General features: G+C 35.4%; 2 protein-coding genes across 3 annotated transcripts; one reads left to right on the top strand and one right to left on the bottom strand.

Annotated features, from left to right (window-relative positions):
- The first annotated feature begins 5230 nt into the window (after positions 1 to 5230).
- LOC124898113 lies at positions 5231 to 6097 on the top strand. The gene is made up of 3 exons (XM_047411738.1): positions 5231 to 5467; positions 5663 to 5719; positions 5771 to 6097. Exons 1-3 carry the CDS (start codon positions 5231 to 5233, stop codon positions 6095 to 6097), a joined length of 621 nt encoding a protein of 206 aa, XP_047267694.1.
- Positions 6098 to 19789: 13692 nt separating this feature from the next.
- On the bottom strand, positions 19790 to 54542 carry LOC107838731 (endochitinase A). 2 transcript variants are annotated; one of them, XM_016681915.2, is made up of 7 exons: positions 53728 to 54542; positions 50104 to 50156; positions 49974 to 50019; positions 49361 to 49438; positions 26949 to 27056; positions 21122 to 21201; positions 19790 to 20279 (listed from the first exon to the last, which is right to left on the bottom strand). In XM_016681915.2, exons 1-7 carry the CDS (start codon positions 54298 to 54300, stop codon positions 20168 to 20170), a joined length of 1050 nt encoding a protein of 349 aa, XP_016537401.2. In that variant the 5' UTR covers positions 54301 to 54542; the 3' UTR covers positions 19790 to 20167. The 2 variants fall into 2 exon arrangements, with proteins under 2 accessions (XP_016537401.2, XP_016537409.2); XM_016681923.2 differs by having other exon boundaries at positions 49974 to 50013; positions 53728 to 54389.
- Positions 54543 to 72089: the final 17547 nt, after the last annotated feature.

Here is a 72089-nt window from a genome sequence, read left to right on the forward strand (position 1 = left end):
ATAGTACTTTTTATTTCATTTTCAAATAATATATGTTGCTTTATATCTTCTTCTCTCCCGTACCAAATTATGTGGCACTAATATAATTTTGATAGTCAATCAAATATTTTATGTTGACATATCATTTTGTTATTCTTATTTTTTTAATACATAAATGACTTATAATAAGGAGTGATATAGTAAAATCATCGTTCAAAAGACGAAAATTTAATTTAAAACATTAAGAGTTAATTTCGCATTTTATGTCTATTTTATTTTTTATCAAATATTATTTATTTTTTAACACCTAAATGACCCATAATAATTAATTAAGAGCTATTGATTATGTTATTACTATAAAATTAATTTAATTTTATCATATCCAATAGTAATCATCGATAATTCATCGAAATAGTATATTAATTAAATACGGGATGCTATATTTGCATATGCAAAATATAATATTATTAAATATTATTGGATTGTGCATTATATTTATCTTTCACAATAATAAAATTTTACTAACACAAATTCTAAAAAAATATTCATTAGAAATTTATTTTATTAAATTAAATTTATTAATTTTGTACTTTAAAAATTTAAAATTAAGTTTAAATATTAGTATTTCTATATAAGAAAAAAATAATTTTAAAATTTAAATTTACTAAAATAAATAAATAAATAAAAAGATTAATTTTCTATATAAAAGTCAATTAAAATAATAAAATTGATTTACTTTAAATATTTAGTTGCAATTAATTAAGATAATTTTTTTATTTTGTCATGATTTATGGTGCACCGATAAAATTTTGAGAGTTGAATAAAACTTTTATCTATTTTTAAAAAAATATTTTAACTTGTTAATTATTGTGATTTATAATAATTTTTACGTAATTATCAAATAATATATTTACTCCTTGTGTCCCAATTTATGTGGCTTCGATACAATTTTGAGAATCAACTAAAATTTTTATATATCTTTTAAATATTCTAAGTTGTTAGTTATTATGATTTGCAGTACTTTTTCTTTTATCTCAATTTATGTGGCATTGCTAAAATAATGAGAGTCAATAAAATTTCTATATGTCTTTTAAATATTTTAAGTTATTAATTATTGTGATTCGTGGTAACAAATTAGTTTTGAACATGATAGCCAATTAAATTAATATAGTTTTGAACATGATAACAAATTTCTATAGTTAATTAATATAAATTAATAGAATATATTAAATATTTAAACCATTATGATAAAACAATGAAATTATTATATATTGGGGTATGATATGTTATTAAGTGGGAGTGGAGGAATTTTTTGATAATTGCATGAGAGATGGTCGAAACCACCTCTTCTATATAATAAATACTATACATATGCATACATACTTATGATTTTTGATGTTTAAGTCAATTTGCGTGCATTTTGACTAGTTCTTTCGAATAACTGCCACCCTTCACCAACAATATAGTAATAATTCTATCCACAATGCTATGCTAGAACAATCGAAAAAAAAACCACTTTAATTGTTCCTTATATAAAAGCTACATTTAAATATGTTTATACAAAAACTACTGTATGCCGTTGCAGGGTTTTGTATGGGGTGGGTGTGGGGGAGTTGCTGAAGAAAAATCTAGATGTGTGGTGAGTCATAATAATGGAAAAGGGGAAAAAACAGAAGTTGGATGAAGAAGACTTTTAGGAGATTTCACATGTTAAAATGCCAAACTAGATGCCTTGTTGATGAAGTAGTTTGTTGAATATGGTAGATTGCTAGTCATTATCTTTTACATTTTCTTTTTGTGCAATAGTCATCAAAGTGGTGGCCTTTGTACATTCCAGTCATGATAGCGATTTCACTCACTTTTTTTCCTTCTTTTACTTCAGGAAATTGAACAAATGAGATCATTAGAACCCAAATCTAAACCCCAATAACACTTCGAGGATAAAGTCAACTTCTTATTGTGCACTAGATAGAAAGGGACTAGGATTGGATGCTTCTTGGAAGAAGCAAAATATACATAAAAAGAGAAAATAGTCCCCACGCCAAACAAACTGGACCACATAAAAGTGAAGAGAATTGATTAATTCTCCAAAAATAAATTCTAAAAAGCAACTAACAAATTCTCTCTCCGTCTCATTTTACTCCTCTCAATAAAAAATATTTCATAATATGACTACTTTACCATAGTAATCTTATTAAACGATGTTTACATTTTAATTTGAAGAAAAAACAATTATTACTAAGGATAAAAAAAAGTGAAAAAAAAAATATCTTCTATTGATTAATGAAAAATAACAAGTCAAATGAAAAATCAAATAAGAAATTTGAGACGAGTAAAACGAGACGGGGAAAGTAGAAAGCAGTGAAAAGTATATCACTCAAGTTCATGTCCGCATCATCTTGTATATATCTCGACTATTCTATTGAGTATTTATTATTTCTTATCAATACAAAATCGAATAATTCTATCCAACAAGTTAAACAAATAATAAGAAATTACTTCCTTCGTCCCATTTTACTCGTCCCAAATTGGGATGGCACAACTATTAAGAAAAATAATAAATAACATGGCTAGTTTACCATAATATCCCTATTAAATGGTATTTACATTTTAATTTAAAGAAAAAATAATTAATGCAAAGGGTAAAATATGAAGAAAAAAAATTTATTTTGTCTAGATAAGTAAAAAAAGGACAAGTAAAATAAAATATCAAATTAAAAAATTTGAGATGAATAAAATGGGATGGAGGAAGTACTTAATATACTTTGTACATTTATTGAGAGATAAGTTACCTCCATTTTTCAACCTTCTATTATTCGACTTTGCGCATTTCAATGTACAAATCAATTTAATGGACCTTTTTGAATAACTCGGTTTATGTAATGTGCTACTAACTTTTTTTTTTTTTTTTAGAAAATTACATATATAACGACATGTTTATTATTAATTACTAAAAATCATAACTTTTTTCAAAATCTTTTGACCTTTGATGATACCTGTTAATGACACTAGATATATACTACGGATAAAAGTCCTAATTAACTAAATCAGTACTTTTTAAGGAATGTAACAGATAAGTTTGCATTAAAACAACATTTAAGCTAACTAATTAAGGTAAAAATAAAATGAACTCCTACAATTTATGGTAATCAGTTTATTATTCTATCATGTTAACCCAAAAACGTTTTCATAATCTTTTTTAAAATTGAAAAATCTTCTTTCGTCTTGTTTAGAGAAAATATATGAACATTTTTTTCTTTGATTTGTTAATTTTGTTTATTTATTTGATATGAATATTTCGGTGTTGTTACGTCATTTCGGTGTTTGGGTTAACGAAATCAAGTATGTTGGTTATAAGAGTGATGAAATCACGATCAGTGAACATGTAACTTACGAAAAATTGATTTCAACAATTACGGGAGGATTGAAAATCGACAAAACAAGGAAAAAATTGAAGCTCGTTACATTGTTGAAGGAAATGCTTGTCAGTTGTTGATTCGTAACGAAATGAGTGCGAAGCTGTATGTCGAAACTAAGAAAACTGAGCGTGGATTTGGGACATATCCTCTTATTATCACTACATTAGATAAATCTGCTAGTGAAATGCTGTTTGATGGGAAAGTTCATGTTGTAATGTGTTTGGAAAGTCTAGCAGAAAAAGTTGCAGAAATAATTAGTTATAAATCTAATTCTTCTTGTCCTTTGCCTTTGTTGGATAGGAAGGAGAACAAGATCATTACTGATACCAAGCATAGTGATGTTAAGGTTGGGAAATCTACAAGGACAAGTATACTCTCATTTCGGTTATGACACGATTTGCAATTGAGCATTCCTTCAATTTCGATGCCAAGAGATCGGACAAGAAAAGGCATATTATGTTTTTTATGTAGCAGGTGTTGTTTATTTAATTTTGTATTCAACGTTTGGTTGATGATTATTTTACAGAAATTTTTTGGCCTTTATGTTATGAATGTCGAGATACATTTTGTTATGATAATGATACATTTTGCTCATCTTGTATCTCAGTTTATGAAGTTCTGTTTAATTATGGTTCTTGGTGTGTTTTAATTTTATCTATATAATAGAAATGTCTTAGATACATGTTGTACAATTTGTGCAATTAATGTATCTAGTAATTTATTTTTTTGTTAGTGCGCGAAGAAAAATAATTTGAACTTTTGTTTTCATTGATTCAGTTATGTACTACGATGCCATTCAAAGGATTGTGTTTGGGTCTTTAAAGAATCATGTCGTCGGGGGACTGAACTATTTAAAGTTAGATTTTTTCAAGATGTCCACACATGCCCGTTGAAAGATCGAGTTTTTACTCAACTTCAAGCTATATTTGGGTTTGTTAGTAATTTTGCTGCACCAAAACTTGTCAATTATAAGAGAATACACACCCCGAATGATATAATTGAAGATATTAAAAATGCTTTTGGTGTAGACATTAACTATCAGAAGGCTTGGAGGGCTAAAGAACGTGTGATTGATATGTTAAGGGAGAAACCTGCGGATGGTTATCGACAAATGACTAGATATATACATGTTAAATTCTGTATATCCAGGTTCACATATTAGAATGCATAAATTAGATGATAATAAATTTATGTATTTGTTCATTGCATTGCAACCTTTGAAGAGTGGATTCGAGTATTGTAGGCCTGTAGTTGTGGTTGATGGTGCGCATTTGAGTGGAGCATATAAAGGTACATTTATTTCCGCAAGCACTCTTGATGGAGCAGGTAATTTATATTTATTTGTATGTATAGTTATTTTGTGATGTAATTCAGATCATAATTTGTGTTAATTATTTTTTTTTTTGAGAAATAGTTTACTTGTATCTGCTTAATTAATTTTCTTATTATCAAAATTGTTGGACGCATTCTGCTGATTGTGTATGGAGTTGTTGACAGTGAAAATGATAATTTGTGAACTTGATTTTTCGAGAATTTCAGAATTGCTTTTGGAGAGTGCCATAGCATGTGTATTGTGTCCGACCGTCAGAAAGCATAATAAAGGCTGTCAGTATAGTATATTCGAATGTGCCGCACCTCCCATGCATTTGGCACTTGTGGAAGAATGTTTGGACAAACTTCAGAAAAAGTAAAGATAGACTTAGTGATATTTACTACGTTATGATCAAGGCTTACCGTAAAGATGAGTTTAATTTTTTTTGAAATCAAGTTGGGAAGATTGATAGAAGGTAAAATCTTATCTTGATAATATTGGATTTGAAAAGTGCGCACTCATGTTTGCACCTGTTAACCATGGTAGAATGATGACTTCAAATTTAATAGAGTATATAAATGATAAACTGAAGCTTGCACGTGAGTTGTCGATAATAGAATTTTTGAAACATGCTAGAAAATTATTTGAAAAGTGGAATTGCAAGAATAGAGAAAGAGCATCTTATGCAAACACGTCATTGGGTAGTAGATTCGAAGGAATTCTTCAACTAAATACTTCAAAATCTTCAAGGCTTAAGGTTAGTTTAGATGTTTAGTCTTCTTTTACATATTATATAATGTTTGATTCACATTACAAGATACTATTTGTTTTAAAAATTTGTTTTGAAAAATGTTACAGTAATTTAATTAATTTTTTTATTGATGTTATACAAAATATTTTTAAAAAGATCAATATGTATCTATGTGCTAACATATTATGATTAATCTTGTAGGTTAGTGCGTCATCAATATATGTATATTCTATTTACGATGATGACAGAAAGTACATAGTATGTCTTGATAGGAGGATTTGCAGTTGTGGTAGATTCCAATTGGACTAGATAACATGCGCGATTGCAGTACTAAAAAGCAAACATGTAGTTGATATGAAGCCTTATTGCTCAGAGTTTTATTATCCTGGAACATTAAGGAAGACGTATGAAGAATCTATGTTTTCAATGCCCAATAAGAAGGATTGGATTGTGCCACAAGAAGTAATGGACGAAGTTGTGTTACCGTCAAAATACAAACGTTCACCCGGAAGGCCAAAGAAAAACATGCACAAGAAATCAAGTGAAACAATGACATCGAGCAGTAATTGTTGCGGGAGATGTGGTTATGCAGGTCACAACAGGCGCACTTGTAACTTCTTTCCAAAGGAGGATTGACACTATAGTTGACTGATGAATAGTGTGGAATAATTTCTTAGCTTGTAGTTGGATTTTTTTTCTTTTTTATGCGACATTTTAAATGATGACATTGTTCCTTTTTAATTTTTTTTTTTTAAAACAGTTTTCGAAATAATGTTTTCGCTCTTTTGTTAATTATTTATATATGTTTTGAAGATTTAAATTATCGTGACACATCATATAGAAAGTAAGATATATTGAAATGATAATGTTATTAAATTTTATTTTAGTTGTTATGCTGTAGTAAATGATTGAAAAGAGTTACATTTTTGAAAGATGTATCTTTCATAAATTTATAGATACTTACACAAGTTGTATCAATTGTAAAATATAATCATATCATGTAAGACTATAAGTTTTGCTATAATGTGTTATACAGGTTATAGGCAAACATGTATTTTGAGTAAATAAAAACGGTTATAGATACATAATAATGTAATATTTTGTTATTTACAATTATTATATAGCAAAATATGTTTTCTTGTACTAGATACATATAATTTAATACGATATTTCTCAGATAATTTTATAGATATAAATTTAAATAATTACTTGTAGAACCTAATATGTCAATAGTTTTAAGATATAGTACTATTAAGTTGTGCTATAATTTGTAATGCATTTTAGAGACAACAGGTGTTAGTAGGAACAAAAAATTGTTATAGATACTAAATAATGTAATGTTGTGAAGGTTACTACCATTATATTGTAATGTATGTTTCATTATTTTAGATACATATGTTTGTAAAATATTATAAAATATGTATCTAATACAATTCTTTATAAAGTGTAAGAAAAACGTATCTCGAAACATAAATATATCTTAAATGCTTAAGCATTGGTTAATAATGGGTAACAATATAAAACTATTTAATCATTAAAGACACATAATGTATGATTATCTAAACATTACTAACATCATTAAAGTTTCTAACAACTTCCTCGTTTTGTAATAGCCAACTAGCCAACAAATAAAAAATTACTTAATATGCAAAATACGGTCTGTTTCTTTTGGTGCAAACTTGCTCCTTGGCGTTGGTGGATCGTCATTCTCACTAAAGTAGTCATTCTCTGATTTTCAGACACGTAGTTGCATAAAAGAGTAGCATATCTCAGACGATGGTATTGAGCATCAATTCTCGAATATGAAATGCCTAATCCCTCACTCAGATACTCGGCATAGACAGCTACAAATACACCACAATCCCTGCATTGCAATGAATAATTTAATTAAAAACATCAATATACATGTGTACGATAATGAAAACAACCAAAAAAGTAGTGTAATACGTACAAGCTTCTACTATCTTGTTGTGCTATCTTAGATACATATTCCACTTGGAATGGATTCCGTTCGGTCTTTTCCTTGTATGATTTCAATGCATCCCAGTCAGTGGGTACAATGCTAAAAAAATCACTATACTGAAAGTAAGTCGGAACCATTACAACCAATTTTTCAATCTCACTTGTTTGTGTTTTTTTTTGGTGAAGAGGCCATTGAATCATACATACGAATGCATCGACCTTTTAAAGTAATGACCACTAATATCCAGTGAAAGATATCGTCACAGTTAATTGGGACGAAGACCTCATTAGCCAAATGCCAAAGCTGACCTGTGCGTGTACTCAATCCTTTGATGGTGTTAATTAATGACATCTCCATATCAGCAACCTCATCAATCTTGGCAGATGCATCTTGAGTTGCAAGATCCTTAGCAACGTCAGCATTATAGTAATTCACATATGCCTTATCTATGTACACTTTGAAAAAGTAATCTGTGATAGTGTATCTGGTGATTGAAAAATTCTTGTTCTTGTACTTCTTCCTCAAGTAGTACATAATGACATCCAGATGTTATTCAAATTGTAATAAATTGAAATATATATATTATAGCAATCAATTGTAATAATTAAAAATGAGATACAAATTATTATTTATGTATCTAATGTCATAAAATGTAAAATTCTGATACTGTAAGAGCAACAAATGAACAACATATATATATTCATATAGAATGATACATTTTTAGTAATTTTGTATCTAATACAAATTACATTCGGCTAAAACATTCCAAATATCTTTACTCACAGCAAATCAACAAATCTGAAAGAAACAATTTTCTTTTGCATGATGTTTAGCTTAAACAATTCTTATAACTTGTGCAGTCAATGTAACTCATGTAATAGACTTTAATACTTCATCATAGATATCACACAATTCGAAATGTATTTACTAATAAAAATCTACTTAAACAAAATTTGAAGAAAAAATGAAGGTAATTGAAAAACAAACATTTCAATAAAAAGCATATTATTATATGATGTTACATCTTTTGTTATCATGTATCTAATAAAACATAAGAACAGAAAAAATAAAATCAACATCTATATAATGCAACAAATAATTAAAATTGACAGAAACAAGTTTCTTAGCATGCATTTTTAATTAAAGAATTCATCTAATTTATGCAGTCTATCTAAAAATCTCATGTTAAAGACTTTAATACATCATACATATCATACAATACGGAATGCATATACTAAAGAATATGTACTTTCACGATGTCACAATTTGAGATTTTTGATATCCATTATGAAAATACCTCATCATTTTAGCACTTATTTTGTTGATACGTCAAGCAAAATCAGTTCTTGAATTTTGGAAATGTAACTACGAAATCTAGTTGACGAAATTCAAGTGTTGAACAGTTAACCTGGTAGTGATCATCCTTATCTTTTCTGTAACATAAAAGTGCAGTTAATTTTAGAAAAACAGTAAATTGTATATTACTTTTGAATTTAGAATAAGACATGTGTTGCTTGTAAAGGCCATCATTAATCCATTCTTCAAATATTTTCATCTCTACATTTGGTAATCCCCAGTAATGTCAAAACTTTCGAATGGGTATTTTTTTCGCTCTTTAGAAGCCAACTTTTCCTCTCCTTTAGAACTTGATCCAAAATGGATCAAAAAAGGAGAACGGTAAATCTTTGATGGCTTCCTTGAGGGTGGTGCAGGTGTCTTTTTATCATTGGACACATTCTTTTTTGGCGTAGAAAAGACAGAAAAAATTACGGTGTCACTAATCATATACTCGGCTGGAGTTGTTGGTGGAGGCTTGTAAATTATCAATGTCATATCATGTTCTCGATCTGAAATAATACTATCAAGCGGTTGCATTTCTTCAACAACACTGTCACTCTATTTCTCAATTCCATCATCCTGAAAATAATTTGAAATATTAACAAATGTTATAAATGTATTTACATTATAGTGAATTTCTATCAAGACCTATCAAGATCTACTTTGATATCTATTAGGATTTGAAGCATCCGTCTTTTACTCAGACTAGGAGTAAATTTTTCTTATAAATAGAGGGGTTTTGCTCATTGTATTGACAATCTGATGATCTCTCATCCCTCAAGAGAAGAAACAAGAATCATGACAATATGATGATCTCTCATCCCTCAAGAGAAGAAACAAGAATCACTCTCTCTATTATCTCTACTCTTCTTCTTTATTCTTTCTTGTTTTATAACACGTTATCAGCACGAAGGCTTGTTTTATAATAAAGTTATATTTGTATTTGAAATTCCGTGATGAAACACGTCGTAAATCACGATGCAATGGTTTAGCTTGTAACTGAAACACTTATGAACACGAACAAGTTTTGTTTCTTTTCCTTATTTATCGATACTCACTTGTTTTTTATTTTGCAAGTACAGTACGTGGCTACACAAGGTAAATGAATGGCTTGCTAATTATTACGTGCTAAATTGATTGTGTTTGAAGAAAAATCCACATGAAATTTTTATGAGAATAATAATAATTATATGGCTGAAATCTACTTTTTAATATAAAATAAAGGAGATGCCAGATGACATATTCATGTCAATAGTGCCTCAAGATCTGGCAACTATATTGATATTATGAAAGTTTAGTTTTATAATAATATTGAGATAATTGAGATTGTTTTGCTACTAACGAATTTTCTGTAAGTTTTTGAGTCTCTAACTAATTTAGATTATCAACACGAGATTCTGCCAAATAAGGTGAGATTATAAATCTAAAGGTAATTTCAAGGTTAGTAATTTCTTATGTTATCTGTCTTTTGCTATTAATAATATAATTATTGTTGGATTTGAGGAAAAATAATTGGTTTGGAACCATTTATATTTTGAACTTATTTCTCAAGAACAATATTATCAAAAGAGATGATATATGTTGGGTTCAAGCCCCATCGATTTATGCCTAAGACGCCTTTATATGGATAAGACGTTGATTTTGAATCTCAATGCACCATATTGATATATTATGATGGCTAAGGCAAAATAATGGGTATTTGATGAAAAGTCATGAAATTCGACCCATTGAATATGCTCCATTCCATGAAGTGAATGTAGTAGCAATATATGATAAGTCTGAAATATGACAACTTACTTCATTTTTGAGGCGTATGTGGTAGCAGTGCATAATATGTCTGAAAGAAGACAAGTGATTGAATGCACGAATATACGCATTGAGGGATAATATGATAATGATCATCAAAAGTGATGATATTTTCACATGCTTATATGATTATAAGATATGTTAGAGAAAAATTCTCTACATTATATGTATGCCTCGATTTGCTTCTGAAGTAGAAAAATCTTGAAAGAGGTTATAAGCTATCATAATTTGATAGACTTAAAGCATGATTATATTCCATTCCTGGGGAATGAGAAACTTATTAATGCAAACGTGCACTTGATTGTGATTGTATCATAACTCACCTCCGAAAGAGGTTGAATAATTTTAAAATCTACTTCTGAAGTAGTAAATCTGAAATTTATTTATGTAATAGTAAATCTGAAATTTACTAAAGAAAAAGTACATGTCATGGTAAACTTGGAGTTTACTAGAATAAAAGTTCATAAATTGATATGAACGATTGTGACATCTCGAAGATGTGCATGTATTAAAGAACTAGAAGATTTTTCAAGAATTATTTATGTTGTTTGTTCTTATGATAAGTTGGTTGGACCAACTAATATTGGGATTTGATCCCTTCAAATCTGAAAATTATAAAAGGTGAATAAGGGCCCGTTCACCTATCATATGATATGTTGAAAAGATGCATCAATAAGATGATCACATGTACATTCATGGTCAACCTACGTTTGACATTCATAAAGTTACTTGTTCAATATAAATTGAGTATAATTTTCAGATTGTGTAATCAAGATAATTCATCTTGATGATGATGTTTTAGCATTGAATGTCTTCGATAAATATCTAAACTATTGTTAATGAGAACAAAACTTAATGTATTGGTCTGAAATATGATATATTGCAATAGCATTTGTATGCATTAGATCAATAAATTATGATTATTTCTTTCCTCTCAATTGGTTCAAGGTCGGAAACCAATTATTCTATCTAAGAATTTTGATGTGCGGTATACGATTAATGAATATACCATAATGCACAACGATAGATTCCTCAAAGAAGTAGAGAATGTATGTTAGTTTTCCTAACATATGGGAGAGATTATAAGCGCTATGAAATGTGTTAGGAATTATCACTATATCCTCATCCAAATGATAATTCAAGTCAAATGCGGGAAGCATCTCATATTAAGCGCAAGTGCTCTTATTTTGTGTTCCTAAAGGACAAAGTCTATGCATGCGTGAAGCGTGGTAGACTGATCGGTTCCAAATGAAATAGTCTTTGAAAAATAAGGAGCAAATAATCATAATAAGAAGGCAATGAGCTCTTGAGGAGCCTATGACATAACACTTCATGAAACCTTATAAGAGGTTCATGTACCTGAAAATAATGAAGTGATGAGATCTCAAAATGTTATGTGCATTGTGAACCGATACGAAATGATTTATCATCAATATCTTTGACACAGTATTGGCGCAATATTGTGAAAGATTACGAAGATCTGAATTCTACGTTTATTTAAACATGCTGACATAGAAACATTTATCAAGTGACATGAAAGGATGCATTTTGGTAAGCGTAAAACTTATTTGATTTGCAGTCCAGACACTTGAAGATGTCACTCATGAAATGTTGAATATTATCACTTGACAAAACTTATGTGAAAACTTTTAAGGATTCAAACTGCTTGAAGCATATAAAAGTTTCTGGGAAACTTATTTATAATCCTTATATTGTATAAGCTTATTGCTTGAACATCATTGAAACTCTTGGAGAGTTTTTAAAGCAATAGATTATTTGCTGAAATTCGAAATATATTGAATTAGATTGGTTATGAAGTACCATATCTTAGTGCAATTGATGCACTCATGTACCTTACAAAAACTACAAGACCCAATATAGCCTTTCGCTCAATTTGTTACCAAGGTATATTTCTACTCTTACTTGGAGACATCAAAATGGATTAAAATACATGAGTTTATTTTATTCTAAAGATTGCAGTCCCGATCTTACTGGTCATGCTGATGTTGGGTACTCATCTAACCCGCATAAATCTCGGTCTTAAACATACAATATGTTCACATGTGGGGATACTGCCATATCTTGGAGATCTACAAAGCAGTCTATCGTAGACATTTCATCGAATCATGCTGAGATAATAGCTATTCATGAAGCAAGCCGAGAATGCGTATGGTTGAGGTCCATGATACATCTCATTCGAGAAAAATCTGGTGTGAAATATGACAATCTACCTACAATTTTATACAGAGATAATTCAGTTTACATAGCACATCTTAAGGGAGGATTCATAAATGGAGATAGAACGAAGCACATTTTGCCAAAACTTTTCTACATACATGAGCTACAAAAGAATGATGATATTAACGTGCAACAGATTCGTTCAACTGACAATGTGACTGATTTATTCACCAAGTCTTCTCCAATTACAGCTTTTAAGAAGATGGTGCACAAGATAGGGATGCAAAGGTTCAAGGATGTTCTCATTATGGGGAGTTAATACGCGTTGTACTCTTTTTTCCTTACGAGGTTTTGTCCCACTGGGTTTTCCTTGTAAAGTTTTTAATGAGGAAGTCGAAATGCGTATTATTAGGGATGTGTACTCTTTTTCCTTCACTAGATTTTTTTTTCCTACTGGGTTTTTTCTAGTAAGGTTTTAACGAGGCACATTATCTACCAATTAGACATTCAAAGGGGAGTGTTATAAATGTATTAACATTATAGTGAATGTCTATCAAGATCTACTTTGATATCTATTAGGATATGAAGCATCCGTCTTTTACTCAGACTAGGAGTAAATTTTTCCTATAAATAGAGGGTTTTTTTTGTTCATTGTATTGACAATCTGATGATCTCTCATCCCTCAAGAGAATAACTAAGAATCACTCTCTATATTCTCTCTACTCTTCTTCTTTATTCTTTTTTGTTTTATAACAACAAATATTTTATCAAAAAAGTCCAGTTATTTTAAAACCAAAATAGTAACAACAATGTCCATTTATGTATCTCAACTTTACCAATAAGTAGTAACTTGTACCTCAACTTTATTTTAACTTGTATCTCAACTTTATTTTAACTTGTATCTCAACTTTATTTTAACTTGTATCTCAACTTTACTAACAAGTAGTAACTTGTATCTCAACTTTATTTTAACTTGTATCTCAACTTTATTTTAACCTGTATCTCAACTTTATTTTAACTTGTATCTGAACTTAATTTTTGTAGATACGTGATATTAAACATTTATATTTAATAAAATTTATTTTGATTATTGTTTCTTTTTATTTTTAATAATTTTTAGTTAAAAAATAAATAACTAAATAAAGTTGTTGATAATTTTATTTATATTTTAATTTTAATTTTAAAAATAATATAAAAAAATTAAAAATATTTTTCTTTTCTCAATTTTAATAAATAAACTAGTAGTTTTAATATTATTTTATTATATTTATTTTAATTATTTATAAATTTTTCTTAAATATAAAATTAATTAATTATTATAATATTTATTATTATTAATATTATTATTTTATTTATTATCACTATTATCATATTTTAAGAAAATAAATAAATTTTAAAATTTAAATTCAAATCCCAAAAAAAAGAAATCCTTTATTTAAGGATTTTCACCCAGTCTATTCTCTCTACGTACTATTCTCACCACCAAGACAAATTTACTAAACAGTAAGAGAAACAAAAGCAAATCAAAGAAGAAAATCAAGAGGAGGGAAAAGTGAATCAAGTTGAATTTGAATTCTGTTCGAATTTTCGGTGATAACGTTTTGCTTTCGTATTCAATTAAATTGGAATACAGATTCTATTTTTGATCCTATTCTATTGTTATAAATTTCTTATGGGAAAAGCATGAATGAAAATATGTGCATAATCTCAACGCATTATTTAGTATGTATGTTGATTATGTAAATTTTGTTATCACATATTATTGATTTACTGAGTACTTATATTTGTTCCGTAGACATGTTGAATTAGTATCTTGTCTGTTCATTTTTCGTCAAATTTTAAAAGGAAGTTCACGTAAATAGATAATACTGTACGATCTCATACACATGTTCTTCAATTTTTCTTTAATCACATAGAAACAAACATACACTACACACGGCGGTAAGCGCGCACACACAATTGAACAACAAACACAGAGTAAAAAATAGGAGAAAAATTGCTAGAGAGGAGAGAAAAGACAGAGAACAAAAATAAAAAATTGGTATTTTCTGATTTTTTCGGCAAGAAACTAGCCGAAAACCGCATCTCCCATAAAAATGGAGACCAAACCCACCGGATTCGCCACCATGGACGGCGCCAGTCGCGCCTCCACCAGCCACCACCGCCGCTGGTTCCATCCCCGTCTTTCCTCTTTCTCACGTCCAACGAACCACCGAAAACCGCTATCCCACCGACGAACCAGTCAGACGCTGCCCCTCTGCGTCGGAATCAACAACCAGCAATCGAAGATCCCCTCCCCGTCACCCAAAAAAATGACGTCGGAAAACCCCAAAATATGGCGACCAATGCTGTCCCTCCTTATCACCAGCCGTCGACGGATCCCGTCGAAATCGACGACCAACCCAACTCCATTCCCGTTCTGACCCAAATCAGCTACTAAATTATTCAAATCGGTAGTGATAGTAAAGGCAGTGATGTTGAGAGAAAAGACAGCGATAAAAATAAGGAGGTAGAAATCGGTAGTGATATATGTGGATGTATTTTTGGTGTATTGGGAACAAAGGAGACAAAAAGACATGAATAGAAAATTAAATTAAAAAAGGTCACCAATAGGAATATCATTAGTGTTTTGATTATTTTTGTGGGTTTTGTAGTGTTTTATTTAATATGTTGTTTATCTTTGATTATCGTTATTCGAATGAATTTTGATTTTATTTATTTATTTATTTTATTATTCTATTATTTTTATTCATTGTCATTTATAAAATTTAATAATTATTTGTTAATTTAGTTAATTATTTTAATCAATATATTATTAATTTATTGTGAAGGTTAAGTAGTATTTTGAATAAAATAAATTATTACGAGTTTATAAGAAATAAATTAATCTCTTTAATATTAGGTAAATTTTAGTCACGTTTAAAATATTCGTCTTAATTAAGAATGCGGTACACACATCTTTTCAAAACATTTAAAATTAAAGGATGCAATAATGCACTTTGACAAATATTTTTCTAAAATTAATTTTTCAGCGATTTAATACAAGAGTTATAGATAACTATTAGACATTAAGGTTGAGCAAATTTAGGTCCTAACATAATTTATCGAAAATAGTTTAAGTTAGGTAGAAGTCAATAAAAGCGACTGTGCTAGAACCACGGGATTCGAAGGGTGCCTCACACCTTTCCTTCGGTCAATAGAATTCCTTACCCGATCTTCTATTTTCGCAGATCAAAATAAAAGAGTCATTTTCTTTTGACTAGGGATTCAAAAAAGTGACTTGCAACACCATAACTCAATTCCAAGTGGCAACTCTAAAAAATGATAAAAACTAATCTCTATTCAATACCGTCACTTTAATTGAAAAAATCCTTCGACTCGATTCTCTCGAGCGAAAAAGGGGTGTGACAATTTTAACTTGTACCTCAACTTTATTTTAACTTGTATCTCAACTTTACTTTAAACTTTATTTTAACTTGTATCTAAACTAATTTTAACTTGTATCTAAACATTATTTAAAATCTAAAATATTAATAACAGACTGTCAGTACTAGTAGGTCCTGTAACATCAAAAACATCATCTGAAGGATCACCTTTTTGTCGGTTCTGTTTTAGAATATTTTTCTGCAAATTTTTATCAGAGAATAAAAATACTCAATACAATATAATTAGTTAATTAATACTTATGAAAAGTAAGTAAACATTGAGATATATAAACATTATAGGATAATTAAAATAGTAAATATGTATCTATGGCCACCTCCATTTCCTTTGTTTTTCGAGACAAAATGTGGACTGATGGAATTACTATGGCCTTCAAAATCAGCATCATCATCTGAATGTTGACCCTCTTTCGAGCTTTGTTTTGCAATTTTTTCCTAAAACTTAAGGATGAGCAGCAAGAATAAATTCAATATAGTTGTTAATAAATATGTGTTGGTTTAAAGCATGTTACCTTCTCAACAGTCTCATTTTTCTGCTGCAATGACTTCAAAACTTAAGAGAATCTGTCATTTATCACATGCTTCAAATCTTTGAATTTTTGATCAGTCTAATAAATATGCATAGTTGATTAGTTAAAAAGCATACAAATTATAAATTTATACAACAATAAAGTATAGATCCTTACGTATGTCTTCACATATATCTTTATTTCGGACTCTAACGAATTTAGATCCGCTTTAACCAAAAGTTCTTTCCTGTTTATGCACGTTGAATCAGCATCCACTTTACTCTTTTCTTCTGTATCTGTTGGATTCACCAGTATTTATTAAGCATGAAAAACAACACGATATAGAAATGTTTTCATTATGAGAAAAGTATAAAATATGTTGATGTGAAAAATACCTATTGTCTGTTTTTTTTTTTTTTGCGTTTCGAATCTGCCTTCGTTCTTTACTATCTGATCTTCTTCCTATAGGAACATCTTTTTCACTCTTTGACAGAGGTCCAGATACTGTACGAGATACATGTATCGATTTCCTCATAAAAAATTATGAAGGCGTCGTACTGAAGTCATTAAAACCGTCATGATCTTTAGTAACTTGAGGTAAATTCACTCTGTAACTCCTCTGATCCGGATTTTCAATTGATGATGGCATTGAAGATGTACCATGGTGATCAGCTGCAAAACTAGTTCGCGGCAAATCAAGTTTTTCAAACTTCTCCCCACTAGGAGCAATGTTGGCATGTGAACACTAAAAAATTTATCCATTCAATATTGTTACGATTAAAACTAAAAATACTATAGTGCAATGTATGAAAAAAATTCAATCAGTATCGTACCTTGCTAAATATTTCGATTATAAATTGATTAAACTGAGCTCGGACTGCAACAATCCTCCAATTCAATATACGAGGTATATTGTTATCCTCCTTCACAGCAACTTTGATATCAACATTTGAACAAAGTTCAAACATCCACATATTAAAAACCTGAGGGATACCACCCAACCTATAAAGCTGCTTCTCCATTGAAAATTCTTGCCTAAGTGAGGCCATAAACCTGGAGAAAAACACTTTACCCCAAGGAAAGAATTCATATTTTTCATCTTCAACCATTTTGAAATTAGAAAATGACATGGGAGAAGCATTCAGCTGTGAGTAGACGAATGTGTGGATGAAGTATAGGATTGCCATCTGGAGGAAATCCTCTTTGTTTTCAAAATTTTCCTTCAGAAAACGTTTCACCAATGCCTCCTTATCTACCTCATTCGTTGATTGCAGAAAATACCTTTTCATAAGCCAACTCGGAGAAGAATCTTCATATTTGAAATCATCAACATTACCAAAACATTTTAAGTCAGTTATCAAAGCAAATTCATAGATGAAAAATCTAAAAATCTGGCCTTTGACAAACACATATATCTCTTCTTGATTTGGTTGCTCGATCTCGAGCATAAAAAGACATTTTGTTATTTGTCCAATATAATTGAAAAGAGGTATGTTGAGATAACATCCGAAAATAGTCTTCTCAAATAAGTGTAAAACTTTTTGGCTGACAACTTCTTTAATTTTATCCTTAAATCTTAAATTGCATGAACTTACAATTTAAGAGGATGAGTTGGAATTTCCTTTATAACGTAACTCAATTCCTAAAAACAAAAAGAAACAATAATGATAAAATTAGTTGAGATGCAACAACTCTACATTAAGACAGTACAATATAAATAAAAATTCTAAGAACATCATACTTTAGATACAAGTTAATACAACATGTGTGTATGTAGGTATAAACTTGTATCTTTTGTAATACGACTTTCAATAACAAATAAACAATACTAGATACATTTCAAGGCATTAACAGTTAGTCCCAGATACAAGTTAACACAACAAGTTTCTATAAAGTCATAACTTATATCTCTTATAATAAGACTTTCAGTAAAATTTAAACACCAATAGATACATATCAAAGTATTAACAACAACTCACATATACAAGTCAACATAACATGTATCTATATACTTAAAAACTTGTATCTTTTGTTATATTAATTTCAATATAAAAAAAATTACAAGATACATATAAAATTAGCAAAAAAGAACCAGATAAACAATAAATTTCTAAACGTATCATCCAATTCAAAATATGTATCTCAGCCTAATATTCAACAGGTCTGAAGATGCAATTACCTTAGGAAGCTTATCTGTTCAAATTTCTTCAACAATTCTTCTCTTGGCGGGAGCTTTACTTGCAGGACTGTTGGATCCTCTTTTCTTAGAACCACTTTCTTTTTTCTTGTCCTTCTTAGCATGCTTTTGCCATAATTTCTTCATAGTTTGGGAATCGTTTCTATGTTTTGATCTATTTTCACCAAAGCCATCAAATTCATAGTCAGTATTTCCAGGAACGAAGTTTACAACTTTTTAAGATTCTTTGATATTTTCTAATTGAGAAAACCCAAGACTAAAAGAAAGTCCGAAATCTCTTTTCATAATGATAATTCAAATAATGAAGCATAAAAAAAAAGTAGAATCGAAGAAATTGTTCAACCAAAACACTCAAATTTCACATAGCTTTACTTGCGCAAAATATTTTTTTTTAAAAAAAACATAAAAAAGAAATAGAATAAATTGAAGTTGATTTCATGGGGAAATTACCTTGACTGAAAGTTTTGAATTAGATGGAGAAAATGGATAGAAACCTCACCAGAAATTGCAGCGTACAAAGAGGTGATATAGATTATTTTTGGTAAAGAGCCGACTTGTTAATTATAGGTTTAACTTGTATCTCAACTTTATCAAAAATATGAAATGTTGGAATTTAAGTAATTTTTTAGAAGTGGGTATGTTGTTTATTTAGATAATTTTTTCTTTTTTTTTTAACTTCTATAACGTCGCGTCCAGATCAACTTGCACGTATCTCAATATCATATGAAATATGTGCGAGCAATTTCCCTGGGTTTAGAAGGATTAAGAAACCACCGAACATATTTTCTGTCCATTGCTGTATGAGCTGCCTCTTGTTTTCTACCTTCCATTATTCAACCAAGCACATTTCATACACCACCACATATAAGCAGTAGAGGCATGCTACGCAAATGATCTAATTGAACTTGTTCAACTCATTTAAACCTATCAGTTAAATTTGACGAGTTCCATAAGTAAATAATCTAAAGGACAACAAAGAATATCACCAGAACCACTAAATTACAACTCAGAAACATTGATGATTTATTTCCTAGCTAAATCGTTATCCTCCTATTCTAATAGCATCACCATGCTATAAATACAAGCTAACAAGCAACACTAAATTACACTACCAAACCGCCTGTATTGCACCAGCATACACCATTTTGCCCCCAACGTCAATAACATCAAACCTGAGCGCTCCCCAAAGTCCTCAAGGTACATATATATGACTAACGAAATATGAGCGCTCCAGCAAGGAGCACATGAGAGCCTACGAACCAGTTGCATAGTTTAGTTTCCAGAAGCTGGATCGTTTCTGAATTGCTGCTCTAACATTGGAGGGAGAAGAAGAGCAAGCCTGGTTTTGTATCTTGCAATCCGTCTAAGCCTTTCTTCCCTTAATCTGCAAATTTTCCAAGCACAATGAGTCAACTGTATTTATTCACCAGTGAAAAAGTTATCAACCAATTTCCAGGAAGCACATTAAATACGAACCCCCCCCCCCCCCCCCCCCCCCCTTCCGGAGACCAAGGAAAGGAAGAGAAAGACGGGAAACACCTGCTCAAAGAATGACTCTGGAATATAGTGAAGATTGAATTAACGGCTATGAATCTTATCATTGTTTGTTATCTGCTTCATCAGATCCAGCATCTAGCCGGAAAGTGAAAACCAGGTCAGTTTGTCGACCTAATCTCCTAATTTTTGGGCTGAACAGAGGTCATTATCAGAAAGAGTTGAGATGGCCAATCACCAGCCACTCTCAGTTGTGCAGCAGAAGAACCGAATGCATGGTTTCTGTTCTTCAAGCTCTTTCTTCAGGTGTCTAATTTTGCTAGCATCTCAATTTAAGGGGGCATTGCAAGTTAACCACATGATTAGCGATGGACTACTACTTTTTCCCTTTCCAATTAGGTGAAGTGTCAAATTTTTATCCATTCATCAAAGGGCTAGCGCCCAGTGAAATAGCGTTGGGATTTTGGGTAAACGAAAACACTGTTATCATCTAAGATATATATATCACTCATTCCTTTGCAGAGCTAAATTACTGATTTTCCCTGATCATAACAAATTTCAAATGCCAAAGTAAAGCTAATCAACAAAAGAAAAAGTAGAATTTGTAATATAGGACATCTGCACCTCTTTGGGCACCTTGGGAAAGGGGCCAGAAAGAGCTCCATCAACAAGGAAACAGTTATAACTTATAACCCTAATTGCAAAAAGCCAAATACCAGAAAGGTTTTTTACCGTGATCTAATCCTTTTAGCACGCTTGACATGTCTTTGCAAAAGTTCTTTCGCAGATAAATGCTCGACAGATTCCCCATCCTGCAAGTAAACAAAAAGGGAATCAGTTGTTCAATTCTATAATTGAACGCCAATTGCCATCTCTAACTACCCAACTACACATCGAACAACTGGGTACATCTCTACAGGCTGCTTTGCAATCAGAGACATGTGAATCCTAACACATAATAGCTGAACAGAAAATTAGAAATGACAAAGCTATAAGAGACATGATTAAAGCAACAGCCAAATTTTTTTTTTAATGAGCTCAAAGCCTTGAGAGCCGAAAACTTGGATCAAGTTTGATAAAATTGAACTTGCTTAACCTTAAAACGTATATAATATGTAGATACAAATAAATTAATAGGGAGACGCAATGAAATTAATATGGAACTCGTGTGGAAAAAAGTAGAATGTCTGACGCCTTAAAAATTTCAAGAGAGGAGATACAAATGTATGAGTAATTTCCGTAGATAGTCACCCATATTTTGGCAATTGCCTACAAATATCACTTTTGTTTCTTTTAGGACAAGAATATCACTCAACTATCCCTATTTTCCTCAAAAAATACATAACACTTTAAAAACCTTCTTCTCTCCTACTTGGCATGCCATGTTGTTAAAATCTTATTTTCTTAATAATAAACCTGTTTAATTTTTTAAACTCACGCCTTATAAACTACAAGAAAAATCTAAATTATGTAAAGAAAAAAAAAATTAGAATTTGTAAAAAATATTATCGGTAACCTAATTCACTACAAGCTTTTCAATCAAATTAATTCAATGAAAAACCTATAAATTTTTCTATCAAACACAATTTGAAGTAGAAAATCTAAGTTTTTTTTTCTCAAACAAAATTTGTTTAAAAAATCTAACAGGTAATTATCACCAGAAAAATTTAATTCGCATGTAGTCTAGCCTGCAAAATTTCAAGCAAGATCTTTTTGATAAAAAGATAGTAAAAAAATGAATTCTTATGGATTTTCTCCAAGTAAATTTCCTAAACAAATCAAGTAAATCCGCAAAATTAATATAGGCAAAAAACTTTAGAAAACAGAAATTTATTATTTTTAATTTAATTTTCTCATATTATTTTTTGTTTCTATTACACTATTTTATCTTATTATATAAGTAAACGCCAATTTATATCCTTTCCTCATCCTAAACCCACAAAAAGCAAGCGATAATTGGTTGGGTACTATTTTAAAGATTCATTTGTAATATTAGATCATTTTGTTCATATTTTTTAAAAAATTTAATTTGTTTCATGACTAAATTACTTTTCTTTCCTTCAAAAATAGTGCATTTAGTACATATATGAAAATCTGAAAGCCATCTTTCTATTTCTTTTACATTTTAAGTATCTTTAGTATATGAAATAAACAACCAAAAGATATTAAATTAGTACCAATTCATAATACCTTGAGTTTTAAAAATATTATTAAGTGGTGAAATAAATAAATTAGAAAAACTTTGAAAAGTATCAAATAAAATAATTCAAACCTTTAGCTTTATGTGTACACTTAGATACATCAACTACTTCATTAATGAGTAATGTGCATAGCATTACCAAAGGAATTATTTCCCAAGTAGTGTGATTATCTAATATTTTTATCATGTGATATAATAATTTTTCTCGCATCGAATAAAGAATAAATATAATTTATATTCTTTTTTTAAGAAATAAAAATAAATACAAAATTTAAAGTACATAATTAAATTCTTCCTTAATGATAAATATATCATGTGTATTTATTTTTTAAAAAAATAGGACAAAATTTAGTTAAATAAATTTGATAAATTAAATAGATCTATCTATCTATCTATCTATATAAATTTAATGATATGACATGCCAACTAGGAGAGAAGAAATGTTCTTGAAGTGTCAAGTATATTTTGAGGAAAATAAGAATAGTTGAGTGATATTTTTGTCCTAAAAGAAACAAAAGTGATATTTGTAGGTAATTTTCAAAACATGGGGGACTATCCATGGAAATTATCACAGCCTCTTGGGATCCAACGTCTCCCCCATTCCTTAATTGATTGAACTGCTCACATTCAAAGGATATTTCTAATCCTTTTGATGAAAAAAAAAGTTTGTATTGTGCACACCAACTAATCCACCAAGCAGCCTATCCCGCTCAGGCATGGGTCCACACCATGCATTGTAGCTGGGTTTAAACCTGGGATCTCCAGACTGTTCCTCCTATGCCTTGAACTCTAGGTCATCCTCTTGAGGTTGAGTAAATTCCTTAGATGTAAGTAAACAGCCAATAAAGGAATTCGAGGACTTCAACGTAACATGAAACATACCATACTTCCAGAACTTGGCAATTCAAAACATTGAAGAGTATCCGAAAAATTGCTTGGGGCAAAAAATCTAGTGAACTCCTCAGAAGCAAAATATTGCATTCAACTTGGAACAATAAAATGGAATTGTTCAATATGCACATGACACTTGATTATGTCCAATTTTTGTAATGCGATGAATCCATCTATGAAATCTTTTCAAAATATGAAGTTCCATGACCTTGTTTAACCTAAAAGTTGACAGGGATGGGAAAATTCACCAATTTAAGTATAGCATAGATGAAAAACTGCAGTCCTACAATGAAATGGATGGTATATTACAAAATTCTAGCAAGTGCACGATGGCATCGTACAAGTCACTAATCTTACACTAAACATCAATAACCATCTGGTAAGTTCAATGCTCAGCAAGGCATAAACATAGTCAGTACTCCCGATTCTATAACAACAACAACAGACCCAGTGTATTCCCACAAAGTGAGAAGGTAAAGTGTACACAATCCATACCACTACCTCAAAGGTGATGTAGAGAGGCTGTTTCCAAAATCCCCCCGGCTCAAGACTTACTCTAGTACTCCCGATTCTAGAGTGAATCAAATATAGGAAGGTGATTTACAGTAGGATAAATTCATATCCTTTCAAAAGATAGATTGTAGGATAGCAACCATGGTAACAATAAATCAAGAAGGGTTTGGATGGGAGTTAATTGACACGGAAAAAGTAAGAGTGGATGGAAAAATTGTAAATGAAACATACAAATCAGAAACTACTAGAACAATTTGTCATGCAGTGAAGTTGGGCATACCAAATGCAACCTATCCGCATCTGCTGATTCAGGGCTTCTACAAATGAGGACCCTGTCAAAGATACTTATTCTAGGTGACATTCTTGCACCAAGAACACATATTTTTTTCCCTCACCTTACCCCCCCACCCCACCCCCCACCCCCGAAATAAGGAATCTAAAAGTGAAGTAAAAAATTTGTGCCCTGATTATGTTCAACACAAATATAAACCATGATTTACTAGAGAGGTTGCGGGTTGCATCAAAGAGACGGCTAAAGAGGTTTTGGGTGTCTCGAGGGGCTGGTCTGGCCGACATCGGGGGGATTGGTGTTGGAACGAAGAAGTTAAGAAGAAGGTGGAGTCGAAGAAGGCGGCTTACGTTAAGTTGGTTGAGAGTAAGGATGAAGAGGAGAGGCGGATGAGCAGGGAGGAGTACAAGTTAGCTAAAAAGAAGGCTAAGTTAGCAGTCACCGCTGCTAAGATAGTAGCGTTTGAGAGATTATATGTGGGATTAGAGAAGAAAGGCGAGGAAAAGATGTTGTATAGGCTTGCCAAAGCTAGGGAGCGTAAGGGTCGGGATCTGAACCAAGTTAAGTGCATTAAGGGGAAGATGGCAGAGTGTTGGTGGAAGACATTCTTATTAAGAAAAGATGGCAATCGTAGTTTCATAAGCTCCTGAATGATGAGGGGGACGGAGGCATTGTGTTAGGGGAGTTGGAGCACACCGAAGACTATCGCGACTTCGGTTATTGTCGGCGCTTTAAGGTTTGTGAGGCAATTCGCAAGATGCGAAGAGGCAGGGCGACGGGGCCTGACGAGATTCCGGTGGATTTTTTGAAGTTTGCTAGCGGGACAGGGTTGAGGTGGCTGACCGATTTGTTCAACAACATTTTCAAGTCCGCTAAGATGCCCGAGGCGTGGAGATAGAGCACAATGATTCCTTTATATAAGAACAAGGGTGACATTCAGAGTTGCAACAGCTACCGTGGTATTAAGTTATTGAGTCACACGATGAAGATTTGGGAGAGGGTGGTAAAGCGGGGGTTGAGGAAGATAGTGTCTATTTCGAAGAATCAATTTGGATTTATGCCTGGTCGCTCGACGACTGAGGCAATTCACCTAGTGCGGAGACTGATTGAGCAGCATAGAGAGAGGAAGAAGGATCTGCACATGGTGTTTATTGACTTGGAAAAAGCATATGACAACGTCCCTAGGGAGGTTCTTTGGAGATGCTTGGAGGTGAGGGGATCCCTGTGGTGTACATTCGTTCGATTAGGGACATGTACGAGGGGGCGAAGACTCGGGTAAGGATGGTGGGAGGGGATTCCGAGCATTTTTCGGTCTTGACGGGGTTGCACCAGGGATCGACTCTTAGTCCGTTTTTATTCGTCGTGGTTATGGATGTGTTGACACGGAGTATTCAAGGTGAGGTGTCATGGCGTATGATTTTTGCGGATGATGTAGTCTTGATTGATGAGTCACGTCGAGGTGTTAATGATAAGTTGGAGGTTTATAGACAAACCCTAGAAGCTAAAGGTTTCAGGTTGAGTAGGACCAAGACGAGGTACTTGGAGTGCAAGTTTAGTGAATCGAGGCAAGAGGACGAGGTGGTAGTGAAGTTGGAGTCTCAGGTGGTTTGTAAGAGGGATAGTTTTAAGTACCTTGGGTCTATAATTCAGGGGAATGGAGAGATTGATGAGGATGTCTCTCACCGTATTGGGGCAGGTTGGTTGAAACGGCGGCTCGTCTCAGGAATTTTATGCGATAAGAAGGTGTCACCCAAGCTTAAAGGCAAATTCTACAGAGTTGCAATTCGGCCAGCTATGTTGTATGGAGCGGAGTGTTGGCCAGTTAAAAATTCTCACGTCCAGAAGTTGAAGGTGGCGGAAATGAGGGTGTTGCACTGGATGTGTGGTTTCACGAGGGCTGACAGTGTTAAGAATGAGATTATTCGGGAGAAAGTGGGAGTGGCGTCGGTGGAGAATAAGATTCGGGAAGTGAGGTTGAGATGGTTTGAGCATGTGATGAGAAAGGGCACAGATGCTCCAGTCCGTAGGTGTGAGAGGTTGACCTTGGATGGTTTCAAGCGGGGTAGGGGTAGACCGAAGAAATACTGGAGAGAAGTGATTAGACGTGACATGGAGCAATTACGGCTCACTGAGGACATAACCCTCGATAAGAAGGTTTGGAGGAAAAGCATTAGGGTAAAGGGCTAAGGGGTATGGTCAAGTCTTAGGCTGTAGTTAGAAGAGTTTGGTGTAGCTTGGTTGGTAGTGCTAGGTTTGGGGGGAGTGAGGTGCCCTTTGCTGGTTATTGTACGGTTTTTTTGGTTGTTGTATCGCTATTTTTTTCATCATGTTGCATGCATGCGATGTTTGAATACAGTCCTTTGTCTCAAGCCGGGGGTCTTTCAGAAACAGCCTCTCTACTTCTTCGGAGGTAGTGGTATGGACTGCGTACATTCTACCCTCCCCAGACCCCACTATGTGGGAATATACTGGGTTTGTGGTTGTTGTTGTTGTTGATTTACTAGTAAAATGAGTTAGATACTTTAATTCCCCATGCCCCTAGCAATCATTTCCCTAGATTACAGGACAAACAACAATGGCTAAATTATTTCCAAGCATCTTATCATTTTGATACGTGGATCATACTCAAACTTTCACACACTAAGTAAATAAACTCAAGAGCTCACCTCTTCCTCGTCTTCTTTATCTCCATCCTTTTTCACAGGAGACTCGGCATCTTGTGGAGCTAGCGGCAAGGGTCTAGGAAGAGATCTTATCCCATCCATGTACTGGGGCTGCCAACGAGATGTAATGCAAATAAACATTAAAATGAACAAATGCTATTTAACATAAAAAGTATTTCTAGCAAAATTTCAAACACCACATAAGAAACTCATCAAGCTTGCATCATTTTTATAAAGAAAATTTGAACTAGTAACAACAAATGCAAGACCAAAGAGGAGTTTGAAGTCTACCTTTGGCTGCAACTACTTGGATCAATATGAGTTTTAAAGAGTACCGAGAGAGAACCATGACCCAAAACTAGTTTTGAACATTTAGATCAGGTCAAAAATCAAGTAATATAACTTGAAATTATGTAACTATCTAAGCAGAATCAGCTGAATGTTCAAATTTTGATGAAAAGGCTTTAACGAGCTCTAATGGCCAAATAAACTCGATTCAATTTGGAACATCTTATAACTTTTAAAGCTGCAAATACTTCTAACCTTCCTTCAATACTCTAGCATTTACATATTTCTCTTCAAACCTAATACTATCTTCACAATAATGTAAAGAAGCATATATTTTTCTTTGACATCGTCACAATCACAACTCAGCTAAGGTGACGAACTCTCAAGTAAAGTCATAACCAAAAGCGGTGGATTAGAACTGCAAATCTCGAAATGTATATATTGGAAAACTAAGAAGTAATAATTCTTAATTAACAAATCCATAGACAGGTTCGTTATGTTGTCAAGCATAGTTAAATCTTTAATGTTTTGTCATCTTGGAAGATGAATGGTAGTCTGTTTTCTTCTCTATGACCATCATATTTCGGAAAGGGAAGCTTTCTCCCCTTGGCATTCTATAGAATATCTTAGGTAACATCAGTTGAAGTAATCTATTCCAGGGTTGGCAAAACTAGCCATCAACACATGATCTTCCCAATCATTCCAAGTCTCGGCTGGACATTGACCCGCCCATTTATCAGTTCAACCCATCAAAAATACTGAGTTGATACGTGGCCCAAAAATATTGCGGACCAGCTTACTCATGAGAAATCTTATCAAAATATTTTGATATGTTATATATAGTCATGATAAAGAAAAAAATAGTTCTATTAGGCAGTAAAAAATTATAAAAGCACAAACAAAGAAATTGAAACTTAGTAAGAATTTGGCGGGTTGGGTTATGACCCACTTTTTAGTCAATTTCAGCCCAGTCCATTTCAATCCAAGTAACATTTGGCCGCCTATTTTGACCCGCCCAATTTCATTCCAATCCACCCATTCGACACAACCCCTAAATTCTATACATATATGGAACCTTCAATACACAGCTGGAAACTAGAAGTCCTTAGCAAACGAAAACAGGTGAATTTTACATGTTTTTGATGGACAGTGAATTTTTAATCAATAATCTAACTCTTGCCAGAAAGAAATGGCATTGATTGATGCAACTTATAATTAGGTTTTGACTGAAAGAAGCAATACAAAACCAATGATCTCATATATGTGTGCTTAGAATATAAGAAATTTGACCAAAAGAGTGCAGCTGTTCCCCAGCTAATTCTGAACAAACCAGAATTTTAATCCTCTAGGTGGAAAACACCACATAGTTTTCACAAAACTAACTCAAAGTAGTTAGACCACATAGTTTTCACAAAACTAACTCAAAGTATAGTTACAGATTCCATTCTTTTTCTTCCTTAGATAAATTACCTTTTTATTTTTTCCTATCTCATTCCGCAATAGGAGCATTAAGAGGATGATTTTATCTAGTCTATTAACCTAAGGCTTTCCAATAAATAAGGTGTTTTCAGTCTTTAAAGATGTATAATATAACTGGAGCATATTCTTCCACATCAATGTTTCTACTAACTTTCCTTGAGAAATTCTTCAGCGAAGTCAACAACATACCCAGCCCCACAAAGTGGGGTCCGGGAAGGGTAGGATGTACGAAGACCTTACTCCTACCCTCAAGTAGAAACGATTCTTCACCAAAGTCAAATCACACAATTCAGTAATAAACTTAGGTTAATTCCTAGTTAAATTATCCAAAACATAAGTATATTCCTACAGACCCCAATTTGTTAGGCACTACTACAAAGTGGGATCCGGAGAGGATAAAGTGTATGCAGACCTTATCTCTACCTTGGAGGTAGAGAGGCAACCTAAACCTAAACCCTAAAATTCTATATAACTAACACAATATTTGGTTACCATTTTCATTTTATGGCAGAAATAACATCCACATAAGCTGTTAAGAAATCTCTCTGTGTGGTGCACCACTACTAAGACAAGTGCCCTGTAATGACAAAAACAAAAGAAGCTAAATAAAAGCCCCTTACATTCTAGAAACCTGGCTTACTTTTATAGGAAAAGTAATAATTACGATCGTATTATTTAGTTTATTGATTACCATGATCGTATTACATGCTAAGACTTCTAACAGTTTGGAGTTAAAAGCACTACATTAAAACGACAACATACTACCTATTAAATCCAATTCTTAGTTTTGATGTCACAAACTTTTAAACTTAAAAACACCAAACTTAATGGCGGGATTACATTTGACTTTTAGGAAATATTGTACATTGTCGTTATAAATAACATCCTTTATCAAGTAAATTTTTATCCAAACAAAACTATTCAGAATGACAAAGCTGATGTAAAGGGCGCTACTAGAAATAACTTTTATTTCGTTCAAAACCTCACATGTTCTAGCTGACTAGTACATTATACATCCACTTTACGAGAATATACTAGGTATGTTGTTGTTGTAATACAAGCAAACATTTAACAAAAATGTATATGCCCTAAATAATTCAATAACTATTATTTTCACGTTACAGCTCTACACTATAATCCTTGAAAACTGATCTTGGGTGTATTTATACGCCTAAGCACCATAACTTGCCCATCTTTTAGCTAAGTTTTGAGAACAAAGTGCCTAGTTTCTTGTGTTTTCATTCTACTTTTACGTAATTGAGCTAACCCATATGATTAGCATGATTTCAGGTGTAAATGAAGTAGATGGAGACATAGAGGGACCATGAAATGTGGATGGCATAGGATACAAGCAAAAGTAGCATGTTGGATGCAATGTGGCGCCTAAAACTATGTTCCAAAACTATTTAATCATTTAAATGAAGTCTAGGGACTTAAAGGGCAATTAAAGAGAAAAGTTAATAAAAATACCCCAAGCTGATCATTCACGTATTATTCTGTACTTTTGAACTGAGAATGGCGGCTAAAATACTCTGTGAGAGAAAGGTTTCATCTTGTTAACGTGCAACTTCACCAAGACAGTTTCTTTACGTTTGGTATGATGAACATTAATACTTTGATTCCCTTTTTATTCATGAGTAGCTAAGTTTCTTAGTTAGGGTTGTGGAAGCCTTGTAACATACAATCTATTACTTTAGGTTTTTGAATTCGTTATGCATTGATTTCCTTTAATCCTACTCTCCTCGTTTATCCTGAATTCTCGTGGTTGCAAACATAGAGAGTGTGCCATAAAACACAACTTGCTTGAATAGAGAGGTTGATGTTCGGAAAAGAGAGTAGTGACAAGAAGATAGAGTTTTCAATCTCTATTTTACACGTTAATGCCTTAATAGGATTAACAACTTGGAGATTTCGTATAATTATTGTAAACACTTTTGATTCGAGAGAACAAGTGAATTAGTCCTTGATGGTTGAGAAACGCTAGGATTAAGTTATCAAATACGTTTCTCTGCAAGTATGATGCATGTATGAATTCGTAAAACCCATAAGTAGAAAGTATAGAAAACTACAAGGTGGAGATAACCCTAGCTTACTATTTCTCTGAATTCAAATACTACTAGACAAATCTCATTTTGTTTAAACTGAAACTATTAATTTGTGAACTGAATCAAACCCCCCTTTGTTTTACGGAAACAAATGATTAAAAGTCAACTAATCTGCATACAACTTAATTAACACCATATTCCCTTTGAGATTCGACCCCAAACTAGTTGGTTATATATTTGACAACGACCGCTTACACTCCTATAAAAGAGTTATAATTTGGGCATATCAAATTTTGGCGCCGTTGCCGGGGAATACGGTTGTCAGTTAAGTATATGTGTGTTAATTGACTCTTAGTCAAGTTTCCTAATTTTACTTTTATTTGTTGTTTTTGATCATTTCAGGCTCTTTGTTGTACTATGCCATGAACCAGAAAGTCAGGAGAACCATTATTATTTGTCAACCCAGAACCTCAACTAATCGGGAGAATGGTTGATCAACAAGAAGCTGAAAGATTAGCCGCTTTGGCTAATGCTCAAGTTAACCAACAAAATGCTGGATTACCCCGGCGTGTGCCCAATGCTGATGATGAGAATTTGGGTGATAATAAGTTAGTTGATCCAGCGAATAGGCGTCGTGTTGAGAATGTTGTACCAGCAAATCGGAATCGACAAACAAGAGGTAGAATGCATCAACAGCTTGCAGTGCATTTTCCCCTAGATGATGATGATGATGCTGATTTGGATGGAGCTGGAGCTACCGGGGAAATCATTCCACCACCACTAGCTCCTGGGGTGAAATTTAATATCACCAGTACTATGATCCAGCTACTTAACTTGAAAGGACTCTTTGGTGGATTACCTGGTGATGATCCAAATCTGCATTTGGTGAATTTCATCAACATTTGTAAGCCATTTGACAATCCTGGAGTGAGGCAGAATGCCATATGTCTGAGATTATTTCCATTGTCTCTGTCTGGGGAGGCAACTATGTGGCTGAATAAGCTGGCACCCGATTATATAACAAACTGGAGGCAACTGAAAGGAGCTTTCCTAGAAAGGTACTTTCTGCCTTCGAGAATGTTACAGTTGAGGGATGAGATCAGCAACTTTAGGCAACTGCCTAATGAAGCCTTGCATGAAACTTCGGTGTGGTTTAAAAAGAAGTTGACTCAATGCCCAAACCACAAAGCTTTGAATTCACTTACAAAGCCAATTGTAGATAATGCTGCAGGAGAAACTTTTATGGAGCTCACTTTTACCGAGGTTGCGGAGATGTTAGAAAGAATGACTAAGACAAGTAGAGCTTGGCATACTAGTGATTCTGAGGTAGCAAGCAATACTGGGTAAAGTGTAATGTCAGCAGAGCAGCGTAGGAGAGAAGAGGAGTGTGATCAGAACATAGCTCACATGAAGACACGGATGGATTTACTTACAAAACATCTGCTATCAGGGAAGGTAGAAAAGGTAAATGTTGTGGGGGTCACATAGTAGAGGAGCTAAATCAAATTCTGAGGAGGAAGCGAACTATTTGAATAATCAAAGGGGGTTTCTGAGGCAATAGCCAAGGAAATCAAGGTCGAAACTACTACGACAAGGCTGGCTATAGAGATCGTGACCAAGGCTGCCGAAAGAACAAGTCTGATAAGAGTGGTTTGTATGTACCACCAAGGAGTCGTGTCACTGCTGCGACAAGTTCTGGTAAGATGTCAATGGAGGATATGATGGCTAAATTGTTGAAAGGAGTGGAATCAACAGATGTTGAGTCAATTAGTTACTCACATTCCACATCTATAAAGCATTTGGAGCAGCAAATGAATCAGTTGTCGGCAACGTTCAATTAGAAGAAGAGTGGAACATTGCCTAGTGATACTGTGCAACACCCGAGGAATGATAACTCATGCATGGCTATTACTGCTAGAAATGGTAAAGTGTTACCTGGCCCTTGCTTGGGCAAACCTGTTTCAAATGATGTGGTGGAATTAGAAGCAGAAGCAGATGGAGAACATTCGGTAGAGTCTGAAAAGCTGGAGGATCCGTCTAAACAGAAGCAGGTTGAGGATTTGGAGAAAGACAAAGGAAAGGAAGGAGAGACGGCTGTTTTAAAAGCACCAAAACGACCTCCTCCATTTCCACATAGATTGCAGAAGGTGGATGAAACTAAATTTAGCAAATTCATAGCCATGTTGAAACAACTGCCAGTGAATGTGCCTTTAGTTGAGGCACTAGAGCAGATGCCAAGTTATGCTAAGTTTATGAAAGACCTTGTGACAAAGAAGGGAACTGTGAGCCATGAACCGATGGATAATTTGCATCATTGTAGTGCCATTGCTACAAGATCGTTAGTACAAAAGACGGCGGATCCGGGACCATTCACGGTTCCATGCACCATCGGATCATTCAATTTTGCAAAGGCCCTTTATGATCTTGGGGCAAGTATAAATCTCATGCCGTTGGTGATTTTCAAAAAGCTGGGTTTGGGAAATCCTACACCCACCAATATGCAGTTTCTAATGGCAGATAGATCGGTGAAAAAATCGGTTGGGATTCTCTATGATGTTCTTGTTAAGGTGGCCAGCTTTATTTTTCCAGCGGATTTTGTAATATTGGACTGTGAGGTAGATTTCGAGGTGCCCAGTATCTTGGGAAGACCGTTCTTAGCAACCGGAAGTGTGTTAATAGACTTGCAGACTAATGATCTGAAAGTCAGGCTTAATGATGAAGAGGTCAGTTTTGATGTGTCAATCGATGAAGCAGCATAAGGAGATGAGTGTTTTCTCAATCGTTGATGTATTCTATGAAGATGAGCAAGAAGTACCAGTTGAAGAAAAATTTGTTATGGAGACATTAGTCGCAGTATTGATGAACTTTGATAGTGAGGGAATCGATGAATATGATGAGACTCTGTGTGTATTGACCGAGATGGGGTCGTATTCTTATGCCCCTGAGAAGCTGGACTTGGACTTAAAAAATCGTCCAATACCACCGGCCAAACCGTCTATTGAAGAGCCACCGGTGTTGGAACTAAAGGAGCTACCAGGACATCCACGGTATGTGTTTTTAGGTGATGGAAACATGTTACCGGTTATTATTGTAGCAGATTTGGTGGAGCATCAAGTTGAGGCTCTTTTTTCTGTTCTGCGGCGATATAAAAAGGCTATTGGGTGGACTATTGCCGACATTATAGGCATTCCACTGGGAATTAGCACACAAAAGATCCATCTTGAGAAAGAATGTACGCCCACGATTGAACACTATTGAACATCAACAAAGGTTAAATCCACCAATGCAAGAAGTGGTGAAAAAGGAGATCATAAAGTAGCTTGACGCAGGGGTAGTGTACCCTATTTCTGATAGTAAATGGGAATCTTGTGCAATGTGTGCCGAAGAAAGGAGGCATGACTGTTGTTGCAAATGAGAAGAATGAATTGATTCCACTTAGGCCGGTGACTAGATGGCGAGTCAGCATGGACTACAGGAAGCTATATTCATAGACACTGATAGACCATTTTCCAATGCCCTTCATGGATCAAATGCTTGATCAACTGGCAGGAATGGGTTGGTACTGTTTCCTCGATGGTTACTCAAGGTACAATCAAATCCTGATTGCTCCTCAAAATCAAGAGAAAACTACATTCACATGCCCTTATGGATCGTTCGCTTTTAAGCGAATGTCTTTTGGATTATGCAATGCATCGGCCACTTTCCAGAGGTGCATGATGTCGATCTTTTCAGCTATAGTAGAGGACACTTTGGAAGTGTTCATGGATTCTTTGTGGTAGGTGATTCATTCGAATTGTGCTTGGTGAATTTAAGTAGGGCACTACAGAGGTATGAAGAATTTAATCTTCTTCTGAATTGGGAGAAATGCCACTTCATGGTGAAGGAGGGCATAGTGCTGGGACATTGAATATCGACAAACGGGATTGAAGTTGATAGTGCAAAGGTAGAAGTTATTGAAAAACAACCTCCTCCTATCTCGGTGAAAGGAGTTCGTAGTTTTCTGGGGCATGCAAGATTCTACCGAAAATTCATAAAGGACTTCTCCAAGATTGCAAATTATTGGAGGAGACCAAGTTCTTGTTTGGTTGTTGCCCATATTATTATTGCTCCGGATTGGTCTAAGCCATTCGAAATAATGTGCGATGCCTGTGGGGTGGCACTTGGGGCAATTCTTGGCCAAATGAAGGAGAAGCTATTCTACCCTATCTATTACGCTGGCAAAGCATTGAATGGGGCACAGAAAAACTACAGTCACCGAGCAGGAACTTGTAGTAGTTGTTTATGCATTTGAGAAGTTTTGTGCTTATCTGTTGGGGACCAAGGTAATGGTCCACACCGACCATGCTGCGTTAAGATACTTGATGGCGAAGAAAGACGCCAAACCAAGGCTCATCAGACGGGTGTTACTGCGGCAGGAATTTGACTTTGAAGTCAAGGACCGAAAGGGGTGTGAAAATCAAGTTGCGGATCACCTATCCAGATTAGAGAGCGATCAGTCTACTATGGAGAAGCTTGATATTGATGATGCTTTTCCGGATGAGCAAATTTTAGCGGCTGCTCTTGAAATGGTTCCTTGGTATGCTGATTTTGCCAACTTTATTGTTAGTGACATTATTCTGGAGAACTTATCGTTCCATCAGAAGAAAAAGTTTCTCCATGACGCTACTAGATATTTTTGGGACGAACCATACTTGTTCAGACGTTGTGCAAACAACATTATCAGGAGGTGCACCCCAGAAGTCGACATGCAAAGCATTCTGGAAGCCTGTCATACTTTCCTAGTTGGGGGACATCATGCAGGCGATCGTACTACGCGAAAAGTGGGTACTAATGGCCGACACTTCATAAGGAAGCTTATGAGTTTGTGAAGAAATGTGATCAATGCGAAAGGCAAGGTTCAATCTCAAAACATCATGAAATGCCACTGACAAAGATGATGGAGGTTGAATTATTTGATGTTTGGGGCATTCACTTCATGGGACCGTTCGTAAGCTCTTGTGGTCATAAGTACATCTTAGTTGTTGTGGATTACGTGTCCAAGTGGGTTGAAGTCACTGCCTTAGCTGATAATGAAGGAAAAAGGGTGGTTGCATTCTTGAAGAAGATTATTTTCTCACGCTTTGGGGTGCCCCGGAAGATTATAAGTGATGGAGGGTCTCATTTCTGCAATAAGGTGTTTCCTGCTGCATTGACAAAGTATGGCGTAAAACAACACAAAGTGGCCACTCCATACCATCCACAAACTAGTGGGCAAGTGGAGGTATCAAACAGAGAAATCAAGGTGATTTTGGCCAAAATTGTGAATGCAAGTCGATGTGATTGGTCGCGAAAGCTTGATGATGCTTTGTGGGCAAACAGAACGGCTTTTCAAACGCCCATAAGTATGTCACCCTATCAGCTGGCTTTTGGCAAATCATGTCACCTACCAATCGAGCTTGAACACAAAGCTTTGTGGGTACTCAAATGATTTAACATAGATAGGAAGGACGCAGCCGACCTAAGGTTAGAGCAGTTGACTGAGTTCCGTCTTAGTGCATATGAAAGAGCGGATCTATATAAAGAGCGAAAGAAGAAGTATCATGATCGTAGAATTGAAAAGTGGGACTTTCAAGCTGGTGATTGCGTACTACTTTTTTCAATTCTCGACTCAAGCTCTTTTCGGGCAAGTTGAAGTCAAAATGATCAGGACCCTTCAAAATAGCTCAAGTGTTTCCATCGGGTGTGGTGGAACTTGAGAGCAAAGATGGGAGCACATTCAAGGTCAATGGACAACGTATCAAGCAATATCTTGGTCCAACAAGTAAGGTAAAAATGATGTCAACGATATATCTTGACGAATTCTGAGTAGTCAAGATAAATCGAGTCATACCGCGATGTAAAATCAGGCGCTGCATGGGAGGCAATCCATGATTTTATCATGTTAAACAAAAATAAGAGTCGAGCCACGACCGAAACTACGGTGCTTGGTGGGAGGCAACCCACCCTTCTAATCATTTTTAGTTGTTTTTTATTAAGTGTAGGTGTATGAAGTGCTAAGGAGGTGATAGGCACCAAATTCGATTTAGAAGTGAGTCACATCGGATGTGGTGAGCTTTTGAGTATCGGGCACTTTACAGGTAAGTTGAAGTGGTAAAAGGTTGGGTCCGAAACGAGTTCGTGTTGCAACAATGGAACCTCGATTTTGGTCCATGTCTATGTCTCATGACATAACAACACTGCCTCACGTAGGCTATGGGGTGTGCGGCGCCTTACATGCCGTTTATGCTCACTGCCTCTCTTTGGCGATACACAACGCGGCGCCTAAGGTAAGGTTGGCGACAAGCCATGCGATACCTTTCCATCGCCCATGCACACTGCCTCACCTAGGCGATAATGTGTGCGGCGGCGCCTAAGGCAATGTAGGCGATACCCCATGCAGCGCAAACTTAAACTTAGGCGATACCATGCATACCGCCTAAGTCCATTACCTCTCTTAGGCGATGCCCCATGCGACGCACACCTAAGTTTAGGCGATACCCCATGCGCCGCCTAGCACCGAATGCCAACATAATACCAAAAGCCAATCTGGTCAACCCGACCCGGAATCCACTTTTATAAATAAAACCAACACCCTAAATCCCCAAATTCTCTATTATTTCAGCACCAACACTACTTAGCCTTAAAAGTTTTTTCTTTACATACAAATCCCAAGAACTTTTCCTTTCTTTCCTCAATCTTTTCAAGAACTTTTCCTTTCTTTCCTCAATCTTTTCTCTTCAAGGTAAGTTTTCTTTTCTTAATCTTTAATTGTTATGACTTTATTTTGTAGTTTTTAATTAAATTCTTGTGGTTGAGTTCTTGCCATGGCTATGTCAAATTAAATTCTTGGGAAGATGAATACCATTGTTGTAGGAAACACCATTGTTGTAGTTCTTTAAGCTTTTGGGTGTGATTAAATTGTTCATGACTAACATACTTTAGTTCTGTGGCTAATAATTCACATCTTAATTTACCTTTGAACATGGTGTTGGTTGATTTGTTTGTAAGTAATGGTGTCTTATAGGTATTGATATGTTGAAGCTTTAAGGCATGATTTTGTTCAATAATGATTTCATTGAGATAGATTGGTGGAATTAGGGACTTGAATGGACTGATTTTGTGTTATGACATGTGCTAATTTGAATTGCAAATTGTTGCGGAATTTAAGGGGTTTGTGGAGTAAAATTGTGAATTGAAGCCAAAAAAGGGGGGGAAGGGGGGGGGGGAGCCACCGGTGAAGTGTGTGAATAATGTTGGTGTACCATGTCAAAGTGTGTCGGTAAAGTCTGAGTACCCGACAATAACACTTAATTGGTTTATGCTAACAAATTAAGCGGGGGGTGGCGATTCCACAAGAATTTTATTATGTGTGGCTAATGTGGATGCTATGATGAATACAGGAAATATGGCTCCCAAAGTAAGGTCAAAAAGGGCAAAAAAGGTCACGAGCTGGGAAATCCTCTGAAGCCAACCGGGCTACCTCATGCTCCCTTCAAGGGCCCCGACGCATATTTGGAATCAAATGGGTCAAGAAAGAGGGTAAGCAGTGGTACAAGGACAACAAAGCACCTCAATACTTACCAGTGGAGCTTATCCATAGAAAGTTTGGCAAGGCACTGCCGTCGTAGTTTGGCCAGGATCACTCAACTGAAGCTCAACTTCATTTTTGAAGACATGGGTGAATGCAATCTGGATTAGGTTAGGGAATTTTATGCAAATTGGTTTCCAAATACCCACGGGAATGAGGTGAAAATTCGAGGGCAGATCATAAATCTGACAACTGAGTTATTGAACTCACACCTTGGTACTCCGAAGGTAGACAACTCCAAGCTGAAGGAATTGTATAGCAGGCCTCCTTATAGAGTTATCAGACACACATTGTGCGGATCCTGTTCCATGGCTCGATGGACCTATCACAAAGACAAAGGCCACCACAACACTTTTCCGTATGCTTTTCTGAGTAGGGAAGCGCGTATTTGGCTGAGGATAGTCAATGTTTGTTTGATTCCGAGAACGCAATTCACCAAAATCACTTGTGATCGGGTATGTCTAGTGTTTGCTTTGATGACTGACATCCCCATAAATATTGGTGCAGTTATACGCGCTTCTATGCGCAAAGCCAGGGTGCACAAAAAGACAAGATTCAGTTTTGGAAGCTTACTGACCAACATCTTGAAAAAGAATGGGATTGAGGAAGAGCCAGCTGAAGCTGCCCCAGAACCCGAAAAGAGTGGACGTCACAACGGTTAAGGATTCAGACGCAAGCCAAGGTCCAGCTCTCAGCACTACAGAAAGACATGCACGAGATGAGAGCTTCTTCCGCCATCTATATGGCATGATGAAGCTCACCATAATGAGTGGAGGTCGTGTATCTACTGCTGAGGAGCTACGTCGACTATGATTATCCTCTAAATGAGCATGCAAGAGCTATGTGTGGAGTGGGGCCAGCTTTTAAGGAGCCATTGGATGACGATGCGCAAACTGATAAGGATCGACGGCTAATGGATTCTGACATAGAGGCAGAGTCTAGTAAGGATGATTCCGATGCAGGTGGCATGACCCCTGATGTGGAGGAGGAGTGCTACTAGCCAGGTTCTTTATTTTGTTGTTTGCACTGGGGACAGTGCTTTGGCTTAAGTGTGGGGTGACTGGTTACTGTGTTGCTTGCTTTGTAGAAAAATAGTGCCTTCCCCTTAGTATACTTCGTTGATAGGATTAATTATTTTGTTTCTTGGTATATGGTTGGTTGCTTTAGTCATAATTAGGTGTTTTTCTCGATGATGGATGGATGACGACCGTCTTAAGAGAAAATCAGTCATGTGTAGGTTCTAACAAGTGAAAGCCTTTTTCTCTTAAAACGGTCGTCATCCATCCATCATCGAGAAAAGCACCTAAATATGACTAAAGCAACCAAACATATAACAAGAAACAAAATAATTAATCCTATCAAAGAAGTATACTAAGGAGAAGGCACTATTTTTCTACAAAGCAAGCAACACAGTAACTAATCACCCCACACTTAAGCCAAGCACTGTCCCCAGTGCAAACAACAAAATAAAGAACCTGACTAGTAGTACTCCTCCACATCAAGGGCCATGCCACCTGCATCGGAATCATCCTCACAAGACTTGGCCTCCATGTCAGAATCCATTAGCCGCCGATCCTCATCAGTCTGCGCATCGTCATCCACTGGCTCCTTAAAAGCAGGCCCCACTCCACACATAGCTCTTGCGTGCTCATTTAGTGGATAATCATAGTCCAGCTGACGTAGCTCCTCAACAGTAGGTACACGACCTCCACTCATCATGCTGAGCTTCGTTATGCCATATAGAAGGCGGAAGAAGCTCACATCTCGTGCATGTCTTCCTGTAGTGCTAAGAGCTGAACCTTGGCTTGTGTTTGAATCCTTAACCTGCAGCAGTAACAGCCATCTGATGAGCCTTGGTTTGGCGTCTTTCTTCGCCATCAAGTATCTTAACGCAGCATGGTCGGTGTGGACCACTACCTTGGTGCCCAACAAATAAGCACGGAACTTCTCAAATGCATAAACAACTGCTAGAAGTTCCTGCTCGGTGACTGTGTAGTTTTTCTGCGCCCCATTCAATGCTTTGCTAGCGTAATGATAGGGTGGAATAGCTTCTCAATTTGGCCAAGAATTGCCCCAAGGTTGGATCTTGTGTAGTATGCATAAATGGATAAGTTGTTCGAGGACGAACAAAGCTTTAAGTGGGGGGTGGTGATCTTGGGTGTATTTATACGCCTAAGCACCATAACTTGCCCATCTTTTAGCTAAGTTTTGAGAACAAAGTGCCTAGTTTCTTATGTTTTTATTCTACTTTTATGTACTTGAGGAGAGATTACGCTCTCTACACGCTCCTTTTCTCTTCTACTTTTAACGTTCACTTTTAAATGGTCGGGACTGACCGGCCGACGCCGGCGACAGCGTAGTAGCACCGGAAATAGGTAAGGTCACTATCTCTCCCCCTCTCTCTCACCAAGCCCTCTCTTCTCCCAAGCTCTTCTCTCCCTCCAGTTCGGTGCCAGACACTGTTATCACCGCGGATTTAGGGCTTTCGCTGGCTCGGCTCCGGCGAGGGTGGAAGAGTGAAGCGCTGGACAAAAACGGTTTAAAAATTGTTAAAATAGTGGGTAAGACGTCAGCCAGCGACCAGATTCCGGCAACATCAAGAAGAAGCCCCGGCGACATTCCGGCGACGAACAACCGACCTCTTTCTGGTAACTATATTTCTGGCAATCAATTTCGACAGCAAAATTGGTGTGACCACCATACGCGGAATCCCGATGACATCTGAACTTTACTATTTAGTTTACTCTTCACAGTTTAGTTCCTTGGTAATTTTAATTTCTATTTCTTGTGATTTTAGTTGTGCCGGATTTTGCATATTGGTAGATATTGTGTGTATTTGGTGCTTTACTGTTGGCAGTTCTACTGTTTTCTCCTACGGTTCCTTCGTTTGTGTGTTTGTGTGCGGGTTGGTTTGGAACGTGGTGTGGGTCGCTGTTTGGATAATTGTGGCGGTTGTGGGATTACGGAGACGCCTCTATATATCCCTGTGAATTCTAACCTTGAACTCTATTTCTATTTCTCTAGTTCTTTATTCTGATAGCATTTGTTGTGCTTGAATTTTAGTTGTATTTCGTGCTTTGCGTATGCCTTTTATTGTTATTGGCTTACTGTTGTTTTTTAACCTCCGTTGTAGTTTGTCTTGAGTAGTGGCTTGGGTGGCTCATGGTGGAATAGGGTCATGTCCTGGGGGGCCTGGGGGGCTGAGAGTGGGCTCGAGGGTTGGTGTTGGGTTAGGTACGAGATGCGGAGTGCGAGGTTTTAAGGGAGAGGATAATAGAGTTGATAGCTTGAGGGTAGGATCGTGGAACATTGGGACCTTGCAAGGTAAGTCGATAGAACTGGTTAAGATTCTTAGGAGGAGAAAGATTAATATTGCGTGTGTCCAGGAGACCAAGTGGGTAGGTTCCAAGGCTAGGGATGTAGATGGATACAAGTTGTGGTATTCAGGTAGTGAAAGGCGTAGGAATGCCGTAGGTATCTTAGTGGACGAGGAGCTTAGGGGGCAGGTAGTGAACATCTGTAGTGCGTATGCGCTACGGGTGGGCCTGGACGAGGAAAAGAAGAAGAAATTTTGGCAGGTTTTGGACGAGGTGGTTAGAGGCGTGCCTAGGTCGGAGAAGATTTTCATAGGTGGGGATTTCAACGGGCACATCGAGTCTTTGCCGTTAGGGTACGATGATGTGCACGGGGCTTTGGTTTCGGGGTTAGGAATGATGAGGGAGCTGCTCTTTTGGATTTTGCGAGAGCCTTTGGGTTGGTGGTATTGAATTTCAACTTTCCGAAGAAAGAAGAGCATTTGGTTACTTTCTGTAGCAGGATAGCCAAGACTTAGATTGACTTTTTGCTGCTTAGGAAGGGGAATAGAGTTTTGTGTAAGGATTGTAAGGTAATGCCAAGTGAGAATCTTGCAACTCAGCATAGACTCCAGGTGATGGACTTGGTTATTAAGAGGGGCAAAATGAGGCGAGGTGGGAAAGGTCAACCTAGGGTTAGGTGGGGCAGTCTGACTCCCGTTAGTGCTTTGGAGATAGGGGCGAAGTTGGAGGGGATGGGGGTGTGGGAGTGTAGGGGGGACGTGGACAGCATGTGGGATAGGGTTGCTGGTTGCATCAGGGAGTCGGCTAGAGATGTGTTGGGTGTTTTGAGGGGCTGGTCTGGCCGGTATCGGGGGGATTTGTGGTGGAATGAAGATGTTAAGAAGAAGGTAGAGACGAAGAAGAAGGCTTATACTAAGTTGGTTGAGTGTAAGGATGATGAAGAGAAGCGGGTGAGCAGGGAGGAGTACAAGTCAGCTAAAAAGAAGGCTAAGTTAGCAGTCACGGCAACTAAGACAACAGCTTTTGAGAGTTTGAATAAAGGGTTAGAAGAGAAAGGCGGGGAGAAGAAGTTGTTTAGGCTTGCCAAGGTTAGGGAGCGGAAGGGTCGTGATCTGGACCGGGTGAAGTGCATTAAGGTGGAGGATGGCAGAGTTTTGGTGGAAGACAACCTCATTAAGAAAAGATGGCAGCCGTATTTCCATAAGCTCTTGCATTTGCATGATGAGAGGGACAGAGGTGTTGTGTTAGGGGAGCTGGAGTATTCCGGGGAGTGTCGCGACTTTGGCTATTGTCGGAGTTTTAAGGTAGAAGAGGTCAGTGAGGCTATTCGCACGATGCGTAGGTGCAGGGCGATGGGGCCCGACGAGATTCCGGTAGATTTTTGGAAGTTCTCTGGCGAGTCAGGGTTGAGGTGGCTGACCAACTTGTTTAACAATATTTTCAAGGCAGCAAAGATGCCTGAGGCGTGGAGATGAAGTACGATGATTCCTTTATTTAAAAACAAGGGTGACATTCAAAATTGCAACAACTACCGAGGAATTAAGTTGTTGAGTCACACGATGAAGATTTGGGAGAGGGTGGTGGAGTGGAGGTTGAGGAAGATTATGTCTATTTCGGAGAATCAATTTGGTTTTATGCCTGATCGCTCCACGACTGAGGCGATTCACCTTGTGCGGAGACTGGTAGAGCAGTATAGAGAGAGGAAGAGGGACCTTCACATGGTGTTTATCGACTTAAAAAAAATTTATGACAAGGTCCCTAGGGAGGTGCTTTGGAGATGCTTGGAGGTGAGGGGGTCCCGGTGGCGTACTTCAGAGCGATTAAAGACATGTATGAGGAAGCGAAGACTCGAGTTAGGACAGTGGGAGGAGATTCTGACCATTTTCCGGTCTTTACAGGGATCAACTCTTAGTCCTTTTTTATTCACTCTAGTGATGGATGTGTTGACGTGGAATATACAGGGCGAAGTGCCTTGGTGTATGCTTTTCGCGGATGATATAGTTTTGATTGATGAGTCGCAACAAGGGGTTAATGATAAGCTAGAGGTTTGGAGACAAACCCTGGAGTCTAAAGGTTTCAGGTTGAGTAGGAACAAGACAGAGTACTTGGAGTGCAAATTTAGTGACTCAAGGCAAGAGGAGAGGAGGTGATAGTGAAGTTGGATTCTCAGGCAGTTTGCAAGAGGGATAGTTTTAAGTATCTCGGGTCTACGATTCAGGGAAATGGAGAGATAGACGAGGATGTCTCTCACCGTATTGGGGCAGGTTGGATGAAATGGAGGCTTGCTTCGGGAATTTTATGCGATAAGAAGGTGTCCCCCAAGCTGAAAGGTAAATTCTATAGAGTTGCACTCTGGCCTGCTATGTTGGATGGAGCGGAGTGTTGGCTGGTTAAGAATTCTCATATCCAAAAGTTGAAAGTGACAGAAATGAGGATATTGCGTTGGATGTGTGAATTCACAAGGGCTAACAGGGTTAGGAATGAAATTATTCGAGAGAAGGTGGGAGTGGTGTCATTGGAGGATAAAATGCGAGAAGTGAGGTTGAGATGGTTTGGTCATGTGATGAGAAGGGGCACGGATGCCCCAGTTCGTAGGTGTGAAAGGTTGGCCTTGGATGGTTTCAAGCGGGGTAAGGGTAGACTGAAGAAATAAATACTGGAGAGAAGTGATTAGACGTGACATGGAGCAGTTGCAGCTGACTGAGGACATGACCTTGGATAGGAAGGTATGGAGGAAAAGCATTAGAATAGAGGGCTAAGGGTGTGGATGAGTCGTAGTCAGTAATTAGGTGGATTTTGGTGTCCTTGGTTTGGCATTGTAAATTTTTTTTCTTGTGGATGTCGTACCTGTGTTATTTTATCTTGTTTTATGCCTTGCATGCTTCTGTATACTGCGTCTTATCTTGAGCCGGGAGTCTATCGGAAACAGCCTCTCTACCTCTTTTGAGGTAGTGGTATGGACTGCGTACACTCTACCCTCCCCAAACCCCATTATGTGGGAATATACTGGGTTTGTTGTTGTTGTTGTTGTTGTTTATGTAATTGAGCTAACCCATATGATTAGCATGATTTCAGGTGTAAATGAAGTAGATGGAGACATAGAGGGACCATGAAATGCGGATGGCATAAGACACAAGCAAAAGTAGCATGTTGGATGCAATGTGGTGCCTAAAACTATGTTCCAAAACTATTTAATCATTTAAATGAAGTCTAGGGACTTAGAGGGCAATTAAAGACAAAAGTTCCTAAAAATACCCCAAGCTGATCGTTCACATATTATTTTGTACTTTTGAACTGAGAGTGGCGGCTAAAATACTCTGTGAGAGAAAGGTGTCATCTTGTTAACGTGCAACTTCACCAAGACAATTTCTTTACGTTTGGTATGATGAACATTAATACTTTGATTCCTTTTTTATTCACGAGTAGCTAAGTTTCTTAGTTAGGGTTATGGAAGCCTTGTAACATACAATCTATTACTTTGGGTTTTTGAATTCATTATGCGTTGATTTCCTTATATCCTACTCTCTTCGTTTATCTTGAAATCTCGTGGTTGCAAACATAGAGGGAGTGCCATAAAACACAACTTGCTTGAATGGAGAGGTTGATGTTCGTAAAAGAGAGTAGTGACAAGAAGATAGAGTTTTCAATCTCTATTTTACACGTTAATGCCTTAATAGGATTAACAACTTGGAGATTTCGTATAATTATTGTAAACACTTTTGATTCGAGGGAACTAAAGTGAATTAGTCCTTAATGATTGAGAAACACTAGGATCAAGTTATCAAATACGTTTCTCTGTAAGTATAATGCATGTATGAATTCGTAAAACCCCTAAGTAGAAAGTATAGAAACTACAAGGTGGACATAACCCTAGCTTGCTATTTCTCTGAATTCAAATACTACTAGACAAATCTCATTTTATTTAAACTGAAACTATTTATTTGTGAACTGAATCAAACCCCCCTTTGTTTTATGGAAACAAATGATTAAAAGTCAACTAATCTGCATACAACTTAATTAACACCAAATTCACTGTGAGATTCGACCCCAACCTAGTTGGATTATATATTTGACAACGACCGCTTATACTCCTGTAAAAGAGTTGTAATTTGGATGTATCAATAACTTACTGACAAACCAAATGATTGTTATGGGAGAAATATCACATCATTGTCTAAACTCTAAAGTCGAGTTGTTCAAGTGATTGGATGGTGCTATTTGGATTAAAGAAAAAAAATACTATTAGGATTTCAAATTACATTTTTTCAATGTGTCGCTAGAATGAATCCAGAATAAGGACGGAAACAAACTATGAATCGAGTATGCACTGCACTTGATATCCAAATTTTCCTGGGTCTTTTAAATAGCAGCAGAAAACAGGATCAATAGTCCATCAAATAATGCATCTAAATGAATTTAAATTTATAGAAAAGGGGAGTGTTATCTAAAATACATTATGTTTGGAATTATGTCAAACATTATGAAACTTCCAAAAATGAAAGGGTGTCACGTACAATTTAGGAAGGGGGGAGTACATAACATTTATACTCAAACCCACATTAATACCACATTAGGACACATCTTTAGGATATTGCAATTTTCAACTCAAAGAAATATCTATCAACTTTTGGAATATTTGACCATGATGTCTCACATCATATTGGAGCAGGAAGCGGGACGGATGAAATGGAGGCTCACATTCAGTGTTTTATGTGATGAGAATGTGCCGTTAAGACTTAAAAGGTAAGTTCCATGAGTGGTGATTAGACCGACTACATTGTATGGGGCGGAGTGTTGGTCCCTTAAGAAATCTTATGATCAGAAAATAATAGTAGGAGAAATGAGGATGCCGAGATGGATCTGTAAGCATACCAAGATAATTCGAGACAATGTAGGATCGGCCCCCGTGGTGGACAAGATGGGGGATAGGAGGTTGAGAAAGGCCAAAAAAGTCTAGGGAAGAGATAATTAGTCAAGACATATGCTTACCGATGACATCATCCTTGATAGGAGGGTGTGGAGGTCGAGTATCAGAGTAAAGGATTAATAAATTACCGAGCGTATTTTCCCCGTACCAAGGGTATTAGTATCTTTTTTGTTCTTGATTATTCTTAGATCTCTAGTACTACCTGATTGTTTCTTTCATCCCGTTTATCTTATTATATTGTTTGTTATTGTTGCTTTCTTTTCCATCTCTCCTCAAGCCGAGAGTCTACCAAAAATAGCCGCTCCTCACAAGGTAGAGATAAAGTATGTGTACACTCTACCCTCTCTAGACCCCATCTGTGGGATTATACAAATCATGTTGTTGTCCTTGGCTAAGTTGCTCGGACTTGATAATTTCGGTGCCGCACCCGTGTTGACATGACACTGACACAGGTAAGGGTATGGGATCTGTGTCGGATCTGGTCAAACGAGATCGGGTGTGTTGACCAACAATTCGGAGAAAAATTAAAATTTTGATATCTCAAAGTAAAGATTTGAATAGGTCGGAAACAAAATACCTTCAATTCTACTGCTACATAGTAATTTATACCAGTCCTTTTGTCTCTTTTGAAGCTTTTTTCTTGGTAAATCTTGTTGTTCGTGTGGCTGTTGCAGGTATTGTTCACGATGTTACAGGTTTTTGAAGCCGAGAATTGTCGATGTCGTGGTGGACAACTAGATTGTGCGTATCGTGATATTGTATTGTATTGGAAAAAAAAAGACATGTAAAACATGTAGTTGGGGACGAAAATGGAGGAGAGAAGACGAAGCAGAGAAAAAGATGAAGATGGATGTTCAAACACCTAACACTAATTTGTTTTCTAATTGACTTGCACTCCTTTAATAGCTGCCACGTTCATTATTTGTTATTAAGAATAAACATTATAATTTTTTTAATTAAATGAGATAAGCTTTCCATATTCAATAGCTGCCTCTTTGATTATTTATTATTAAGAATAAATAATTTATCTTTATTTTGATTAAATGAAATAAGCATTGTATATTAGTTAGAGTTTATAAAATGAGGATAAATATTATAATTATTTAATTATAAATTAAAGATTAATGCATATGCTTTGAAAGCACACATTTTTTTAATGAAACTAAATTTAGCATAAGTATATATTGAACATATTAATATTCTCATTTTTCATTAGTTTTAAAATACTTGTCAATTTTGAACTATATGTATAAATTTTTTATTTTTTTTTGGCGAGTCCCTGCACCCGTATCCGTATCCAAATCAATATCCTCGAATCTTAAAAATTCGATCATGAAAGATCCGACACTCGGATCCGCACCCGTGTCCGACACCCGCACCCGAGTCCAAGCAACTTAGGTCCTTGGAATATCTAGAAAATATTACAACAACCACATGCCTAGTGAAATCCCACAAGTGAGGTCTGGGGAAGGTAGAGTATACGCAGACCTTACCATTACTTTGTAGAGGTAAGAGGCCGTTTTCGAAATACCCTTGACAAGTGCAACAAATCCAGGAGCAGAGAAGAAGGAAATAGTGACGAAAATAATGCAACAAGACAAAGTCTACACGAAAGAAACAAGAACAACAACAAAATAGTGCAATAATCGAAGCATAGTAAACACATAAAATGATAGGCATCACAAGCATGGACTGCAATACTACGGACAGTAGAATAACAAACATCAACAACCCTAAAACTTCGAAAAGCTAAACAACACACCCAACTAAATCTTCTACCCTAATATGTGTCCTTCACACCCTCCTATTTAAGATCATGTTAACCTGAAGTTGCGCTATGTCTTGTCTAGTCACCTCTCTTGTGTACTTACTCGACCTCTCTCTACCTCTCCTTGTACCGACTATATCCAACCTCTCACACTTCCTCACTGGAGCATCTACATCTCACCTCTTCATATGTCCAAACCAGCTCAATCTCGTTTACCTCTGGGATTGACGATTAGAGTGCTACAAGTGGCGGTTCTACCGTCTAACCTATGGGTTCACACACTAAACCAATAGCTTTTGACCAAACGTATTAAGAAATCCACCAAATATTTACAAACATTTGTCCTGTGAACCCAATTATTATCATATATTAACTCAAGGTCACTGTAAGATTCCATAAACTTAAAATACTGGATAGCATCTATGTGCTACATGCCTACATATGTGAAATTGCATACACAAGACTGGAAAAGGGTCTCACTAGCTAGTTCTGCAGGCATCTATTTGACAATCTCACCTAATAACTACCTGGACACCCAGTCAGTGCAACTGAACAATTATGTAGTTGAGAAAATTATATACCAACAAAAGTCTAATTTGAAAGAAAAAAGCAGCAGCCCGGTATTACAGATCAATAAGTTGAAAATAAGATATAATCATGATTATCCTGTTTTAAAGTCCAACAAAAAAAAAAAAATTGCATCTCTTATGTTTGACTGTACTGCTCAAAAACAAGAGATATGTGCTAATAAATGCACATAATGTTAAAGAAACAGATGAAAATTTTAAAAGCCGAACTCATGTTGCACCTAAGAAAGTTATGTTAGTTGCACGAACAAGCAACTAAGCAGCAAATTAATCAGAAAATGAACTGAGATTTTACGAGCCAGAAACCCCAAGTAATTCAAGATACTCTCAAAAGAAAATTAATATTTCAAAAAGAAGGCACATAAAGCAATGCAAAACGAATTTCTAATTGAGCAAACCTGAGTTTCATCTGGAAGCCCATTCCTCAACCATGAGCGACAGAGGGAATAGAGGGAAGCATTATCAGAAATTCGGACCTAAATTGAACATAGAGAATATCAGGGAGGGGATGCAAGGAAAGCAAAGCACCTATCCCAAAGTTAAGCAGTGAAATGCTACAATGAGGTTCATGCTAAACCACAAAGACCCCAGTTTGCCGAAGAATTAATCAAAATTGCCTCACAGATCAAACACTCACCAACAAAGCAGAAACTGGGTAAAACTGATAAGAGAACGTGTTGTTCTGTCAAGTCAAGGAGGTAGAAGTTTATTTTTCTAGGTGTGGTTACGTTGTACATAATTCATCTCAAGAAAACAATGTCATCTATCAGGCCTTCATATAAACTTTGTTTTAGTAGCTAGAAATATTATGTACAACTTCATGAAAGAGAAGTGATAAAATAGTTAGCAGATATGCCAAACTCCAACATGTTTTTTCTTTTCTGCTCATTTTTTAGGGCTGGGGATGATTTAAATGACTTCCATCTGTCAATATGAGGATCATGCCCAGCTAGAACAACAAGCATTGAGAATATTTCATAAATCAAGCTAAACAACGAGATAGGCAATTACCTTTCTGTCTCTGATTATAGCAAAGGTATCATCCTTACTTCTGTCCCTACCGCAAGCAAAATATAGAGCTCTAAGAATTGTAATATTAAGCATACATGGGAAACAGGAAACTAAGCAAAACCTACATTACCTCTTCTCTCTGAAACCATTACAATCTGAAATGGAAGGCTGAGTAGAAGCAATCTAGAACACGGAAATATAGCAAGCAGGATCAGGATACAAACAAGGTAGCAAAATTATGAGAAAAATTAAATAGATCTGGGGAACACACTAAAAGAATGTAATTGCTCATTTAAAATTGCAGCACTGCATTACTGAGATAGGTCATCAAGTAAATCTGCTGGACAACACTGGCACAAAGCATGAAAGCAGTGAAAACAAGCCAGAGGCACGCAAAGATTAAAGGGATGTTTGGATTAGATAACAGAAAAAAACAGCAAGAAAATAATCTGTTAACAGAAATAAACCAAGTCATTTTCTGAAAACAAGAAATTTTTTCTTCTCAATACTTGCGAGCCTAGACTGGGGATCATGTGTAAACTCTTATGCCATTTATTATTTAATTTCCAAAGCACATGTAATTGTAACCAAAGAAATTTAGCCATTTAAAGAATATTTATGAGTCCCCATATGGAAGTCTCAGCAAATGTTTTAAAGCTTCAGTGATATCTTCTTTCCAAGAGACAAAGCCAACAACAACCTTCTGAATACAGATCCAGGCACTCGCATTTGTTTCTCAAGGAGAAAAGAAAAAGCAAAATATTTTGCTTTCAGAAAAGGAAACAAAAACCAAAGGATCTCAAATCAAGATACTGCATAAGGTAGGATGCATGCTAATATTCCTAACCCTATTGATCGATCATGTCATATAGGCCAGAGTTGGACATCCAATTGCTTCGATGTGAATTATCCGGAGAATGCGATGCCTGGTATAAATCAAGACGTACAATCAAACCTATTTCTCGATTCACTCAAAGAGGTAAATAGGGTCCCAATACATATATGTAAAAGACAGGTCCGGTTAAGCATATTCCTGATCCTAAATGGAATGTAATGATGTACGAATCCATATGTAAATATAGTATCTATTTATACAGGCCCGAATGGCCCTCATAATGAGAATGTATATAACCCTATTCCGCCTTGGCAAAGTGCAGACCACTTGACACAATTTATTTTAAGAAAATCTGAAGAAGCTTGAAAACACCTTTATCGGCAAATATGTTATATTGCCCATTGATACCACGTAGTTCAGTGCAGAGATGGATGCCCAAGAGTTAACCGCAATTGTTTGGTAATCAGCACATATACATATATCCTCAAAACTTTTTAGTGTGAATGATAACACACTTCTTTCCCTACTGTCTTGGTTGCTGCTTGCTCCTTTCTCCTTTTTGGGTCCAAAGGAATCTATTGAAAGATGAATGTGACAGAGAAAATGAGATTTGACAAGACCAAGACTGATGTTTATATATATGGGAATAGAATGTCAGAATTTGTGGTGACTCATGAGTAGCTTTCATTCCTCTTCTATCTCTTTCTTATTTTTATTTTTTTTGAAAAAGGGCCAAAAATATCCTTGGACTATCTGAAGAAGGTCTAAATATACCCTTCATCCACCTATTTTGCTGAAAATACGCTCTGGTTACCTTTTTGGCTCACGTATACCCTTATGACTTACAGTCAACAATTTTTTTTAAAAAAAAAAGGGTTTATTTAACTTCCACGTGGCATTTTATCACTGATCCAATTTTAAACTGACCCAATAACACAAATCCACCCAGCCAATTTTCTGACTTACCAGACTCAAACACTAACCCGCACGGAAAACATGAAATTTCACCGGAAAAACAAGTTTTAACCATTTTTGAGCACATTCTACCCTTCCATGACCCCACTTGCGGAAAATATTAGGAACATTGTTGTTGTTGCTGTTGTTGTTCATGATAAAATACTTGTAGCTGATATTGGGAGTCTACTTCCCCGTTCCTCAACTAATCAAGGATTACTCTAAACAGCTTCTATGAGACATTGTCTCATCATATACAAGTGAAAAAAATACTCCCCCCTCCCAATCTAAGTGTCTTACTTTCCTTTTTGGTCTGTCCCAAAAAGAGTGCCTCAATGTAAATTTAGTAAGTTTTTCAATTCAAACATCTACATGGTAAGTTTAAGACCACAAAATTCAAAAGACTCCTTTTGTTAAACTTCATCCCGGTCAAACTAAGGCACTCAAATTGGGACTGGGAGGGTAGCATTTTTGAAACCAAATTCATCCATAATCTTATTATTAATATTCAACAAATTATTCAATTAAATTATTTTTGAGCTCATTGTAATTCCCTAAAATTGCACTTATTCGCAAATGCTAATAATGGAGAACTTGCTACTCTATTCTTTCAGATCTTCCCCTTTTTTCCTTGTTTGTTTACTCTGTTTTTTCCTTCTTCTTTTGTTTGCTTTAGTAAATGCAACATGATACTTATTGATACCAGCTAAGAACACATAATCAATTTACTATTTTTCTTCAAAAATTAAGTGGCTTTCATAAGTAAAAGTAAATCACTGAACTAAAGAACTAACAGGGCAGAAACAAATTACAAGGACCCACCTTCGAATTCGCAAACTCAAACCTAACCAAAAAGTACTCCCTCACTTTCATTTTACTTGGCCTCTTATTAAAAATAGTTGTTTCAATTTACTTGTCGCAATTTATGAAATCAAGAAAAGTTTATCATTTTCTTCCAATACTACTACTATCATTATAACTGCAGTCAAATTTATTTCCAAAGCATAATTAATTAAACTTAATTTAGTAGAATAAATCGTAATAAATGTTCTTTGAAGTGATGTCAAGTCAACATGACCGGGGGTGGATCTATCTAGTAGCTTGAGGGTGACACGGCATCCGGACATCTCGGTTGAAACTCTCTATATATAGGTATATATGTGTAAGGGTTTCTATAAATGTAAAGCACGCCACCTGCAGTAACCGGTCAGCGTGTAGTGCAGATGCCAAAGTGTCGAGCTTTGACCTCCGAGGTTTCGAGTTCAAATCCGGCACTGGACAGTTTTTTTGTGCAAATAATTTAAACGTTGTAAATTGTTTCAAAAACATTGTGGCTTCGCCTTCGCGGATTTGAACCCTAGACCTTGTCTTTATAAGCATTAAAACATACCAGCGAGGTTGGACTAACCTTACTGAAAAAAGTGATGATAAAATCAGTTTACGGTTTGTTTAGTCAAACTTTTCAAATCAACTTTTTTTGCAAATTGTTTTTTCTCAAAGCGCTTTCAAAAATAAACATTTTTGGTGAGAATCAGTTTTCGTCTGATTAATAAATTTTAAAAACACTTTTGAGCAGCAATTAGTGTTGATCAAAATTTTCAAAGGTGTTTCTAAGTATATTTTTCTTGAAAATATTTTTTAAAAAGGTACTTTTCTAGGAAAAAAATATTTTTTAGTTTCTGAAAAAATTGTTTTTGCTACTCGCACTTATTTTTTCTTTAAAAAACTGGGTCAAACATCTCTTCTTTTTTTGAAATAAGAATTTTTAGGAGCAATGAGCGATTAGTATTCTCCTAGGTAATTATGGAAACGACGCTACTGTTCATAGGATGTGGCACTCGGAACCTCAAGATCATGTATCCGCCTCCGAAAATGAGCCAAGTATAATGAAACGAGAGAGCAGTAATAACAAGCAAATTCAATTATCAAGCTAATTAAAGTGAATACGAAAGAATTTACAAAAACCTTGGGATGCGAAGAACTGACTACTGGGAATCCCTTAACCGCGCCAAGCAAGCCACCACCAGGAGCAGGAACAGCAGAATTGGTAGCAGCAGGAGACGACCCAATAAGAGCGTGCTGAAAATGGCCTGATCTACCACCGGCACCCTGACCCGTGCCCGTACCCGAACCTGGATCCATATGATTCATCCCAAAAGTCGGTCTAACAACTGGCCGATTCGGGTAATTACTACTAGGTTTGGACAAAAACCCGCGGCCGGAAGAAGCAACCGGGTATAGAATACTGTGAAGATGAGATGTTTGGTCGGGATTAGGAGGTTTAAGTAGTAATTGAGAGTAATTAGGATTGGTGGTGGAGGGGGGTAAGCGTTGGGTGGGTGGGTAGTGAGGAGAAGATTGGAGGGAAAAATGGGGGTGAGGTTGAGGGGTGGGTGGTCTTAGAGGGATAGAGTAAATTGATCTTGTAGTGCTGCCGGTGGTTATAGTTGTTGCCGCGGCAGTCGTGGTGGTTGTGGCGGCGCTGGTGGAGGCGGCCGCCGTAGGATCCGGCGGAGCTGGTGGGGTAGAAAGTGCCATGGGCGGAGTTGGCGGGGAAACTTTTTGAGGGTATTATTATTAGGGGGATTGGAATTTGATTTTGAATGGAAAGTCTTGAGGGCAGTGCGACGTCGTTTTTACGATCCATATTGTTGTATTACTATATTTTGTACTTCGAGTCCGTAGTAACCTTTGTGAAAGTCATTTACCTCCTCGAGTATTTGTAGGGGAGAGATAGTATGAGGTACACGTTTCAACGAATTCATTTGTTTTTTCTAAACCTTGAAAGCGCATTAAGAAATTCATTAAATATATATTTAGTTGTTAATCTACTGATTAAAACAAACTGTATAAGCTAGGTGATAGACTGATAGGTTTAGAACTCAGTAAAATTTAAGTTTAGATTTTGCTTATTATCACACCAAGTAGGTCCACTAAAAAGATTAAAGTAATTTACACACAAAAAAAAACTATATCTCCAGGTCTGAACATTTTTGTTTTTTTCTTGACATTGTACTGTTTCCTGATTCAGCGCGAATGATGTATATGTGTTCGGTGTTGAACTTATGCAGGTTGGAGTAGGCCATAGCTTTCAGTCGCATGCAACTGGTTGGAAATGGAAGCTCACTACATGTTTCGGTGGAGATGGTCTCTCCAGTATCCGGGATAAAACATCACTTGGATTATGTCTTGGTGTGGATTTCCATTTTGAATGGAAAGCAGATTATGTATTTCCAAAAGTTACCAGGCAAGTTACTTGAGAAAATTGAAGGAAAGGTGTCTTTTGAGTCTTAAATGAAGAATTGATGACATTGACCCAACTAAAGGGATAAACATCATTAAGAAACTTGATTAAGTTAATTGTGGACTTGATTAATATTTTCAAAACTTTTTAATCTTTTTAAAAATACAAATCAACCCAACACACACCCCTTTTCAATCCAAATCAATCGTCTCTTTCATTTCTCTCGATAGTTTCTCTCAACTCTCTCTCAACCAACAATTCTGCAAAATTTCTCCCTTCAATCCCCAGCGACTTCAACTTCCGGTGACAAATAGTCGGGCGAGTTCCTTTTCGACTTTCAACCGTCAATCGACGTGAAAACTTCTCGGGCGACAACAACTTTGAGTTCTTCGTCGTCTCATTTCTTTTTTCATAGGCAAAAAATTATGAAGAAACTGAGGAATTTGAGCCAACTACTCTTCTAGTATTGGTTAACAATTTCAATATTTCTTGCTTAAATTTGAAATATGGACTGAATAAAATCCTAATTCCTGGCATTTTTTCTTCTTGTTGTCGAACTGTTGATTCGGATTTGTTGGTGATTTTTTGTCACAGTTGATGTTCTTAGTGTGTGTGTGATGTGTCGCTGTTGCTGGGTTAATTTGTTGTTTGTTTTGGTAAAAATGGTGTTGCAATAGATGAAACATCTAATGCAATAGATGAAACGTCTGATGCAACAAATGAAATATCTAATGCGATAGATGAAACATCTGATGCAACAAATGCAAATCTGATGCAACTATGAAAATCAGATGGAACAGATGAACAATCTAACAGGTCATTCGTCTATTGCGATAGACGACTCTTCTGTTTGGAAGAAATCTAAATAATATTGATCCAACAGATAACTCATTTTGCAACATATGAGTGATGTATTTCAATAGATCAGTGATCTGTTTTATTATTTTCAACGGATTACTCATTCGTCGCAACAGGTTGGTTATATGTTGTAATAGATAACCTGTCAGGTGCAACAGATCAATGATCTATTTTACTGTTTTCCAACTGATTACTCATCTGTTGCAATAGGTTGGTTATAAGTTACAACAGATAACCTTTTAGGTGCAATAAATTAGTGATTTATTTTATTATTTCCAATGGATTACTCATTCGTTGCAACAGGTTGGTTATATGTTACAACAGATGACCTGTCAGGTGCAATAAATTTGTGATCTATTTTATTATTTCCAATGAATTACTCATTCATTGCAATAGGTTGGTTATATATTGCAACAAATAACCTGCCAGGTGCAACAAATCAATGATCTGTTTTACTGTTTCCAATGGATTACTCATCCATTGCAACAGGTTGGTTATAAGTTGCAACAAATAACCTTCCACGTGCAACAGATTAGTGATCTATTTTACTATTTCCAATGGATTACTCATCCGTTGCAACAGGCTAGTTATATGTTACAACAGACAAAATACCTGGTGCAACAGATGAGTGATCTGTTTTTACTATTTCCAATAAATTACTCATCCATTGCAACAGGTTAGTTATACGTTGCAACAAATAAAATACCTGGTGCAACAGATTAGTGATCTATTTCAATTATTTTCAACAGTTTACTCATCCGTTGTAACAGGTTGGTTATATGTTGCAACAGATAAAATAACTGGTGCAATAGATTAGTTATCTGTTTTTATGGTTTCCAACGATTTACTCATCCGTTGCAACAGGTTGGTTATATGTTGCATCAAATAAACTACCTGGTGCAACAGATTAGTTATCTGTTTTTATGGTTTCTAATGGTTTACTCATCCATTGCAACAGGTCAATTATTGTTGCATCAGATAAACTACTTGGTGCAATAGTCAACATACCTGGTGCAACAGATTAGTTATCTGTTTTTATAGTTTCTAATGATTTACTCATCCATTGCAACAGGTCAATTATTGTTGCATCAGATAAACTACTTGGTGCAATAGTCAACATACCTGGTGCAACAAATGTATGGTCTGTTGGAACTGTTATTTTACTGTTGTGCATATTAGATTTACTGTTATCCCTTTTTCATGATGCATTAATTAATTATAATCTATTTTATGTTTCTGTTAATTTAAGATAATATGGCTCCCAAAAGAAAAAAATCAAATCAAGTCCAAGTAAAGGAATAAGTAAAGCAATTCGACTACATCCACCACTCTATGAGCTTGCTTTACAAGCGTTATCTCAATCAGGAGCAGAAGATAATGAACATGGAAAGGAGGAATATTTCAAAAGAGATGATCTAAATGCTAATAGCCCTTCCAACGAAGAGTTGGTCAAAACCTTCAGCATTGATCGTTATCCCATGAGAATGCAGTGCGATGATGCCACAGATCTAACGGGTAATTTCGTGGTTAAGTCAGTCATGGAAAAATCTTTCGACGCCTTCAGAAAAATACTTTAAGAACAAAAATTGGATTCTTATTTCAGGGAAAGCTACTTTAGGCAATATCTTGATTTGCCGGAGGACAACAATGCTCGTTTCCAGATGAAAATGGTATATGATCTTCTCAAGTGTGGGTTTATGTATGAAAACAAATATAAGATGGATGAGGTATGGATAAATTACTGTGGCATGCCAATTTGTTTTGGTTGGAAGGAGTTTGCTATAGTTACTGGACTAGAATGTTATCGTCCTTTCCTTCTCAAGTTATACCTACTCTAACCCAAAAAAGCACCCCGCACACCCAAAAAAGGTAAAGGCAAGTCGAGTGATCGTGATGACCTGACGTTCATTATTGGTCCAAGCTTAAAAAATAAAAATTTGATAGAAGCGTTGAAAGGTAAAGGACTTTCAAAGAAGCACAAGCAATCATTGTGCTTGGTTTGATTGGTATATAATAGTCTTTGGGTGAGAGACGTTAACAACAACATAAGCCTAGGTTTAATAAATCTCTCGGAGGATCTTAAGGCATTTAACAACTATCCTTAGGGTTATGAAAGCTTCAAAATAACTGTCAAATATTTGTTGACTCCGTTAACGCCGAAGACAGTCAACTTATATAGCTTTCCATGGGCCTTCATGGTAAATATTTCTTTTATCATAATATGATTTATTTTTTTTATTCAATAATGTTTTTGATTTTTTGGCGTTACGTTATAGGCTTGGACATTTAAAGTCACTCTTTATTTGAGATAACAAGTGAACTACCGAGAAGAAGTTTCCTGTTCAAGAATTCTCAGATGGTTGTCGGCTAAAACTGATAAAAATATAAAATTTCTTGATCTTTTCAATCCCCCGAAGGAAGCAGTAATTCTAATTCTAATCAAGTTTTTATTTTAATTAATGATTATTTTAAATGATTTCATCATCATTCTAATATATGTACTGATTTATTTTAGATTGTCCATCCGTGGCTTGTTCTGACGAATCGAGAGTTGAAGATGCCATTTTTTCTTACTTTACGATCTGTGCAAACTTTATCGGACCCTAAGGTCGTTGAAGGAATAAAAATGGAATTGTTTGGAGCAACAACCATCACAAGAAAAACAATTTTAGAGGGTGGGCTTGTTTTTGTTGATAATGGTAGTCGTAGTGGTAGTGGTAGTGGTGCTGTTGTTGGGGCTAATGATGCTCCTCTTACAATTTTTAAAACAACAAGCCATTATGATTATGATCATACTAATTATACAGATTTTTCTCCTGATTTTGCCACATCTAGCCAATGTTTTGCATGCAAATGTCAAGACTGTAAGGCAAAACATGATGGAGTAATTAATGTTATTAATGCACTAACAGCTTCTGTAAAGGAAATGACATATAAGAGGGGTGTCATTCCATCAAAGAGGATTTCATATCCATACACTCCACTAGAGATCAAGCTGGTTAAAAGGAGAAGGAAAGATATTTCCAAGGCATTATCAAACATAGAAAAAGGCAAAATTACAACACCTCTGTCTTTGTCGTGCATCGTTGTTCAATGTGTAAGGGCCACAGGAGAGCAGCATAAGCTGAAGAAGGTGAATGTAAATCATTTGTTCCAACAAACAAACATGCACATATTTGTTTCGACAGATGATACATCTGCTGAAAATTATCAAACAAATATATACATCTGTTGCAACTGTTGTCGAACCTATTGCATCAGATGTGTTATCTATTGCAACATATGTCCGTCTGTTTGAGCAAATCAAATAGGTTTTCATACTGTTTTAATTTCTACCAACAGATGAGTCTTATGTTGCAACAGATGGGTCGCCTGTTCGAATTTATCACAATAGATGATCTATTTAGTGCAATGTATGACTCATCTGTTCCAACAGATAGATAATCTATTGTATATTTGAAATTAGCGTTGATAATTTTAGCTTTCCAGGTGGATGTCATAGTAGAAGCTATTGCTGAAGAGTATAATATTATAGTTGATAATCCATCAACTGCTTTCAAAGAAGAAGAAAAAGTAAAGTCTATCAGTTCGGGAGAACGGAAGAATTACCCATTTGAAGGGTTCAACATCTCGGACGACGCTCCAAAAAAACTAACAAAGTTGATCAACGACTATTCCGAATGGATTGCCGATGGATTGTTAAAGCATTATGCCGGCAGGTACAAAAATCAATTTTAAAGATATTGGTTTATACAATTCTTGTTGTAAGAACATGACATTAATACATATAAATCATCATGTAGAAAATAAATGACAAACACTACAAAGTGAACGAATCGAGTCTTGGTTTTGATATGTTTGACTTTGTTGTTGCACATCCTGAAATGAAGAATTGGTTCTATTTGATGTCACAAACCCAAACTTGCTGGAATGATGAGGTTTAAATGTCATACATATTACTATTAATTAATACTTTATTTAACTGCATTTGCGAATTAATTTTTTCATCACGTAATCCAAAATATTTGATAATATGTGCAGCCTATTGATGTCATTTTTTTCTACCTTCGAAAGAAGGCCAAGTTGCAAATACTAGAATAATACAGATATACGACAGATAGTTGTCTGTACAAAGTTTATATCAATAATGCCTACGATAGGTATTGTCAACAACAGATGAAAGTTTCTGGAAATGAGAAATGCTTAATCAACATCATCAAAGGTTTTAACATTTCAGCTGGCTTACCTTGGTATTTGATCGACGAAGTGTATATCCCAATCAATTGTGGTGATGAATTTCATAGGGCGTTGTCTGTCGTCGTTCTAAGAGAGGTGCATCCGAGTTTATAACTCAATGTCGCGAAAGAGACATTTTGGGTCGTCGCTTGAGATACAAAGCTGGCTAAAATATTGCCTACTTACCTTGATATGAGTGGCTTTTTGGACTAAAAGGTTCGTACTAATTGGTCGACGATTGAAGCATACCAGGATAAAATGGGTAATCCATTTGATGTACAATATGTTGAAGGAATTTCTCAACAAACCATTGGTAGCCTGTAAGTATAAGTGTCATGATTTAGTTTCATTTCATAAATTTTACAACGCTTACATGAACTGCAAGATATGGATTATCTGTTTTTTTAAAACACAGGGATTGCGGTCTTTTTGTTGTCGCCTACTCCAAGTATTTGAGCGATGGATTACAAGTACCAAATGATGGACTTGATGTCGGATTACTCCACAAAAGATATGTTGCTCTTTTATGGAAATACGGAGAAGCAAAAGCTCATAAGCCGTACGCAAACGACATTAAAGATCCACGATGACCAAAGCCGAATTTCGTAGCACCGGATAAAGAACAACTTGTCCATATTGATTAGATCTTTATAGCTTGAGTCTGTCAATGTAATAACCTATCATTCTTGGTTTAACTTGTTGATTTATTTGTAGAGTAGATCATTTGTACCCATAATGATTTTTTTCATTTCATTTATTTGTTGAGTTATTTTATATTGTCTATGAATAATTTAATCCTCAGTTTTGAACATGTTAATTGAAATGAAATACTAGATTCAAATATCGCAACAGATAATACATCTGCTGCAACAGAGGACATATCTTATCAAATAGATTTAGATATATGTTGCAACATGTAGGTCATCTGCTAGAAATTATATAACAGGGCTTCCTACTTTTTTTATTTGTTCCAACAGATTACCTATCAGCTGCAACAGATAGATTATATATTACAATAGATTGTATATCTATTGCGATAGACAGACCGAGAAATATATGCATAATGCAGCAGATGACCAACCTATTTCAATAAATAATCAATCTATCACAACAGGTATTATATTTGTTACAATAGATAGACAACCTATTGCATAATGAAAATTCAACTTTCGCCAGACATAAAAATTATTGCCACTACATGTAATGTAAAGTAAGTGAAGTGGCTTGAAATAAAAAATTTGTTATTGTGTTCATCTCTGTCTTTGTCGGACTCCAACCATTTAGTTAGGTCATCTGCTAGAAATTATATAACAGTTCTTCCTACTTTTTTTATTTGTTCCAACAGATTACCTATCAGTTACAACAGATAGATTATGTTGCAATAGATTATATATCTATTACGACAAACAGACTGGAAAACATCTGCATAATGCAACAGACGATCAACCTATTTCAACTGATAATCAATCTATCATAACAGGTATTATATTTGTTACAACAGATATACAATTTGTTGCATTATAAAAATTCAACTTTTGCCAAACATAAAAATTATACCACTACATGTAAAGTGAAATGGTTTGAAATAAAAAATTGTTATCGTGTTCGTATATGTCTTTGTACATACTTTTCTTTATACACGGGATCCAACTATTTAGTTAGTACCTCATAAGGCCAGACCTCTTGCATTTTTCCCACAACGGCGTCGCACATACCGATCATTTCTGTGCCGGTCAGCAAACACTTAATGTATGCAAGCGAGTACGGCCCGCACGCTACACCGATTTTATTTTTTTAGAGTTGGATGTTCTTATTTGGACCTTCAAAATCCCATGATTCCTTCCTCAAGACTTCTGTCGGTAAATAATTCATCAGCTTACTCTGCGTCAACAACTTGGGGAACAACTTCAAGAGTGGCTTCACGTGGGTTAAAAATATGTCCTCATTGAAAACAGGTAAGTTGCAGTCATAAACCTTAATCTTTTCCTCGTCGAGCAGTATCTCAACAGCGAAAAAATGTTTGACTTCTACGTTCATGACTGCAAGGATTCTCTTTGCCTTGTTCCAGCTCTTGCCATGTGGATATGGCCTCTTCCCTCTAACATATTTAATCATGTCTTCATTCTATTCGAACGAAGAAACTAACTTATCTAATATTCGGCTACCGGGACCAGCTCGCCTACGGAGATTATTGTACTTATCCTTAAAATTATTGTAAAAATTGAGGTCCATTATCCTATCGGCAACATCATAAGTATTCGGGTACGCTAATTGTCTTCCCCTCATGAGGCAGAGAATCTCATCCACATACTGTGGTATAAGAAGATAATTTTTAAATGAGTTAGATATTGTAAAGAAGAAAAATACAGTGGAAAGATTCTATTGCAGAAGGTTCTCAGAATCAGTTCATAGATTACCCAGCTAACGCAACTTATGAAACAGATGTGTATTATGTTAAAATAGAATACCCAACTATTTCAACAGATTACACATCTACTACGTAGCTTCTTCTTCATGGAGTAGATTAAAAGGCTAGGTTAGCAAAAGTAAACTTACATTGTCCACGTACCACTGACACATATTTGTCATACTCCTGAAGGCTTGGGCGTCAAATAAATGCATAGTGTGTTCTTGTGGAACTTTATCTCATCGATCATGATCTCTTCCAGTTCCTTCTTCTCCTCGTTGCCAAGTGCCGCGTATATGTCCACCTCCTTCAGCGGCCCCTGAACTTCAATAACTCTTGGAGCAGGAAGAGTTGCAATATTTGTCTAGTGTTTCTTTTTTTCCTCCTAACCACCACTGTGGGAGTGTATGGCTCCCTCACCCTCTTGGATGGTATGACACCCCTCTTGGATTTAAACTCCTCGGTAGCTTCAGCAATAGCCTCTAGTTTTTAATAAGTTTATCCTCTCTGTTCTTACACACTTTGTATTTGCAATGAGAATGTGAGGGTGAAGAGGGGTGAGAGGGACCACGGTAAGGGTGAAAGAGATCAATATAGGGGTGAGAGAGACCTGTGCAAGGGGTATTTTCAAACATATTTATTTTTAACTGAGCACCAACATGCTCATAATCACGACTGGCAGTAGCAGCATCAGGATAGCTGTTGCCATCATCAACAACTCCACTAGCAACACCCTAGAAGAAGCACTCAGATTTGTTGTAGTAAAAGATTGGTCATGAAGAGCTTTAACATTAGGTTGACCTTGCCTAACTCCTCTTCTTATGGCTCTTGCACCAGCCAATTCCTTCTTTATTAGCTCCACCATTAGGTCTGTTATTCTATCAACAAGACCTAGAGTAATAAAAGAAGTCATCTCCAACTCCTACTCAGTAGGCACGATCCAAGGATACACAACCTATAAAAAAAGGCAGAAGATATTTAAATCATATAATAATAATTTACAGTCAGTCGGGATACATAATAACACAACAAATGATCTATTTGCCGCAACAGCTGATCTGTATTTCATAACAAATTGATAATATGTTATATCAAATCACCAATTTATTGCATAATTTGCAGTAGATGGGTAATCTGTTGAGTTGAGTTCCAAGAACCAGAGCAACAGATGGTTAATTTATTGTAAAATATGGATCGTCTGTTGCAACAAATTACCCATCTATTGCACCAATTGCAGTTGACAGGTAATCTGTTGTAACAGATGACCCATCTGTCGCAACAGATAGCACGTCTGTTTCAATATCTTTCTTTGAGGCAAATTATTTTAGTTGAAAGAAGACATACTGCATCATTCGGAGGGTTAAAGAGATCAGCCTCGTTAATATTTTTTTGCTTCCCTTTGCAGTCAACCACCTAAGGATCCTTCGATAAGAAACCTCATCCGGGTAATCCTTGAACTGCATTCTGAGGGGAGGGATGACTTCACATGCTCAAGCCTAAAAAATGTAAATATGAAGCAAGCAAAAAAAGTCATAATAACTAACTATATTCAATATAAATTAATGGATGAGTAAAAATAGTGATCAATTTTACCATAAAAGCCCAAGAAAAGTCGTATAATGTGATCGTCCCTAGGCATAGCTTTGTCAGTAAATATTGGAAAGTTAAGTAGTAGTTGTCATATCCCTAGGGATGAGATTGAATTTCTCAAAATCATTAGCAAGCACCAACAAATCATCTTCTATGACTTTCCTGACGTCTCTTGCCAATAAAATGGAATGGACAAACCAAAGTAAGCACAATTTCTCCCTGTACTGCTTTGGTACGTTTTTATCCTCGAGATGTGCTATCAAATCCCCCGCTTTATAGCTACGTCCAGCAATGCCCAACAACCCTTTTTTTCTTACATTTGTTGGGCCTTTTGTGGGGTGTATCCTTGATGAGAGGTTTTTCTGGACGATTGTGCCTTAAGCCCATCACTATAGCAAACTCATTCAATCCAAAATCAACCGGCATGCCACAACAGTTGATCCAGATTTCATCCATCTTTTTTCCGCCCTCCTTTAGATCTTTATCATCCCCCGTACTTGATCCTGCTCTTGAGAAGATCATATACCATGTTGTCCTCAGGCAGCTTAAGAAAGTATGCAAAGCAGCTCCTCTTAAAAAGTCCGTCTATCTTTTCATTCTTTATAATTCTCCTAAATTTATCAAAACTTTTCTCCAACTGACATTTAAGTACAAGATCACCTGTTACTTCTTTAGGGCGATCTATCGACATCGCACCTCAAAACCTGTTGATACTAATGGTTTTGACAGGATCACACTGGGATTTCGATATTAATTCATGCCCCATTGGTGATAAGGAGTTCTTAATTTCCTCAGCTTTATTTTGCCTTGACTGAGATTGTTTAGGAAGTTTCTCTGAATCTATCTGTACTCTAGCCTTTTTTGTTGGGTGGTCAGAAGTTGATTCACTTTCAGTTACAGTTTCTTTTCTTTTGGGAGACATATTTTAACTACAAACAATCGAAAAATAAAAAATACATTACATTTGATGTATGCATAATTTTTTAAAAAAAGGTAAGACAACTTTCAATAAATTATCATACGCCACATTACAAAAAAATACTCAAACGGATAACCCATCAGTTGGAACAGATGGGTAATCTGTTTGAAAACCTATTTAATATCTCCCAATAGATCTTTCCCTTGTTGCAACAGATGGACCACCAAGACCACCAACAATGCCACCACCAATGCCACCAATACCAATACCAATACCAACAACAATACCAAGACCACCAATACCAACACCAAGACCACCACCACCACCACCAAAACTATAAATATCGACACCACCAATAACAGCCATCAACTACACCACAAACACCATTTAACAATACCACGACAGTCAACAAAAACATTGCGATAAAAACTAGGATTTTCTCGGGTGCTTTCTGTCATACCCGATTTTTACCTATGGTCAAAATGAGCACGACATTATGGACTCAAAAAGAATTAATTTTGTACAGAGTCGCCACCTATTTTTTAAGAAAAAATAGGAAACCTACTTATGTATTAACAAGTATGATTTTTATTTCAATCTACGGACCAATTTAGATTCTAAGTAAGGGTTCACGTTATTCTGAAGGAAAAGGGTTAGGCACCCTTCAAAATCCACAAATGTGATTCCCGACCAGACTTAAGTTTATTTAAAAGAGAAAAAATTGATGTTTGTAAGTACAAATACAAAAATGCGTATCAAAACAATATACACAATTTATATGTAAAGAATGTGTAAATTGCATATGCTTTCATAAAAATAAGTGTATAAAAAATGTATGAAAATAAACAAAGATACATGAGAATATGTATGAAAAAATGAAAAGATTAAATAAAGAAAAAATTGTTCAAAGGAAAAGATTACGTAATGTTTTTAGTGTAAAAATATGAATTATTCTATTAAATATCTAAACTAATTTAACTCTTTTCTATAAATAGTAACGGCCTAAATTTGCCTAACGCGTGATGAAAATTGCGTAAATAAACAATATCCCTCCCAACACCCCAAAAATAAAGACTTCACTATAATTTAATATTTGTACAAGTGTAAAAGCATAAAAATACAAACATAAAAATTAAAGTCTTCTTTGAATGCTATTCTCGGTTAGTATTCCCAATAACCTGTATAAACACTTGTAAATAAAATGTTAGTAACAAATAAATAATTATCAAAATAAATTGAAAAGATATGTATGGATATATGTACAAAAAATATAATTTTTTTCATTAAAAAACGTGGACTCAGATTAAATTTTAGATATGTCATGGCTACGAAGTGGTTGCTCAATTAATTGATCGTCCTAAGTCGTCTTGCCAAGCTACAAATAATAATTTTTTTTGCATTGTTATAAAAATTTTGTCATTGCCCAAATTTATTTGTTTTATTACGTATTTATATACGTAGTATCCGTCTTTTATTTGTGCAGGCCTCGAAAATCTACGAAAAATTTCTTCATTGGCCAAGTATCTGCGCTTAATATAAAATAATAACTTTGATAAAATAAAGTCCGCCTTTTGTAATGGGGTGGCCTCAAATATCCAAATGGAGAGATAATTTCATTGACCATGTGTTTATTTTGTGTATGTGTATGTGTTTTTGAGAAAAAAAGAAAAGATAAACAAAATTTGTGTATGATAAAAATATGTATGTGGTGAAGAATATGTGTGTAGTGAAGAAATGTGTGTTTATGAGAGAAAGAAAAATATGTGGGGTTGAAAAATATGTATATGTATTTGTGAATGTGTATTTTATTTATGTATTTGTATGTGAGAAGAGAAAAAATATGTGCGTACTGTATTTTTGGAAATAAAATATATATATAAAAAATTAATTTGTTTATATTTTAAGAGAGGGAAGAAAGAAGAATGAAATGTGCATATGGTGAAAAATGTGTGTGTGAGAGAGAAAGGAAAAAGATTACTAAAATTTTTGTGTTTGAGGGAGAGGAGAAAGAGGGAAAAATATGTGTGGATTTTTTGAGAGAGAGGAAGAATAAAAATATGTGTTTTTTTTGAGAATGTGTGTGATATGAATGAGTCTTTAAAAAGAAAAAATAATAATAGAATAAAATATCACATCCACCTTTTCCCAACACATCCCTTAAATTATGGATAGTAGGTGAAAGAAAGTCAAATGTCATAAATATGACGAGACCTTGACTTAACCGATTTATTGTTCTGTGTATTAAAATAAATCGATATTATTTTTGTAGACGGTATTTAAATAAGGTACAAAAAATATCGATATATATATAACTACAGAAAAATGTAAACAAATATAATTATCTTTGAAAAAAATGTAACTATTAATAATTAAAATTATAATATATAAAAAGAATTGTACTGTTATGTTATGTACGTATGTAGATGACTGTGCAAAACTATTAAAATGATAATAAACTGATAAAAATCCTAAAATTTACGAAATTAAGGGTGTGAATGTTTGTGGTGTGTGTTTTGTGTGTTTATTATGTGTGTGTTGGGTATTTAAAAAGAAAAAAGATAATAATAAAATAAAATATCAAATCTACTTTTTTCAAACACATTCCTTAAATTATGGATAGCAGGTGAAGGGAAAGTCACGCGTCATAATAATGACGAGACCTTGACTTGACTGATTTGTTGCTCTATGTATTAAAATAATTGACCCGACTCAACTTTTGGCAGACTGTAATAAATATACAAAAATGTAGTTATTGATATGTAATTATAGAAAAATGTAAAGAATATTAACATTATTAAAATGTAATTAATTTAAAATACTATAGAAAATGTGATGTCATGTCGTGCACGTGTGCAGATGATTGTGAAGTGTTAAAAACAATAATAAATTGGTAAAAAATCCAAAATAAGAAAAATATCGATATGTTATAAAAGGTAAAAAGTGACAACAAATTGATTAAAATCCTAAAGTAAGGATGATTATCAATAATTTGTCAAATAATTATAAAAAATGTGAAAATTATATTTTGTGCCCTTTAATGATCAGAAAGACTGAAGACGTTAATTTTAGGCACGAAGAGCAAAAATTGGGTGTCAACAGTTGCCCCTTTTCATTTGAGGACAATGGAGAAGTCTTCAAATGAAATGTTGACGTGTAGCCAATTTTGCTCGACAAAAGTGATATATATATATTTTGCTTTTGAAGAAAAAATATGACCGAACTCTAATTCAGAGTTGCCTATATACCTTGAGTTGTATGAGAATCAGGTCGGGTGTAGTTCGAAAGAATAGGTAATTTATTTGGAGCGAAGGATCATGTGGAATGATTATTGAGGGGAGGACTATTTAGGAACGAAAGTGTTCATCTATTCCCGATTTTTTTTTCAAATTGCCCCAGTATTAGCTATGAGATGCTGGGGATGCAAGATTGTGTACTTGCTGAGGTGAAGATTATGTGTATTGTGATGACCAAACTTTGCATAGAGCTTCCTACATATCTCGAATGTCGCGAGAATTAGGTCAATGTAGTTCGAGATAAGAAAATAGAAATTTTTTGGGACGCTTCTCAAAATTTGACCCAGTGTATGATGTGTGGGATTTGAAAAAATATCTTTTTATTTTGAATTGTATTTTTTGGTTGAAAAGATGCATGATGTCTCCGATTGTCTACGGGACCAGAGGATGGATGACGTATTCGATTGTTTACGAAAACTTGGGGATGAATGTCATCTCCGATTGTTTATGGGGACCTGAGGATGAATGACGTCTCCGATTATTTATGGGAACTTATGTGATGAATGAAAGATATCTTCGATTGTCTACAAAAACTTGATGAATGTCATCTTCAATTGTCTTATGGAGACTGATGTCGATTGTTATCTCTGATTATCTATGGAGACTGATATTGAATGATGATGTCTTCGATTATTTATGAAGACTCGATGTATGACACCTCTAATTATTTGTGGAGGTTAGTGCAGATTGTTATCTTCGATTGTCTATAGAAATTGATGTGATGAATGATGATGTCTTTGATTATCTACGAAAACTCAATGCATGACACCTCCAATTGTCCATGGAGGCTAATGTTGATAGTTGTCTCCGATTGTCTACAGAGACTGGTGTGATGAATGATGATGTCTTCGATTATCTACGAAAACTCAATGTATGACAGCTCCAATTGTCTATGGAGGCTGATGTTGATTGTTGTCTCTGATTTTCTACGGAGACTAATGTGAATGACGTCTCCAATTGTCTATGGAGACTGATGTGATGTTTTCGATTATTTACGAAGACAGATGCATGACACCTCCAATTGTCTATGGAGACTGGTGTGGATTGTCGTCTTCGATTATGTACGGAGATTGATGTGACGCCTTCGGTTGTTTACGAAGACAGATGCATGACACCTCTAATTATCTATGAAGGCTGGTATAGATTGTCGTCTCCGATTATCTGCGGAGACTAATTTTGTATGATGGTATCTTCGATTGTATACGATGACTTAATGACATCTTCAATTATCTATGGAGACTGATGTTGATTGTCGTCTTCGATTGTTTACGAAGACTATGTTGATTGTCATCTTCAATTGTCTATGAAGACTGATGGATGACATCTCCAATGGTCTATGGAGATTGATATTGGTGGCCGTCCTCAATTATTTATGAGGACTAGGATCATCAACTAGCGAGGTGATTGAATTCTAATGGCCTCTCTATCGGTGGAATAACTGGAAGGAATAGCCTCTCAACTGACGGAACGATTGAAAGGTAGTAGCCTCTCGAATGGTGGGGCAATGAAAATGTAAAAGTCATTTGAGAACACCTGATAGAAGAGCAAAATATCTAGCTTTGAAGGCGACAACTTTAAAAAGAAAGGTCAATTATCTGTATTTGGAGGTGGGTGTTTTGCATGTGAAGTGTAATGCATGTATGTGAAGGCATGTGTTTGAAAGAAAAGAAAATTATTTTGTATTTTTGTTGTAAAAAAATGTGTTGAAAGGTGAAAAACGCAGAAGATTGTTTTGTAAGGAATGTTGAAAAGGTAAAAATGAAGAAAATTATTCTGTATTTTCTTTTTAAGGAATGTTGAAATGTAAAAAATGCAACAAATTATTTTCTTTGTAAGAATAAGGACAAGTGAAAAATGTAGAAAATTATTTTGTATTTTCTTTGTAAAAAAATAGAGAAAATAGACTGTTATCCCCCCGTACTATAGTCGAAAAATCTATGACACACCTCAACTTTAGGGGGGTCCTATTACCCCCCTGAACTAAATAAAAGTGTATTATTTACACCCTTGACTGCGTACGTGGCGCCTTCGTGTCACAATGCGTGTATGAAAACGCTGATGGCGCGTGAAGACATTTTTTAGGTCTCCTTATCCAATAAACACTCGCCACTTGTCCAAAATGAATAAAAAAAAGCCTTTATTGAAACCCTTCTTCCTCCATTGTTCATCTTCCATTGAAGAAAAAAAGAGCAGAAGCTCAACGACCCTTTTTTCCTCTACAAATTCTTCTTCAAAATTTCATTATTCTTCAAATTTCTTAATTTTTGTGTAAATTTCTTATGTTTAATCCATGTAATGTCGTTATTAAAGTTTTGATTTTTGGTATGTCAATGTAAATCCGATTTCTCCATTTATGATTAATCCAAGATTTGAAGTTTTTCAGCACCATTAATGAAGTTTTTCATCTCCATTAATGAAGTTTTCATGTGTTTTTTTTCTAAAAATTTATGATTAGAAATGAGGAAATACAAGTTGAATAAGTTGTGTATGGATGAGACTGATCCAATGATCAATGCTGAAGTGCAATGTAAACATGACATTTTATTGCAAATGCAGACGTCTTGGTCAGATCTCAATCCCGGTAGAAGATTTTAGGTGTGTCCTCATTATGAGGTTTGTGTTGATTCTTGGTTAATTTGTTAATATTGATGTTGGTGTAAAGATTTATTTTTATGTTCTTAATTTTGTGGCTACGAAGTGCAATTATTTTAGATGGTGAGATTTAGAACGAGTTGACGAAAGATCAAAATTTATTCTTCCGAGATTGGTGAACAAGATTAATGAGCTAGAAAAGAATTACAAGAATGTTAAGATGCAATTGAATAAGCTTGAAAGCTTGAAGACTCGGCGTCATAATCCCATCAACATGAATTTAGACGATTTGGAGTCAAAACAGGAAAATGACTTTGAAAATATGCAGACTAAATTTCAAAGTCTCAACATCAAGACAAGTCGTTCAAAAATAAAGAATGAAGTAGACGACAATGTGATGGGTAATTTGAAAGGGAATGGCAAGTGCGATTTGAAAGACAAGAGAATGAAGATGGAAAACAGAAGAAAATAGCATGTAACTTTACTGGAAAATTCCTTTATTGTATGATTATATGTGTAGGTGTTGTTGTTAGTTTTGTTATGCAATTTGGCAGCATGAAGAATAGTCTAATTAAGTTGTCGTAGTATGTAGTTGGGACTCATTTTGTGTAGAAATGGAATTGCAATTTGCTATGCTAAGCTACCGAAGTATATAATAGGTCATTATTTTATGGTAATCTGACTTTAATTTGATCTTATTTTGGTATTGTTATACTCTTTTGTTTATGATAAAGAGGATAGTGTATTATTGTGTAAATAACCGAAAAGAAGCAACAAAACAGAACTTGCAATTTGGAAGAAAAGCAAAATTAACATTGCATTCAAGCAAGAGACAGAATATTAGTACATTTACATAAGACATTCATGAGTGACACCAAAATATTGTCTTTGTGGGACAATAACATCTTAAAATATCCAAAACATTGTCTTTGTGGGACGAAAATAGTAGCTTCATTGTTTCATACAAGAAAAGTAGCTAAGTGACACCAAATTAGTAATCAACGGACGACTATAGTTTCCAGGGGTCTTGGAGTTGTGAAGAGGATGAGGTATGCATGGTTGCGTTGTTTGAATGCCTTGATTAATCTCTTATTTGTTGGAGCCTTCTTGTTGTGATTGCTTGCTTGCCTTTCCACTTCAGTCCACTTGAAGGTTTGAAGCTAATGTCTCTGGATACAACTGCTGATT

This window comes from Capsicum annuum, chromosome 1, assembly GCF_002878395.1.
Source record: "Capsicum annuum cultivar UCD-10X-F1 chromosome 1, UCD10Xv1.1, whole genome shotgun sequence".
Classification (NCBI taxonomy): domain Eukaryota; kingdom Viridiplantae; phylum Streptophyta; class Magnoliopsida; order Solanales; family Solanaceae; genus Capsicum; species Capsicum annuum.

Bases quoted from the DNA above. Each gene is read 5' to 3' on its own strand.
- LOC107838731 (XM_016681915.2), bottom strand. From the start codon at position 54,300: ATGGCACTTTCTACCCCACCAGCTCCGCCGGATCCTACGGCGGCCGCC. The intron at 21,202-26,948 runs GTGAGCTCTTGA...GTTTACTTGCAG, and splicing joins ATAAAGAAGACGAGGAAGAG to GATGGGGAATCTGTCGAGCA. The intron at 20,280-21,121 runs GTAAAAAACCTT...GAAAATTTGCAG, and splicing joins GCTAAAAGGATTAGATCACG to ATTAAGGGAAGAAAGGCTTA.
- LOC124898113 (XM_047411738.1), top strand. From the start codon at position 5,231: ATGTTTGCACCTGTTAACCATGGTAGAATGATGACTTCAAATTTAATA. The intron at 5,468-5,662 runs GTTAGTTTAGAT...TTAATCTTGTAG, and splicing joins CAAAATCTTCAAGGCTTAAG to GTTAGTGCGTCATCAATATA. The intron at 5,720-5,770 runs GTATGTCTTGAT...CAATTGGACTAG, and splicing joins ATGATGACAGAAAGTACATA to ATAACATGCGCGATTGCAGT.